The 72089-nt window shown below is 38.6% G+C and overlaps 3 protein-coding genes and 2 long non-coding RNA genes across 7 annotated transcripts in view; 1 reads left to right on the top strand and 4 right to left on the bottom strand.

The window, feature by feature from the left end:
- fam110d (family with sequence similarity 110 member D) overlaps positions 1 to 166 on the top strand; it is a 1362-nt gene extending 1196 nt beyond the window's left edge. The window contains exon 1 of the mRNA XM_062423315.1: positions 1 to 166. This exon is cut by the window's left edge and continues 1196 nt beyond it. Coding sequence (XP_062279299.1) covers positions 1 to 166 — 166 coding nt within the window.
- A 23256-nt stretch (positions 167 to 23422) lies between these two features.
- Positions 23423 to 26583, bottom strand: LOC133983017 (uncharacterized protein C1orf232). The gene is made up of 4 exons (XM_062421929.1): positions 26503 to 26583; positions 25066 to 25143; positions 24745 to 24851; positions 23423 to 23780 (listed from the first exon to the last, which is right to left on the bottom strand). The coding sequence occupies exons 1-4, from the start codon at positions 26581 to 26583 to the stop codon at positions 23423 to 23425; spliced, it is 624 nt and encodes a 207-aa protein (XP_062277913.1).
- Positions 26584 to 44514: 17931 nt separating this feature from the next.
- Positions 44515 to 47618, bottom strand: LOC133984061 (uncharacterized). Its single transcript, XR_009925392.1, has 3 exons — positions 47529 to 47618; positions 46202 to 46314; positions 44515 to 44790 (listed from the first exon to the last, which is right to left on the bottom strand). It is a non-coding gene; the product is annotated as an uncharacterized LOC133984061 (long non-coding RNA).
- Positions 47619 to 56172: 8554 nt separating this feature from the next.
- Positions 56173 to 59916, bottom strand: LOC133982867 (uncharacterized). Its single transcript, XR_009925355.1, has 6 exons — positions 59759 to 59916; positions 58361 to 58378; positions 57980 to 58009; positions 57593 to 57640; positions 57275 to 57331; positions 56173 to 56815 (listed from the first exon to the last, which is right to left on the bottom strand). It is a non-coding gene; the product is annotated as an uncharacterized LOC133982867 (long non-coding RNA).
- A 1672-nt stretch (positions 59917 to 61588) lies between these two features.
- dhdds (dehydrodolichyl diphosphate synthase) lies at positions 61589 to 68990 on the bottom strand. 3 transcript variants are annotated; one of them, XM_062421708.1, is made up of 9 exons: positions 68977 to 68990; positions 68336 to 68416; positions 66676 to 66792; positions 66431 to 66573; positions 65104 to 65220; positions 64884 to 64985; positions 64640 to 64754; positions 63161 to 63268; positions 61589 to 62322 (listed from the first exon to the last, which is right to left on the bottom strand). In XM_062421708.1, exons 2-9 carry the CDS (start codon positions 68396 to 68398, stop codon positions 62080 to 62082), a joined length of 1008 nt encoding a protein of 335 aa, XP_062277692.1. In that variant the 5' UTR covers positions 68399 to 68416; positions 68977 to 68990; the 3' UTR covers positions 61589 to 62079. The 3 variants fall into 3 exon arrangements, with proteins under 3 accessions (XP_062277692.1, XP_062277691.1, XP_062277693.1); XM_062421707.1 differs by having other exon boundaries at positions 68840 to 68980; XM_062421709.1 differs by having other exon boundaries at positions 68965 to 68979.
- Between the last annotated feature and the right edge of the window lie 3099 nt (positions 68991 to 72089).

Here is a 72089-nt window from a genome sequence, read left to right as displayed (position 1 = left end):
GCCCAGCGAGTTCTCCCGCCACTCAGGAGACGGGCTGTTTCAGGAAGAGCTGGCTGAGCAGCTTCCCACTGGAGTGTCAATCATTGAGAGAAACGCTCGTGTCATCAAGTGGCTTTACGGGTGTAGGAATGCTGCTCGCGAAGGACCCAAAGAGTCAACTGTTTAATACAGGGATAACGAACCATGTTCCACAGAGTGCTGAGGGTCTGCAGGTGTTCTTTCTAACTAAACAAGAGTTCATCTGGTGTAGCGTTTGGTTTTGCAGACCCTTACCACATGTGCAGACATTAATTTGCCACTGAAATGCACCACAAACCAGAAGAGAAAGCATTTAGGGGAATTTTACTTTAAGCACAGACAGTATTTTTTAAGTGTGGGTAGCGATTGGCTGGCTGCCTTGCTGCAGCTCAAAACAAAAGGCTGAAATATGGCCAGGTCTGTTTTTGTGTTTCACAACACAAAGATTTTAAAATTTGAAATGAGAGACTAGTTTGTTTTGGCTGATAATGTCTGCACATTAGGGTAGCTCTCCATGGCACATGGTTATGTTTGGTCCTGACTCCAAAGAGACTGTTTCTTGAAATTTGAGGACAAAGACTGCTACTAGTTATCTCCTGTCAAATTGATATATTGTATTTATAGATCCTATGGAAGTATTGTGTGGGTGTAGATAGACCTTACTGGAAAATGGAACCATTTCTTCATGCAAAATGTTTTGGTGTCTGTGAGTGTATGTGTGTGTGGAGTGGACATTACCATCCTCTCCATTTGTAGCTTCAGTTGTTGACAGAACTGGATTCTGATCTGTTCTGAAAGCAGCTCCTCTGACCCCTCACAAGGCACATAACTGTAAAAGTGTATGTTTGTCATGACACAGCGGACAAAGTTGTCCTTGACACCAAACACTCTCCTCTAATGATTAATTTAAAATGGAAAACCACTAAGCTATTTTTTTTTTCTAAACTGGAAAACTGTTGTGCGAGTGTGAAGTGAACCATAAGTACCTCATTCGGAACTGTCCCAGTTTAGTTTGTGTGTTGCTTTTTTTTTTTTTTTACTACTTAAACGCAGGCGTTGGAACAAACATGCGAGGCACCCCTGTGGGGTTGTTAATGCACTGAACTGGACAGAGAGAGAGGAAGTAAAAGATAGAGATATAGCTTTGACTCTTTAAAGAGATTCATCTCGTATAAACACTGAGCTGGATTCAAAGGAGCACCTGCATCATAGATGACAAAGAGCCATGCCTGGCCAGTAATTTTCATAATTTTTCATCTAATTTACAATCCCTAATGAGGGCCTTTCACAGTATACACTGTCCAATAAACACTTGTGTGACACAGTCATTGATTACCACTGCTAATGCTTCATGCCTGTTCAGCGGTCACAGCTGTGCAAGCAATAGAGCTGCAGAATGATATAAACAGGGAGACTGTTAGTGGTCAATCCTGTGAGAGAAGAACCAGATATTAAAGAACATAAATGCACGTTGAGTTTAAATCTCACCAAAGAAGTTAAACAAATTAAGAAAATGTCATAAAATAATATATGCACCTCAAAAAGTAAAGGAGCTCAAGCTGTCAGACCCCTACTTGCATGTGATTTAGGATGTCACTTTTACCATCTGGCAGTTTACAGCAATTTAACCTCCCCAGCTGGCTCCATCAGCCTGTTTCCCATCCAAACAAGCAGGGGAGGCTGAAGCCGCCCTCCTTTTCTCTGATAACCACAGATCCTACCTCACTTCATCCATCCTTCAGTGATTCTCATTTTATCTCCATGAAAGGTCATTTCCATTGCTTGACCTGGAGGATGCCACTGAAATACAAACTCGAGGTCTGCAGAGGTATGCAGAGGTTAGACTGAGAGGCGTTCACGTCTGTTAGTGAACCCAAGGGCACGTTATATTTGTACACGTGATAAATTAACACAATTAATTGCAGCCTTGATATGTTCTTTCTGTATTTGTCATCAGCATGGCACGCTCCTGAAACTCCTGAAACCTGGACTTTGTTTGGTTTTGTTTTATATCTCCCCTTGAAAACCATTTGGTTGCATGTTTACAAAGTTGCTCCGTAGATTATGAATCTCTTTTCTTTTTTATTTGATATATATAAGAGATTTAGTTTTATTCCAAAGACGTTTGTGTATGATGTACACAGCAAATAAACACAAATATCAAAATAATTAAGTGAAGGTCTTTTTTTGTGTGTTTGTTGTGTTTTTGGGTAATTTTGGAGACTTTACAGTACAGTATCTAAGCAGGAAAAGCTTATTTTATTAATACATATGTTTAAAAACTAGCAACACTCAATCATCATTTAAAAAGGGGTATATGTATTATTGACATTACATTAAAAAAGAACATTTCTCCAATAGAGTGAAAGTAGAAAAAGCTTTGGCAGTGACTTATTGTCTAATCTTCTTAGAGCGTAATGGTCGACTGAGTCAGTGATGTTACGCTGTCTCGTCCTTGACTCTTTGTTGCCTCCCTTCACCACATCACGTCTCATTTTTCACATTATCTCAAGTGGCTACACGCTAATCCTTTTAGCATTCCCTGCATGGTGTGCTCTTGAGTGAGTTGCAACAGGTTGTGTTTATAGACAAGGAGGCCTCTGTGTGGCTTGATGCTATGTCTACGCTGGCTAAGAGCAAACCCTCCACCCTGTCTGCAGACTTCTGACACTCTTTGTCTCCTCTCTCCTCTTCAGCCCTGAGTCAGCATTTGTTTCCACATGCATCACAGTGGGTTCAAATGTTAAGAGGAAAATCTATTTACTTCATCCTGAGCTTGAATCTTGAAGTGAAAATATCACTAGGTGACATTTTTTGAAGTATTTCTGTTTGAAGAAATAGTTCGACAGGCACATGTCTTGCTGAGGGTGAGCTAAGGAGATGAATATCACCCTGAAGACAGAAAATGATATCAATCTTCTCATCTTACCGTCAGCAAGAAAGCAATTAAGTGCATTTCCCATGAATGTCAAACTGTCTCCAGATGATCCTAAATGTCAAAATGATATTTATCGAATTGGTTTACAAATTTTAGTTACAGAATATCTCCACACCCAAGTATTATCAACATATGTGTTGTCTGGCTGCAAGTTGTTCCATTATTCACTGTCCATTTTCTGAAGATGACTTCACCACTGCAGAGGAGAGACGAGTTTAAATTCACAACGGAAAGAAATTATGTGATTACTATTTTAAGAAGGACTTTCCCTTTAAAGAAGGTTTGAGGACATTTAAGGCTCTGTTGTGCAAACGCTGAACAAAGTTTTGCAAGCTGGTTGTTTCTTCAGATAGCCCTAAAGTCTGTAAGCTTCAAACAGCAACACATACAGTTGTATTTGCACACACACAATCACATGTCTGATTCCTCTCTCCCTTAGCACACTTCCCTTTCCCTCTCTCTGTTTCTCTCTGTCTTTCCCAAAGCAGAACAAAACAATAGCCCTCCTGTGTTCCTGTGTCTATGTCAGTTTCTCTGACCGGAGGGCCTGCTGCGACATCCTGTTTTGGGTTCATAGGACAAGGTTTAAACATATGGTCATGTTTTGGGTTTGGCCTTTCTTCCTCAGTCTGCCTAGAAATAAACAGACAACAGCTGGTAGAGGACAATTCACTTCTTATTATTACAGGGTTTAAGTTGGTTTTGTGCTGAGCAAGCAAAGTTTTCAGGGAAAAGTTGAGCTAGTGTACGTGTTTAAGACTTCGGTGTGCTTTCAAAAACTGCCTGGTAGTTTAAAAAGTAGACGATAAACTGGCAGGGATCCACCACTCCAGGCTTTGATGCTGCTGATGTGGTTCTCCCTCACATGAAAAAAAAAAGAAACGCCACAGGGGTCTGCAGACCTCCTGCTTCACACTTTTTGCCCACCAGCAAATCCTGTCCAGCAAATTACTGACCCAATTATGAAACAACACACTGGTTTAAAGTTTTTACTGAGGAAAACCTCAGCTGAAACCTCAAAGAAATATTCTCTTAGCTAGTTAATGAGCCACAAATGTAAGGCATTACATTGTCAATAATTCACACAAACATCTGTGGTTTACTTTGGGTTTTTGGGGGGGATTACAGGCACTCCCTGCCACAAAAGCATAACATATTTATTTTTTGGGTAACGGATGAAAATGTAATTCCCTTTTAACATGAGTTTTCAACCTACTGTAGCTTGTGGCTACTGTCATGACAATATTTTCACTCTCACATTGTACAGGCAGGCACGACACAATGTTCTTTCAGGATACAGACCTTCAATCCAGCTGTTTGATAACAACTCAGCTCAGATACTATCATTTTGTGTCTGAGTGGCCTCAAACTGCACTGATGCATTTGTTGCTGGGATTTTTTTTCTCCCTTCTTTGCTCCGAAAAGCAATAATGTGTGTCAGAGTTAGCATGGGTTGTGAAGTGTGTCAAATCTGGCCTAGTTCTTCTGCGCCAGCAGCTTCAGACTGCGGATGTCTACGCTTGGGAGAAGCTTGGTTCATGACTCAGGGACAGAAAGGGTAAAAACACACACACACACACACACACACACACACACACACACACACACACACACACACACACACACACATACACACACTCTCTCAAAAATTACACACAGGACTCTGTGATCTGCCAGGATAGGAATAAAACATTGTAGCCAATTAGCAGCTGTTACCGGGGCACATTTTAATCAGTAATGAGCTAGAAACATCAAAAAGCTACAAACATCAGAAACGTTGTTTGTAGCAGCAGTGGTAGACTGGAGCTAAAGATACAGGTGCAGGACAAGAGCTGTGCAGACTAGATTTTCTGTGCAGACTACATTTTCTTTATGTCAGAGGGTGCTGTTGATTTACAGACAGAAAACAAACAAAAGGAATGAGAATACTCCAGGAGCATGGAAAACAACAAAAAGTGTCAGAATGATATCAACCTCTTGTATCATGTGTTAGTATTAAATAAAAATGTGCTTTTTCTGTGAATTTACAGTTTTAAGAACAAAACACTCCATCAAACTTAACAGATGCTCCCAAAAAGGCGATTTATTCAGTACAATTATGATGTCTCGAATTCTTTCATCAGGTATGATGAAGACTTTGGGTTTTTGGGAGCATATATTTGGTGTGTGGTTGTTCTTTGTTCTTGAGACTGTTTTTAGCTTTTAGCTGCATACCTGATAAAATGTTGGGGTGTGCATACACTACTGTGAGACATGTATATTTACAGGAATATTCTACTACTAAATTAGATGTAGTTTATAGTATAAATATATGGTAGAGGTCAGATAATCATGACTTCAAACCATCTGAGAGGTAATGTGTTGATGCATTTAAGATTGGACACCACAGATGGAAAAAGCTGCTCTCAAGTGACTTGAGCAGCATCACTAATGAACAGAGCATCAGGTTTACAGTGTAGTTTACGATATGGTGTATGGATTGTGTTTGAGTCAGTTGTAGTTATATGTTAAGGGCACATATTAGACAGGGAATGGCCTGTTTCAGACAGAAGCTGAACTGAGAAGCTGTATAAAGGGTAATAAGATGTGTTTTTCGGACTGTAAATCATGCAAAAATATTCAGGTAGAGACCCAGAATATAAATATATACATGAACGTGTGCTACATAAGAAAACATATATGTTACCATTAGTTCTATCTTGATTTTTTTGAAGAAGTGAGTTTGTAGTACTCTAATTTAAGCTGCTATGGTCTTGCGCCTATAACCAGAAAGGTCACCGAGACTGACTCATAACAGACACATTTTCTGACAGACTAAAATAAAAACTTCATAACTGAGTCCAAGGAATGACTACATTGATCCAGCACAGCAGCGGTTGAATCAGTAGCATAAGGGTTTTCCAAATTCCAACAGCTGGGTAACATGTGGGAATGCAAAGTACCGGATAACTGAGTTGTACCTGCTCATTGTCCTCATGCACTACATTTCAAAATCTAGTTTTCACCTATACTCACAAGTCACAACCCCTGTGACTCTGAATGCCAAGCTTCTTCATCTAAATGGCTGAAACCTTAAACCAACGTTGGCAGGAGATGGTGGGGGAGCTGCTTTGGTGTACCCCCACCTCTGTAACAAAAACCATCTCTGAGCTGAGGGTATCCTATAGCTACGTCGGGTCATAAATCAGAGGAGTGGCCCTTTTCATTCCCCTCTCTCATGCGTGACCTCTGCTTCCCGGGGGGTCAGGGAGACGGGCTGAGCCTCGGCCCTGTGGGAAACCCGACCAGGAGCCATGGACCCTCTTCAAATAACCGCCTGACGTCAGGATAGACTACAGCAGAACAACGGGAGCACTGCCGCAGGGTGTCTAGTTCAACCCTGACTGAAACTTACAGGAAGAGGAGACAAGAGTTTTATGTGTTTTCTTTTCAGTGTGTTGTTAGGTCAGTTGACCCGCATTGTAGAACAAGGGCTGGGATTAACAGCAGCTGGGCTGAACCGAAACTGAATATTGAAAAGTTATTACTCTGTTTTCATTTTAGGGAGTGATCCGGCTATTGACAAATTCCTTGTTAATTTACTATTTGTTGCCAAGTGAAAGAGTTCACATTGGTATGAGTTAAACAATGGACTGAATATGTTTTAACGCCCGTACTTTCCCACACAGATTTACAGTGTAACACTAAGTTATCAAAAGGCAAAATTGTCAGCTATCTCCTCTCTTTGACTCGGCACTGGTAAGACACGTCTGGTACGGAAAGAGAAGATTAGTCAACTAATCGCTATAATCTTTTACTCTGACAAGCATTATTTGTCGGCATTACTGGCAAAAGAAATCTAACAATCCATATGTGAGAAAAGGTGCATACCACAAAAGAAGAGTAGGATGTTTGGTTGCCACACTAATAATAGATGAGTAGGTCTAGTTCAATCTAATTTTAACCCATTTCCAGGGTACTTGAGTAAGACGTTTCCAACTAAATTATGCATAATCATTGCCAGTGACTGGGTGGTGGCTTTTTTGTGGAGTATAATTTTTAATAAAATATATTTGCACGCTCTCAGTCATTCCAGCTATCAAAATCAACTCATTACATTAGTGAAAATGTTTGTGCTAAAAGTCAAACATTCAACATAAGTATAACTAGATTCTGTTTAATTTCATGTTATTATAGTCGTGTTTTTACTGTTATCCATATGACAGAAGAATGAAATATAAATATATGAATATAAGAAATATGTTTGAGTTTTGGTTAGAAACATAAAACCCCATCAACATGTTTTGCACTGTTAACTATGGCACGCTAAGGTGATTACCCAAAGACTTTTATTTGTTGTGACAGGAAAGAAAGAAATTAAAGTTCTTTGTTGTGACAAATCCAGTGTTTTGGATAGCTGGGGTGGAGGCTGTGTGGTCAAGGGTTCAGCCAAAAAGTAGCTGCAAATAATCCTCAGTGTTTGTTTTCACCTGCGAGGAGTGCAGATTAACAGGATTTACTGGAAGTTTGAGTATGAGAACGAAGAAAGTTCTCACTGAAAAGTATATTAAATCAACATTCAAACACTGTAGAGTCGAGTCCTTCCGATCTGGGAAAAAAAAGGAAATTAAAGGAAGGAAATTTGAAATATTTGAACTAAAATAAAACTCTTCTGAAGAATGTCACAGAGATCATACAAGATTTTGAGGATAATGGTTATCTGCTGTTTTTTGATGTGTTTATGTGTCAGTTTGTTGATAAATCAAAAGGCTAGTCACATTAAAACAATTGACAATATCTGTCAGATTTCCCTGCTCTCTTCTTTCTATACAGTAAGTTTTCATGAATTCTTGTTTTTCTGCTGTTCTTCCTGACAAAGGAGGATGTTTTCATTCTCTACACCCCTTATTTGAGAGTCTATGAGCATAAACACATCACAATTAAAGCCTCAAGAACATTTCTGTAGGCAGTACACCACAAAATAAGTCTGATGTGTCACACTATTGTTGTCAAACACTAGCATATTCTCAGTGACTCTGTTTGCAAGTTACTTTGGGAGCAGATACACCAAAAGCAGATGTTTCTCAAAACAAGAAGTAAACAGGTTTATAATAAAACGATGACTGTAAATCTAACTGCTAACCACATGACATCTTTCACCAGTTGCAGATGATGTTGTTGTACAGGGCGGGAAGCCTGCGCAGCGATCAAAACCAACTTCTCTTCAGTCACAAGCTGACATTTTGTTTGTAAGAATTCAGCAAATTACATTATTGAGATTAAAGATGGTAGGGAGAGATGTTTTTGAAAATGGGTAATTTTCAATATTTTCAAGAATTAGTCAGTCTGAATGTGAAGTGATTCTCAGAATATGTTTGAACACATCAAACGTGTCTTAATTCAATATCATGCTTAATACATAAAGTGTTTAGATCCAAATACTACCTGATATCTGTGTAAGCATGCAAGACTTTTGGGGCAAATAGCTATTCAGAATTCAAATTTGAGAACTTGCTGTCACACCCTAACCCGTACCACCCTGACAAACAACACCGAGAGTCCAAAAATATTGCTGCAGATTTTCCCTCTCTTGTCAAATAATTAAATTGAAAAATCATTGTTATCATAATCTGTGTAATATTGCAATTTATTCTACATCTTTTCTGAAATGTATTCTTCACTGTGAAAGCATTTTAGGCCACTGGGTAGTGAGAAAGCAGCATAATCACATAGTCGGATCTATTCTGAGTCATGTGGGAATGAGAAAACATCAGGTCGACAGCTGGCACTCGCTTCTCGTCTGTATCCATGAAAACATTCTCCTAAACTTCTCCAGCTCTGATATTTGACTCCCACAAGGGCACCAAGTTCATAACCTAAACTCCACCATACAGTCCCCGTTTATTGGTCCCTTTATCGCTCCCCTATGGTTTCCGTTTACTCTCTTTCACTTTCAGTTCTTGATGTTTTCACCAAACAGCCTAAAACGTCTCCTGGGACCATGTGTTCATAATATGGCACGGTTACAACCAATGACAGGCCATTTCCATTTTTTGGTGGCAGCTTTGATGTGTTCCCCAGCCAGTTAAATTTGTTTGGGAAAATGTACATTTAAAAAAGACAAATCATCCTCAGCCCCAAATAGTCTCCTCCTCTTTCACACAAGCCTTCAGTGATGGTAAAGTCCTCAAGCCACACGTTTTTATCTTCAGGTCAACAAGGAGGTCAAGGAGGTGCTCTACAGAAGCCTATCACTGTACTGGACACAAAACAGACATAAATGTCAACCTCATTTGGTTCTTATTGTTTTACGGTTACTCTAACACTTTGCACACTTTGCACCAAATGTGAACTAATCCAATTACCTTGTCACTTAAAAGTGGGGGTCTATGCATTAAAAGAGCTACAATTTATACACTGTTCATGTAAAGTTGATGTAAAGCTAATGTTGCGTTCACACTGACATTAGCCTTGAAATAAATGCAGCCTGCTCAGTCACTTGAATGAGGCTAGTCCAGTGACACAGCAGGATTGACCAGCCCAGGGGGCCCCGACAAAACAAAAAACACTAGCAAAAAACATCAAGTGCACATTCCTGGTTGCTCATTTTGTCATGTGAATGGAGTCTTTCTACTGTTCACCTCGAAAGATAAAATAGTTGCCACTACTAATGTTCCAGAATTGTAAAATCTGGTCTCTCAGTATTATAACAGCCTGAATCAACACGCCGCCACAAACCAAATCAAATGCAGGGTTGTTTTCAGTCTGATTACACACTAAGAGTTTCCACTCTGTAGTTTTATTTAAAATCCCAAAACCTGCCACTGTACACAAACACACACAAATATATCTCATGTGCCATGTGTTGGCTATAGTTTATGCCATGTAAAGGTGAAAACCAATATATCAATAGCAGTATATGGCTCCACAAAATAGCAGGTAGATGAGCATGACATACTCATTTTCAGTGTCTCTGTAACATGTCCTGGAGGCCGAGCTGAAAATATTTTGGAAACGGATGTCGTATGCAAACATTCTGATGTCATCACTTTTTTTTTTTTTTAGTTAATTTATGACAAAAACATTTCTGCCTCGAGCCAATGTGAAAAACCTCTTTTGCACCGCAGATTAATTTGGAGCACAGCTTCAGAACAGACAGACTGAGTCCAGGCTTAGACCGTAACCGTCAGGCTGTTCAAGAGATTCAGCAGAGGCAGACACTCGAGATTGAGAGAAAGGCAGGAGGACTGGAGAGTAAATCACTGTCTGCCCCTTGAATCTCTGTCTGTACCACTCTAATCGCAGACTGTTGATCTGCAGGAGACTATTTCTACATCTCATCTACAGTACGTACTTTCTCAGAGTGGGGGTCAAGCTGTGGTGCAGTGGAAGGTTTGAAAATGGACAGCTAGAGAAAAAACTGCAAACCAATGCACAAGACACGTGAGAATAAATGGTGACCTTGGACAGATATTTACATGCGCTGCTCCTCTCAGATAGATGCACAGGAATTAGCTCAGTGCACACACACCACATACACCACAGGAGCAATGTTAGTGATCAGCAGCACTTGATCTGTCCTCCCGGGGCTTCAGATGTAGAGCGTCTGTCTCCACCATCATCAAAGCAAACCAGAGCATCTGACCTCACCCTTGTCTCCACCGCATTTTTGGGGTTAGCCATTCCTAATTTAACCCCAGTCTGGTTGCCAGGGCGAGGGAAGGCCCTTTACCATGGCGCCATGCTGGGCAGGACCTCCCCTGAGGATTCGGCCAGTGACAGCCCTCAAAACCCACAGAGGATCCCCACCTGACATATTATCCTATGTGGCATCTAATTGTGTTGTGCAGGAGAACGCCTGTCCATCATAAATAAACGGAGGTATCATATTTATCTATCTTTTCTGTAATGCTTGCTAGTTTTTTAGGCCCTCTGCTCTTTTATTATGTCATGGCTAGTTTAATATATTCTTTCTGTTTCCCAAAGACTTGCAACACTGTAAAATACTACCTTGAAAACATTCTTCTGTGTTACATTTAGAAAGATTACAGCATTTCAAGCTAAAATTGGCTCTTCCTCAAGTACAGAGGCATAGTTGAACTCTTTCTAAATGTAACAAAGACGAAAATATTTTTAAGGGAGAATTTTACAGTGTTGCAAGCCTTTGGAAAACGGAACTGCATCTACATTTTTTTGGAGTCAGCACTTGAACATGAAAAGATGTGCACATGTTCCCCACGCCGATAATTTGATGTTTTCAACAAAATTACCTCAACTGTTTGGTGGATCTCTGCAAATAGAAACCCTCAGTAATGCTGATTCTAACTTTAGCCCAAACGGCAAATACCAAGAATACTTCTGCATTGGTTGAGTCTAAAGCCTATACGGAAGTATCTTTAAGTTTAAAACTGACTTCCACTAGGTGGTGGCTCGGGAAAAAAATCCTTGGCTTCAACTGACTTCCATTCAAAAAGCCTCCACTTCTCTGTAGAAAGTGAATCATTTCTCAATTTGTAATTGTCTCAATCACCAAATTTCAGGCACTCTATTAAGTGTGTTGACTGTCATTTTGGAAATTGTTTAATTGTTAATGTAGTTGCTATAACTAAAGTTCAGGAATAAGACCATTTCCTGCTCTCTCATATTAATCCAAACACCTGAGCCTCACTAAGCCAATCATCTGTAGGTGTGTCTAACCCTTCTCTCTCCTATTTGTCTCACTTCTCATGACCCTTCCCCCCAAATCTCTCCGACCAGAGGTTAGCACTGTAGCCTCACAGCATGAAGGTCCTTGTTTCAATCATTGGCTGACCCAGGTCCTTTCTGTGGTGAGTTTGCATGTTCTCCCCATTTTCACATGGGTTTCCGTTGGGTGCCCCAGTTTCCTCCCACCATCAAAGACATGCGCGTTAGAATTTATACTTCCATCTCAGTAATGTTCCTTCTACATCTTTCATTATAGGAACCACTGGGGGATGATGAAGCTGAATGCTCATCAAGATGTGCCCCTACCCTGAGTCTCAACCCTTGGGTTTCTAGATGCTCTAACCACATCATTACGCCAATTGGTGCCTGTTCATCCCCATCCAACTGACCCCTTTCATCCCTCTCCTCAACACCTATCATCCCACGGTACACGACCACAACCAACCTACGCCAATCAACCTACTGCAATTGACCCCCACCCAGTTCTTCCTAAATCTTCATGCCAAACCCAATAAACTACAAACTAATAAACTGTGGCACAAATGGTGTGGTCTTTCTTAATGAGATAAGGTTTGAAGAGTTATATGAGGCTTTGATGTCTGTCATTTGGGCGTACATTAACAGCTGTGATTGGCTGTTTGTTTGCTTGTCTGATACTCCCCCCGTAGAGATGGCACAGACCATAAGCATCAACTCTGGGTTTTAAACTAGCTCCAATGGAAACCAGTGGATGATGTCACACCTCGCTGCATCTATCTTAATATACAGTCTATGGTTTGGCCTTAAACCAACAATAACCACAACTATTACCCCTTGTCTTTGATTGGTTATATATACTGAAGTTAAACAGAAGATTTTATTATTTATTTTTACGGTAGCAGTGAAAGCAGTGGAAGTGGAAAAACTGTCAAGTTACATTGGCTTCTTGTGCATCTTCTGCTATTTGGAAAAACATCAAAAATGTAGTTTAATATTAGCTTGATCTAAAATAAAACAATAAACTTGAATTACATTTTATAATAACGGCCAACAGCAAAATTGCTCTAACAAATAATTGGAAGTAAGTAAGGAATACTTAATGGAAGAATAAACTCAGTGACGTAATGAATACTGATGGTAAGTATCAACAGAGCTGATCCCAACTGATAGATAAGAAACTTAAAAACAAATTATCTGCCAACAAATTACATATGAGCTGCCTGTTGACCCAGCTAAGTCCAATGTGATCTAATGCAGTCTGTTTCCTCTAATTACATTCTTCGGGCCATCAGCAGGAGCTCTCATGACTTTTTGCCAAGATCCTGAATTACTGTGAAGTCCAGTGAGGAATGCAGCTCCATGACGTTCACACTGCAGAATATCTGAGTTATGTAATGACTGTTTTGATCAAGTCTTTTGTTAATTATTGCGCACTATAAAGGGACAAAGGCAAGCTCTTTATAGTGGAGTTTTTTTGCAGTTGGGAAGCTAATTTTAGTCATTAACTTTAGAAATAACATTCATGAAGCAGACTTACTCATTAACAGCAGTGAATCGTGGTAGAAATAGTAGTCCAGTCTAAATTACACATGATGTGATGTTCAAACTAAAGAAATCATGCAAGTTTGGCCTCATCACTTTCTCTGCTTGTAAAAGTCAATGTTTTCATCGGAAGACAGGATGTAGACTGCTCTCTTGTATAGTGTTTTGCCTCGAGCGCAGCATGAGTGAAGGCCACAGCTGAATCTGAATTGAATTGTCTAAAACATGATACGCTGCCTGTATCTGACACCCAGCTTTTGGACCGGGTCATGCCCTATGACAGTCGTGTGTCCTCCTGAGGATGACTGACTGATCCAGGTGTGTAATTGGACAATTAGCATGTCACTCACACAGGTGTAAAAGACTCTTGAAAGGAACAATTAGTCACCTCATTAAAAAAGCTGGTGTTGGATGAAAGGATTAAGCGTGCTGTAATCTTCTCTGATTCTCCACAAGACAGACACAACAGACACGGGGGACTCAAGACAAAAGGTTAATTATTTTTAAAGGGTATATTACACTTCTCTTAAGATATATCTCTACTCAAATATTAGATATTAAAATGTTTCCACACTAGAAGAGAGCTTTCTACTTTTCATGTTTATTCTCAAATCCATGGATCACATTTGCCCAAATATTACACATGATGATGTTGAATTTCAGGCTAAAGTTATGCAAACATCTTCTGCAGATAGTCAAAATTGTACTTATTTACTTGTATTTATTGATATATACATTCATTTATTATTCAAATGTTTTTATTGGGTCACATAACACCCACATCAGCCCCTGGAGGACCAACACGCCTAAAACACACATTCACAAGCCATTTGAAAAACTATAAAGTTCTACATGGCTGTGGTGATAAGTTACAAGTATTACATTATATTTCTTGTAATACTGACAGTAATGTAGTAGTCCAGGAATGGTTTCCGTATTTTGTGTTATTTCCAACTTCAGATGCACCATCACCTCATCCACCCAGCTTCTACATGTGGGAGGTGGGTTACATTCCCAATAATATAGAATTAGACTTCTTGATAAAAGCGACAACAAGGAAAACTGCTAAACTACAACATATATTACAAACACTGATACGTGGACGATATGTGGATGTATGCTCTGGACTTGTTTTACTGAGGATTTGTATTTTTACCAACAAATCCAAGAAGTATTTTCATTTTAAATATTTTTTAGAATAAAATTTGACATGAAGGTAAAGCATAAAATACAGTTTTATCTTTCATTTAAAACCACATAGCTCATTTTACTGTTTTATGTCCACATAAAGAAATCCCTATAAATACTAATTCCCAACAACAACCTTGTCCAACAATAGCTCAACCTCCTGACAGCATCCATCAACACTTTATCAAATGGCAACGTCTACCCGACCACCTCTACACCCAGACAGGCTGCGACATCCTGGATTCCCATGTCAGGAATAGAGATGGACAGAAGGAGGACGACAACTCTGAGGAGAACCAACATGCAAAGGAACGCAGGAATTTCTGTTGGGGGGTGAAAAGCAAAAGAAAGACCAGCCAAAGGAGAGACGGAGAGGGCTTTAATGACATCTTGATGACAGGCTGGATGAGGGTATGCATGGCTCCTGCAGCAGTGGAGGAAGAGAAGGTTGTAAGGCGAGCCATATGGGCTTGATAGATGTGAATAGATGCCTTCTCCTTTATGCTCCAACTCTGCTTGTCTTCATACCTGCACCGATCATACATGATGAGAAACAGGAGCATTAAGGTCTCCAGCTGTGCATCAATTTGTGTAATTTCCGACTTGGCCAGTTATGTTACGGGCCACTGGTTTCCCCTGGCTCGATTTGCTGAGCAGGGAAGCATGATCAGTTTACGATGAATGAGGGCTGTTCCTGATGTTGTGGAAAAACACTGAGAAGATCATTTCTCTTTTTTCCCCTTTATATGACTTGAATTAATCACCTAAGCAGTCATTTAAATGCAGAGTTTCATGAGCTTTGGGATTTTAAGAGAAAGTTAAGTGCAACTGTAAAATGCTATAGACTTGAAACAAATTAGGTTGTGTAACATGTTTTTAGATTACATGTAAAAGTAAGTGTTGATACCTGGTCTGAACATTCAAAGACGGGGAAAAACTGTCCATAGCCTCCTCCTGGCCGCAATGACACTGCTCCTCTGATCTCTCGCTGTGTCTTAGTAGTATTGAGACAATGAATAATATACAGAAGTGGATATCACCCTGAAGGAATTAATACCCTTGCTCTCAGTTGAACACAAGAAATGGAGCCAAAAAAATAGAGCTTGACAGAAAAAATTACACCCTTGAAGAAATAATTTGGGAAATATATCTATTCACTTGGCATGAGAACATTTATTTTCACTCATGTTTGTATGAGTGAAGTGAATATTATGGAAACGTCCAGCAGTCCATTAGCTTAGCACAAAGATAATAATAGGAACCTAACCTGGCTCTGTTCAAAAGTAACAAAATCCACCTACCAGCACATCTAAAGCTCACTAATTAACAAGAATGATCAGTTTAATCTGTACAAAAGCTGTGGTTTCTCTCTGTACATTACGTAGTATCTGAAATCCCATTTCTGAAATCAGAATTGAGATTTCCGATGCTCCTAGATGATCCAACAAGCTATGTTTTAAGCATACTGAGGTCAAAGCAAGTCAAAAAATAACTGGATTTACTGTTTTATTATTTCAATTATCTATGGATTCATCAGATGCACCCTGATATTTTTTTTTAAATAAAAATAAAATAAAAAAGTCCAGTTACCTTTGATTTAGTACTTTTAGATATCCTACCGCTTCAATAACTGAGGATCTTTTAAGGATTTGTGATTTTAATACTTTTTCAAAGCATAAAAATACAATATGTGACACAAGGCAATAACTTTATGTCTCCATCATTCTCCTAAATACTGTCTTTGCACATACATTTTTTGCATGCCTTTTCAAGGCCTTACTGGAGTTGGTTGGTTCTCACGGTGAGCTCTGTGTGTGTGTGTGTGTGTGTGTGTGTGTGTGTGTGTGTGTGTGTGTGTGTGTGTGTGTGTGTGTGTGTGTGTGTGTGTGTGTGTGTGTGTGTGTGTGTGTGTGTGTGTGTGTGTGTGTGTGTGTGTGTGTGTGTGTGTGTTTAGGATTTAGAGGTTGTAGCTGCAGGTCGGGAGCAAAAGCAAAGAGCAGCAACCCCAAACAGCTGTAGAAACAGTAACTTGAGCCTGACAGGGACTCTGTGGAAAGCTAAAGAATCGATTAGCATTCCAGCAACCACAATACCCAAATATACAATGTAAAGATATCACACACGACAGCACTTTTATTGTCTGAGTGACCACAGCAACCAGCGGTCACAAAACAACAACCTGACAATCCCGCTTTGAAAAGCAGTATGATTGATGAAGAACTGTAACCCTCTGGTATATTGCTCCCTTAAAAATAACTCCACAAACTATAATTTTGGAGTCAGAAACATCTCAGATGCTCAGTTATATTTTCTGTGTGAAATACCGAGGCTCATGTTCTACAAGCTCAGCGGTCCTCTCGGTAGGTGGCCCCTGTTTAATGGAAATAATCAATAAAGCCAACAAATACAAATATGACTACACATATTGACTGAAAATGTATTGACTTGTGGTCATAGGGCAATCCTGTGAGCCCTGAGTTCTTGTTAGACAGTATCAATAGCTGTAGAAAAATCAATCTATTTACAGCAGACAGTGACAGACCTAGATTTGAAGATGGGTGATCAGATTACAGCAGAGATGGAGATGATAGGTGGCAGGGTGCATGTGTGTGTGTGTTTCTGTGTTTGCGTGCTTGTGCTTGTGCCTGTGTGTATTTGTTTTTGTTGGGGGGTGGGGGTGTTGCATTGTGGCCAGGGGTAGGCTTAGTAGAGAGATTACTCTTCTTCTGGGAAATAGAGGGGGTAGGAGGCAGGTTTTCTTTTCTGTGGGGGTCCCAAATCCATACCTAAAGAGCCACGAGATTACAAAACTGAGATTGAGCCTGCAGATTAGAGGGATGAAACGTCCTGTGAGAACCTCCCTTAAAGAGAGTTGAGGGACAGAGGATTGCAGGTCTTTGAATAATTCACCCTCCTGCCTCCCATTACAGTCCTCTAAAATACCATGAAACCTTTCAGAGGCTCTACAGTAAATTACCACCACTCTTTTTTTAAATGAAGCATCCAAAACTTGAATTTTAGTAACATTTTCACTTAAAAATGAGACATCCACAATTCAACATGATTATTTGTGCTGTTATGTGCCATTTTAAGTCCTCTACCTTCAAAGTAGTAACATTTCTGATGATTAATTACCTTGTGTCTGAATATTAAGTGTCAAGCATTTAGTAAAAATTTTTAAAAAAACTAAACCCTCATCAAACCCATATCACTTAAGGATTAATAAGGCTACAGGTTGCGAGACAGAGGTCATAATAATCCAGCAGACAGTTCGACTGATTTAAAAAATCAAGTCGCCACCTTCTTATCTCTGCAGACATTCTGCAAACACTGCCGATTAACACTGACGACTGCTTTGGCTACGTGTTTGTTTGGGTGATGTCCTGCTTTTAGCTGATAAAACAATCAAAGTCTAGTCTGGCACAAAGTTGCAGCTAATCTCACTTTCTTCTGTCTGAAAATGACCTCTGTGCAGTTGTGAAGGCAGTAAATTATGACTGCAGCACTTATGGGACATTAGTATAATTACTGTAAACATGAGAGGTCATTAAGAGGAGATTAGAGGCCTCTAAGGATATTTTATATTGTGTGCTCCTGAGTAGGTTTTCATGTTAAATCTACTAAGAATAGTGGTTTGCAAACACTTTTAAAATACTGCAGGACTGATAAGACTGATTTCAGATGAATCACAAATTAGCATTAGAGTGAATACATGGAACATCATTTTTAAGTTGTGTTTAATATCAGTAATCACTTCATTTTTAGCCGTGCTTTTGTCTCCTGAGGGAAATATCTGTCTCATGTTGATAATGCACCACTGTGTTCACCAGCTTCGGTTTAGTGCTGGGCAGGTAGCGTACAGTGGATTTATCTAAGTTTTTCGACTGAAAACAACTGCCTGCTGCTGCTAGAAACAATGTTGATGAGAGTGGTGAGACTGAACCAAAACAGTAAAGCTGCAGGCAACCCAAAAGACGCTTTAATTTGAGGGTATCAACATCAGATGTACAAACTGTTGTCCTTTAAACACACAGTCCTTCTACTGTGTAGGATTGTTGTGGAAGAAAAAATCTTAAAAAGACATAATATTTAACATTTGGTTGCAAACAGAGGTGTTTAGTACACAGGTACAAACAAATCTTTATCATACTATACTGAGTCACCATCATCCCTGTGAATCCCTGAGCAGTGGAGCTCCTCTCACTGAGGACTGAGAGCACCATTATCATCTCAGTCATGATTCACAGTACGTTACCTCCTCTTTAAAAGACAGTGAAAGCTAAAGAAACAGCTTTAACTAAAAGGCTGGTGAGCTGTTAAACTTAGCAGCGGTGTTTGTATAGGTTAGTTTGGAGTAGCAACAGACTGAACGCACTACTGAACTAAAGGCAGTCAGAATCAGTGCTGAATACATTCACTTACTGTACATTTGGAGAGTGATGCAACAGCTTATCTTAGTTTAAAAGTGAACGTATTACATCATCAGTGACAAATCTTTGAACTGCACAAAGTTCAGCTCAAGGATTCGAATCAGCAAAGTGATTTGTGATTTTCCCATTGTTTGTAAAGAGATCAGCAGACACTTTACAGCTCTCCTGGTGATATAAGGCCAGACTTGTATCGCAGCCATTTTTATTTCTTCACTAAATGTGGATGTGATGTATTCAAACACTGTTAAAGCTAAAAATCTGCTGACTTCTAACTTTATAGTCATGATCTCATGGTACATCCAATATGACAGACAAGTGATTCAAACGTGTCTCCTTGTGCTTTGAGACTGCACTGTAAATGTACTTTATGTGTGTGCATACTTTCCACGTCTTTGCCTCAAGCAGGTGTGGCAGTTGTAGGTAGATCTCAGACAGTGTTTTTTTTTGTATGTATGTGTGCAACTTTACTCTGGCAGTTTGGTTTCCAGATGGGACTGCTACTGGAGAGTGTGAGTCACTGTGTCTGCTGTGAAGCCCAGCATAGCATCATCATACCTGAGTGCTACCAGACATGTCTGTCTGCCTATGAGGGCTTTCATGTAAAGAAATGTGTGTGTGTGAGGTTGGAAGTCAAATATCACCTTTCCTGTTTGCTTTTACAGCCAGTCTTCCATAATTTCACCTCTACATCTTCTCTCAAACAAACGTCTAATCTCAGATTTTTACAGACAAAACAAGCTGGGGAGACGACACCTGAGGGCCAAACTTTGATGCACGTTTCTCGGTGACTAACGCTATTTCACAAACTTAACCACCTCGAGGCATCGGGTTGTAATCTTGAACACAAACTTCTCCAGATTTGGCACAGTAAGGTCACCTTGGCTGCATAATTTATGACTTATGTTGACCAAGAGGAGTCACAAAGGGACACATGCTGGATATGCAACATCAACTTACAACATAATCACATGGTAGTCTGACCCAAAGTCATCATACTGAGCTACATCTCTAAAACGGACCTACTGACCTAATGCAGTGCGTTTTCTTTCTTCTTCTTTTTCAGCATACCATCTACAAAAGGAGGAGTTTTGTGGATAACCAATTTTCCCTCATAGGATTGACAAAGCATCTATTTATCTTGGGGAAAAAATACTGAAGTTACCCAAGAGGCCACTACACCTTTGTAGCATTACCTTGTTTCCGTAATTACAGTGCATTATTACAAAACATCATCCCACTCATAAATATCATCCTACCACAAAAGACTATGTTGGGTAAAAACAGAATCAGCTTATCTTCTCTCTAAAAATGTCTCACATCTTGATGATCCAGCAGAGGGAAGGAAAAGCATTGTGCACTATTTGCAACAATTAAAGCAAGCTCACACCAAGTTGTGGGCTGCTTTTGTTTGAAGTAATTACAGCGTGTGCAACAGTGCCCTTTGGCAAGGTGTGAAGCTGTTTAGTCATCGCTGTTCATCAGGAGGAAAAAAAGAAGAAAGTACTGCAGCTGAATGATGTCTTTGTGTAGTGGAGGGGTGGGGAAATCAATGAGCCAAATGGCAAAGGCCTCAAAAGGCAGGGTTAGGTACACACCTGTTTGAAAACTCTACAAATGAGAAGACGTCATTCTACAACTTTTAAACGTGATTGAGAGTATCAAACAGTGAGTACCCAAGTGTTTCAGTTTTCCTCCTGCTTGTATTTAGTCTCTTATCAAGCAAATGTAATGTCTTCCAATGGTGATAATAAGCAGCTCATTATGTTGCAGCTCTTGAGATACATTTTTAAATGCAGCTCCCACACATGACAGATTTCATCAGTGAATATGTGTCCCGCTGCAGTTTCACCGCAGTCTCCCGCTGCACAAACTGCCAGCCAAAAGTGCTCGGTTTCTGATGTTTTCATGCTCTACAAACTCCATTTCCACTGAGTGTCGCTCATTTAGTGTCAAAAAAACTGCAGTATGTACCTCAGCTCTGCACACAAGCATCAAATAGTCAGCAGCATTCAGCCACACACGACACTCTCATGATCCTCTCTCTCTCTCTCAAAAAAAAACAACAGCTTTTGTGGAGTATATTTTCCTCCTGGGCTTGTTTTATGGACTCTGACACAGAAATGGAAGAGTTACATAAATACATCCAAAAAAAGCTGAGCATGTCAATGTGTGTGAGTGGTGAAAGATGTGTTCAGACTAAAACTGAGGCTGACAACTGTGGAAGTCTGGACACAACTAGTGAGACTCACTGACTTTCAAAGGATTAATGATGACAGCCTGAAGTCCTACTGACTTTGGAAAGACATGGAAATAATGGGGGTTTGGTCAGCTAAAAAAAGCACGAACCTGCATTTGCTCACGTAATCTTCACCTTTTATTAGGGTGTGTGGTCAAATTCAAATGGAAACATCAACAAAAGCCCCTAAAGGCGAAAGGAAACAGTATTGTACCTGAGGAAGCTTGGCAAAGAGAGAGGAAATGAGTGTAGATCAGGGGGAAAAACAGGAAATAAAAGAGGAGGAGGACAATGTAGATCAGAGAGAATTTTAAGGTACTAACAGGGTATTTGATTGCATTTTTATAAAGGATGAGTCTGGGTTTGATACAGAGAGGAGGGCAGTAAAACATAAAGGAATAGTGGATACTACAGTTTACAGTCCAGTGGTGAAGGCTGCCCCCTGCTGGTTGTAGGAATCAAAGACTGACTACAGATAAAATTCATGCATGACTTTTTCCCAAATATTTTACACAATATCAGTTATACAATTATATACAAAAATGTACAACTCAGACAAAACGGTCATGGAGGGCACCTAAACTAGCAAGTGTTTTATCACTTGAAACACACTAATTAATTCAAATGTAATTGTCATTGGTTCATCCTGTTGCCCTGTTATCATCCTGGTGTATTGTCTCTGCCAACAATTGTATGTTTGTTATAGTTTTGTTCTCTTTATAATTTGAGAAAATAAAAGTAATCAATTAATAAGTGGTTCTTTTTAACCAGTATCAACCTTATTTACATTTAAATGTTTAACATAACACATGCCTGATGGTATGAAGTTTGTATAACAGACGGTAGGTCGTTATTTTTTATTTAAGGTGTGCATTAAAGGTGTTTAATTTGATCCTGTTTGGCTGAAGAAAGAAAATTACATTCACTCATTCATCCTTTGTCAGAACTTAGTGCAATAATCTTTATTATAGCATACCAGAAAACAAAACAACACAATACAATGCAACATAAAAGACACAACCAAAAAAAGAGAAAAAATAATATGCAAAGCCACATTTTTCCATGTCACAAAATTAGTAATGTTGAGAATTCACACTTTGCACATTTCAGTCTCAGTCACAATCAGAAAATTAAAGTCAATTAAGTCGTCACGTCAGTGCACCTGACATTATTTTACCACACGCATTCATATTTTACACATGTCATATAATTGTGCAGAATATTTCCCATTCCTGATGTCTGAGGAAAACAAAAGTATTTTGTAAATGCTTACAGAATATTATGTAATAATCATGACGCACTGCCAAATCTCAAATCCGCTGCCCTCTGAACAGGTTAAGTGAGATAATCTTCAACTAATCCATATATCACTGTCTTTAATCTCTTAATCCAGTTTTTGCAAAACTACAGATTAGATCAGGTTTGCTGACAGATGTAAAGGCCCCCTTGTTGTGGTTTAAGAAGAACTTCTGGTGAGTCAGTACAGTCCTAAGAACTACACCTGCCTTGTGCATACCAGGTTCAACACTGAGTAAAATAATGATTCTGTTGTACTCAAGTCTGCAAGAGCAATTATAGTTACCCTGTTGGCTACAAACTGTGTCTCAAGATGGTAAAAAGACAGTTATGTGCAGATATACACCTCAGTACCATTAATTAGCCTTAATCCATTTAGTGCAAACCATTTTAGAAGTTCCCTTTGTGACGCAATCCTACAAATGAAGATGATTCCAGTACTTTAACCTCTGGTGCAAATGTGGGTTGCACCAAATATTTGTAAATGCAGCATTAAGTTTGTGTGTGAAATCATTGCTTAATTCTTAGTAAATGCTAGCTAGTTTCAAACTAGTGAATTACTAAATCAGGTTGCATCATGAAAGCTTTAGGAATGTCTTAGCTTGTAAAGACTTCAGAAATGTGTAAATGTGTAAATTAAAATGTAGGGTTAAAAATTCTAGGGGGCCAAAAGATTAACTTCACTTTAAAAAAAAAAAATAGTTTGATCTATTTATGCACTCAGTTTACAAATTGGAATCGGACATATCGGATTATGCTAATCTAGCTAACTGGTATTTTTATTAGTTGCTTTTGAAAAGTCTCTCTTTTCGTTAGTGTCCTAAAATTTTTGGGACCTACACACAGACAAGACAGGGTTTTTTTACAGTGTTTTCTTGTGACTGTTTCTTGTGATGTGGTTGTAAACACTTTTCAGTGAGATGGGATGGATCAAAACTTTAATAATAGAGAATGCAATAAAAAGGGACTCCTACAACACCTGCACAGTTTAGTAACAGGACCCTCTTCTTGTGTAAAATATACCCTCCTCCTAGACTTACCCTACACCTCCTCCTCACCCCACACAGCCACTTATTGTTTATACTCTCCAGATTCCTCCTTCACAGGTAGCTAGTTGGTCTTGGTCATGCTCTTGGCCTTCAGGTCTGCCAGCTTGTTGGTGACAAAGTTCCACTTAAAGGAAGCATCCTCGCTCCCTCCTCCCAGTGAGACGTATTTGGAGAAGCTGTTGTTGCTGCTTTCCCCTCCTCCTTCATTCTCATTCCCCTCTGTTATCTGCCCATCCTGCCTCTCCTCCCCTTCGGCCTCTGTTACCCCTTCCTCAACCTGCCCTGCTGCCGCCTCGTTTTCAGCAGCAGCAGCTGCGGCCTCTGCCTGCTTCTTGGCAGCCCAGTTGGCTGCAAAGCTATCCCAGAATGCTGTGCGCCTAGTGGGTCGTGGAGGCTCCTCTGGCTTAACTGCAAGTGGACTGAGAATTAAGAGAAAACAGAGGGGTTAGATTTGAAAGAAAATCAAATACAAGTGGTGGCTTTGGCTTTGAAGGGTTTAGAGTTTCTGATTTTAGATTTTATTCTAGTGCTGAACTCTCTATACCACACTGAGGCTAAAATTAACTTTTTTTTTAGTTCAGCATTTCTTGGAGAGAGAGCTTTACTGAGGACAGAAACACCAAAGCTAAGCTGGTATGGTTAGTTAAAAATAAGGTTTTACCACAAGGCCAAAAAAAAAAAAGGCAAGGCATGGTGAAAGAAATAGTACTACTAGCAGCTTAGTAGATGCCAAGGTCATAAATCATTCCCAGTAAGCATCTAGCATTTAGTTGAAGTATTTCAATTACTGGGCAAAATTTTGCTGAAAATTCAAATTTTTTGGGAGGACTTCCTTACATATGCATACATATGCATTTCAGTGACTATTTCATGCTGTATGTTTAGCACCGGTTTCACATTATAGAGCCATTTAACTGTTGTTGAAACAATGATGATATGTAATTTAGACATCTAAATATTTTTAAACCAAATTTAGCCAAATTTAAACCAGCAAATCATGAAAGCACCGGGCTACCGGGTATATTAAGTCTTTGCAATTCATATTTTAATCTGTATTTTAAATCAGAGATCTTTATTTTAGTTTATTTCTGGTTGAGTCAGATTGTCAGTTTTCTAACTCTTCCCACTTAAATTCAACTTCAATACAAGTTTATTTATCCTCCTTGAAGTGTTGTGTGATTGGATTGAGGTTGGTAATTAAACTCCACTATGATTTTTGCCATAATTGCAGAAAAGAGTCCTCCGAATGAATACTTCTTATGGAGACTTCAAAGATCCCTCATAGTCCAACTTACCCATCTTGTTTTCACCTACACAAACCTTACAGACGGTAATAGGTGCAGGGCGGACAGATGTCAACACAAGAGAAAGATTTCCACTCACTGGTCAGCGACTGGCGGGCTCTCAGTCTCCTCTAGAAGCTGGTGTTCATCGTCTTTGTTGAAGAGAGATGATAGCCTGTTCCAGCTTTTAGTTCCAGCCCCCTGCATCTGGACACACAACCAACCACACACACAGGATCAAAGGTCACATTAGGTATACATTTGGGGGATTTTAGAGTCTCAATTGAATATAGATCCTCTGTGATACTTATAGAGGGAGACTTATTAGCATTTATTATTATTATATTCTTTTTTGTGCAACACCCACATTCTTAAAGTATTTTCTTATTGTTAAAAATAACCCAAAGTTCAGCCCACATACTTTCTTGGCCAACTGGGAGACAGCGTTGGGACCCTCATCTTCTTGCACTGGACTCATATCATTCTCCATCTCACTGACCTGCAACAGCAAAACAAAAGACAACATGCATATATTTAACCTGTGCATGCAGAAGTGTACAGAATGCATTCCCAACATACTCCCTGATGTAGCAGATGCACAGGATTTGTGCACATAGAACGCCATCTAGTGAACATAGTGGGCACTGCAACAATGCCAACATAACACTGTAAGAGACTGACACATAAACAAAAAATGATTATTAAAAAGATTGAGTAGATTTCTTGAGCTTAAATTATTGGCAGTGTCCTTTTTCTTTGAAATGTATCATTCCATTTTTAGGATTGTTTGTTTGTGTTTGTTTGTTTGGTTTATGCCTTCACTGATTAACTCTCTCTTAACTTTCTTTAACTTTTCACATCAGGGCATGCTCTGACATGAGGAAAGATAACAGTAATCCACTTTGGTTTTCCCAGATTTCACAGGTGCATGTGGCGCAATGTCAACTCAAATAGCAGCGATAAGAACTACAAATCCTTTAAAATGGAAACTATGTCTGCAAACACACACACACACACACACACACACACACACACACACACACACACACACACACACACACACACACACACACACACACACACACACACACACACACACACACACACACACACACACACACACACACACACACACACACACACACACACACACACACACACACACACACACACAGTATTCCCCATCATCCCTGCAGAGGCCCTGGCATTGTGAGAGACCACAGTTGGAAGCTGTCAGCTGGCTTGGTGAGTACACCCCGTAGCCCTGGTTATATGTCTCATCCCCGCTTGTCAGTCAGTCAGTGGAATGCCATCTAATCCGTTTGTTCAGCTCCCGAGCAGGATCCAGTTTCTCAGCACTCTAGAGATCTGGGTCAATGCAACACTCTCTGTTTCCTCGGTACCAAACCCTGGATGGAGTGCAGGTGTTGCAATAAGACCATCAAACCATTATATATTGTTTGTTGCATAGCTTTAATATATAGTACTTCATTTACAAGTCGCTATATTGATGCTGTGACTTCATCTTCTATCTGCAAGTGGATCCCATTTTTGATACTGGAAAGAGAAGATCTGACAGTGGAGCTGTTTGAAAGTGCTAAACAATGCCAAAATACACTAGAAGAAGCATTGCTTAGGCCTAATTCCTGCCTTTAAATTCACTTTGCACAGAGAACAGTCTGAATATCAAGCTACCCATTCCTGCAATGAATAAGAAATGATGAGCAAAACAAAACCTGATGACTTTCTGACTTCAGTGCCAACAGCCACATCAACTCTCTGATAGATTTCCAAATGCACACAAATCACTAAGAGGAGCACAGGTGGAGTAAGACAGGAAAAAGTTATGTTTCTGTACCTCTTCAGCAGTGTCCTCCTCATATTCAGGATTAAGGGTCTTCATCACTTTGCTCTTATAAACCTTCCACACAGGATTCATGTTTGCACAAATGCGCAGATGCTTCACACTCCTGCGAAGACCTCTCTATGCCTCTGTGGTCCACCCTCCGCCCAATATCTCCACTTCCAGCTTCGTCTTGTCTCAGTTGGGCCAACTTTGACTTGTTTCCATGCATAAAGTTCTCAGCTGCTTTTAGACAGAAACAAAGAGCGGGGAACTTGTTCAGCACCGAGGCCCAGGCTGTTTCATACTGCTTCTCCTGGTCAGATTATGTCTCTTCTCGTCAAACCAACAGGGTTGACAGCTGCTTTCGTCCCCACAGAGTGTCTGAACAGGTAAAGCTGGGAAGCTGCACTGTGCTGCACTGTGCATGCGCCCACGCAGGTGCACACACACACACACATGCACACACCCAGCGTCACGGTTGAGAATCCCTGCCTTGGTTACCTGGAAACAGGTGTGGATTTCCTCATGCATATTTCATAGAATTTCTTTTCCAGAGCCAGAGGTCCATTGTCAGCCAGCGTTGGTAGACTGGCTCCTGTAACCCTGACGCACATGTACAAACACTCACACAAGTACACACATGCAGAGTGTGGTCCAGTTTATAATGTAGAATGAGAGCTTGTTTTAATGATTTTAAAGTAGCTGAACAGCTTGAACAGCTCAGTGCCTTGAGCAAGTTCAGGTTTTTATCATGTTTCCATCAAAGTTTGCTTCTTAATAATAAAAGAGTAATTTTTTTTTTAAATCATTAATCTCTTGTTATATGACCTGTAATTTCACATAACTTTATTTTGTACAACATACCTGCAATTTATTTATGGAAACCCACTTTTATGCCATCTCACCACACTTATCCTCAACTGTTACCTGGCCACTTCCTTGCAGTCCTCCTGTCTGCTCTCATTTTTCATCCCTGCATATCAGTAAAAACACCAATCAAATTCATGATCACTGCAAGGTTTTTTGTGACTAGTCGCTTGGCAACCTGAGAGGGCTGGCAAGTGTCGTGTAGATAAAGGGAGATGTATAAAGCTTTGATGACTGATTGGGTTTCAACAGCCACCCACAATACAACCTACAACAGAAATATACAGTTTCTTAGAAACATATGCAAATATCTGAGAAATAATTAAATCCAGTGGGTACTCAGTATGTCAGTTATCTGTTTTTTGGCAGCAATGTAAACCGCATGGCAAAAAAAAAACATATGTTGACTATAACAATTGTCCATTTAATCTACGTTTACTGTATGTAAAGCTATCTGGTAAAGCTTTGATGATAATCTTAATTATACACTAAAGATATCTGATCGGTCTGATAGCTCTCCTGTTTCTGGTTTTGATTACCATACATAGTTAGACAGTAGTGAAGCTGTAAGATCGTGCAAATCCATAAGAACAACATGAATTATGAATGCAGCTCTACGGACAAGGGTTAGGGCATGTCTATACACACGTGCTGATGGATGTTGGTTATTTGAAGAGCAGCCAGTCTGGTTGTGGTTGGAGCATATCAGATGTCCAATTGCAAAGGACACACCCAAGTTTTTCCCAGAATTAACACACGACAAAGGAAGTGGATTTTTATGGATGCAGCATGGCCTCTTTAATTACTTACGTGTATTTAATATGACTTTGGGATAATAAAACCATGAACAAGAGGAAATATCATTACAAAAATAAACGCACATGTGTGAAGGTTTAGAGCAGGAAATCATACAGGACTTTTGCATCAACACAATTTGTTAATACACATTGAGGTCATGATGAGATGATTTGTGAGTGAGTGGTTAAGGTTAGGATTAGGAAAGTAGTGTTGATGGTGCAGGTTAGGGTAAGTACCCAGGAATTGAAGGCTGATGGCAGGTATACCATCAGCCTGTACTGAAACAGGAATTGAATGTAAGTCTATGTAATATCCCCAAAAGTGGCCATGATATAGAAACACTACATAGGATGCTGTGCTGAAGACATAAACTGGCCATAAACTAAGATACAAAGTCAGCAGGGATACAAAAATATGTATGTAAGTAAATCCCAGATACAAAGCCAAGAATGAACCTTCAGGTTAGTTATAGATAGATGTAGTATAATACATTATGTAGAATATGCTGTGTTCATAGTGTATTAACATATTTTAAAGTCTGTTATACCAGCAGAAATTGGGAAATTTCCTGACCACATTAAAGTTTTTCATACATAATAATATGAAAGAGCAGAACTGGAGTCTGAAACAAAACAAAATAACAAAGAAAAAATAAAAAGAAACTACAAATATTCACTTTCTTTAAAGTCTTTTGGATTTTTCCACTTCATACTCATTAATTCATTTAGTATCTTCTGATCACAGACTGCCCTCTCTAATCTTTACGCTGCCACCTCCTCTTTGTTTATATTATCATGCCTAGCGTGCTCATTTAAAAGTAAAATGTATATCTGAATGTGTTAAAGGTGGCCATATGCTTTAATATAAACACACTAATAGGCAAACTCACAGCTTCAATAAGAACTGTGTATATATTCTTCTTTCCTGAATACTGTATTTCAAATACTGTCACATACGGCTGCAGGTCATTGCCTCAAGTCACCATCAGGTGGCTCAAGAGTCCTTCCCAATGTTTGACATCTGGTTTCAGATATAATGAAGAAGCAGAAATTGTCTTCATTTTAAATGTGCCATGATTATTAATACATTTTTATCATGGAATAACAATCTTCTGATGTTTGTATAAAGTGGTGATGGATTTCTTCCTCTATAATTTTAGTAATGAAAAGATCAAGTACAACAATAAAGACACCATAAGAAAATATTTCATTCAAAATATTTGAGTAAAAATGTTATGAAAGCAGTCAAAGGTTCTTTATGAAAATTAAAATCTACAAAAAAGGAAGAGGTTTCATTATGTGTGTGTTTAAAGTCATCAAAGTCATCAGTAAGTTTGACTTTATGTTTCTTGACAACCTTCATTTAATACAAATTATCAGCATTATGACCTTCACTGTGTTGTCTGTTGTCGAAGGGTTGGTCATTCTGTTATTCAGTAATTGACCAAGATGTGTCCTTGTTTGAATCCTTCCTGTCCAAAGGTCTTCATGAATGTGGGTCATGTGTTTGTGTCATGACAGTCTCTGTTCCCTTGAGCAGTTGCATGTTTTCCCTTTCAGCTTGTTTCCACCCACATTAAAGCACTTTGTACCATGATTATTAGCTGAGGACAGGTTTGACTGCAACTGATTGCTTTCATCACTTTCTCTACATGAGTGTTAAAACACCTGATAAACACCCCCCCCCCCATACAATCCTAATCTGGGGTTGATCTCATGACTACCAAGATGCTTGCTTATGCAGTGATAAACCTGATCCTCCTCTCTTACATTTGCCCATGTCTGTAGGGTACTTGGCACATCTATCTATGTGCCCAGTGCAGTGCAACATATGCATGCGATGCAACCTTGTTTGGTATTGAGTTATTGCCCTTGCCATCTTTTCTCGGCCACTAGGTGGAGACAGTTAAACAATGCAGTGCTCCAGCAGTGTGTTGGTCAGATATGGAACATAATGTACAGAACACAGTGTACATGAGCATTGCTCCATCATGTGTGTTTATCCTACACATGCCATACTGTCAACACGCAGACCTGTTCAAAGTCACCCTTGGGATAAACAACAGCTGAGCCCTTCCTCAGGAAAGGCTGCATTATCTTCCAAACTATATTATATCTTAAATGCAAAAGCACATAAGCAGTGTCATTTTGAGCAGATTCAGTTTTATACTTTTGCAGAAACCTGTATTCTTCATGCCAAGGACATCACTGCCAACAGAAATAATTAAGATTTTGGTCATGTGAAAGCTAATCCTATGGACAGGATGATGTCACCACACAAGAAGGCTGCAGTAAATCAATTCAACCTCTTTTATTGAAGCAGACCTCTCACCAGCACAGAGTGAAGCACAACATGGGGTCACTGCTGGAGGGGAAGAATAATGGTCTTCGCTGACCCGTCACATGTACAGATTCTCCTCACTACTGAATCTAGACCAACAACCACGTCTATAACCAGGGCATGTCATAAAATAAAAGAGGACATATTATCACAAGTCTTAAACAGATACAAGTTATCTCTCATTGAACACAGCTTTGTATCTCCCATCAAGCAGCTTTGCACCCTCTTAGGGATGACATCAGCGTGACTTTTTAAAGGTGCAGTGTAGAATTGAGTGGCAATGGACTTGGCAGAAATGGAGTATAATATTCATAAATATGTTTTGTGATTAGTGTGTAATCACCTAAAAAATAAGAATCATTGTGTTTGTGTTACATTAGAATGAGCCCTTTATAGCTACAAAGGGAGCGGGTCCCCTTCCACGGAGCCCACCATGTAGCACTGCCATGTTTCTACAGTAGCTCAAAATGGACAAACCAAACACAGGCTCCTCACTGCTAGATGCCACTAAATCATACACACTTATCCTTAAGTATGTGTATACTTATATATGAAAAGCTGCAGTACATTCTCAAAGGAAACATATTGTAAGTTGTGGGGGAAAGTATTTAGATCTTAAGTAAATTTAGCGATACAGCATAAAAATACTCTATTATATACTATGACAAGTGCTTTCAGTATTTTACATTAGAAAAAGCTCAGTATTGCCAACAAAAATATACTTGAAATACCTATCCTGTGTGTATTACATCATTTTACATCATAATACTTGAATATTTTACTGATCCATTTACATTATAAGCAAGCAGCATTTGTGGAGCTAATTCTAACATCTGTACATGCTGTTAATTGAAATGATAAATATTTAACATCTCCAAAGTAACTAATAATTAAAGCTGTTAAATAAATGTAGTAGAATAAAAAGTACAAGTACAATATTTCTCTCACAAAAGTAATGGAGTAGAAGTAGCTTGGAGGTACTTAAGTAAAGTACAAGTAGCTAAAAACTGTATTATTTTTATATTATGATGGTACTGGAATAAATGTGCTTATTGTGTCCTGGGATGCCGTAGTGTTGTTTTCCAAAATGCCAGTAAACCGTAATCTGAGTGTGGTTAACATGCACCACAGGATGTCCATTAACACCTGTCAGTGCAGGTGAACGAGATGATCCTCTGACATAACACGTTACACTTATTGCTAATTTGGAGTCAAGGACCTTTGCGGTGGGCAACCCTTTACATCTGTGCTCGTCCTTCTCCTCGGCTCCCCCTCTACAGTATCTTGTCACCCCCACATGCTCATATCCACTGGTGTCCATGTAATACTAGTCCATTTAAGACTCTGTTGTTTAACCTCCTGTGGTAGTTTGGATTGGGCAGTGAAATTCCATCAGTGTGTGTGTGGCCCCGGGGAGAAATTAAAATGATGATTCATATGTGAATGCTAACTGGGCAAAATGTTTCCACACCAAAATAGATCTGAATGTAAAGGCAGAGCCACCCTGGGAAGATGAAAACTGGCGGTATGAGCCATGTGCTGAATGGTTAAAAGGGTGGGACATGGACCCTTTTGCCCTTTGCTCTAGTTACTCTGCAGGAATACCTGACTGAAAATAAAGGTTGGAGCAAATGTGACTGGAAATTTCAGGCTGTATACGTCTTACAGTCACTCTCAGCTAGAAGATGATTGATCATTTTCAGTGTTACAGGGCAGTAGGTCACATATAGTATGACAGTTGCTTGGCCTACTTTACTGTACATGTATAGTTTTTCCTTTTGGTTCATGCAATACATCACATTAAATAACTTATTTGACATTTTGATAAATATGTTCATTCACTTTCTTACTAGTTCGATTTAAAGATCTTTGTCTTTGTCTAATTGTTAGAGGATATACATTTTACAATATTACACAAGAAATAAGCAAAGACAAGACGACATGAGTCAGAAACAAAAGTAAATTTGAGCAGCAGAACTTCTCTACTTTCCTCACCTACTCCTCACTCAGACTTGTGTTTAGTATTATTGTTCAATCCAAAGAAGGTGTATGAAAAAAAATGTACTGGGGCATACTGAAGTTCGGAGAAATATTCACCACAGTAGTATTGGGATCATATTTCAAACCATCAAACCAAAAAAAATCAGTAGAAACAGCTTTCTTAAAATTGTTGTTTGTTGAAACTATTTTATGTCTCATGACAAGTCAAGTTGACCCACATGCAAAATATTTGTTTATACAAATGTAAAAGTAAGTGTAAATGTTGTACATAGCATGGCTTGAAGGTAAGGAGTGGCGATGTGTGTCAATGCAAGCAAAGAATAATCTCACTGAAACAATAAAACTAGATTTGCTCCTACATCTTTTTGTCTTGGTCTAAAGTCACATTTTTTCTCTATAAACTAATCTGACCATCAAATCTGTACATTTACATTGTGTAAACAGAGATTTTTGACTCATTGGGTCTCATGCATGAAGCCATATATGAACAAATTCCTCCTTTTTTTCATTCGTATCACAATTTGTTCTTATTGTGTTAAAGTGCCCTTTTTTATCTGGGATTCACCAATGTTTTCTTATTTATGCTCTTCTCTTCAAGTGAGAGGAGATTTTACAAGTGGTTGAGAGCGCTCGTACCAAGATAATAAAAAAATAACATCATGTTTCAGAGTAATTATAATAATTGGATTAATGCTATTGGACAATTGATCCCAGTCAGGAGTACGATAAGTTTAACAGTACATCAATCTCCTCATTACTAAAGTTAATCTTCCACTTTCTGCCTTTTTTTTGTGGCATCTCTCTGACTCCTGGATGTGTGCCTGAGTATTTGCACACAGCACATCAGCCCTTATATATTGTTTTTCGGTGCGAATAACAATTGGCCAGCTGTCTCAGATTTAAGATCAAGTGGGATTTGTCATTGAAAACACCTGGGTAAGAGCAGATTTGGGTGGTTGAGAACATTTGGTGCATCTGGAATTAACTTATCTTCATTGTTTCTCTAATCTTTTCTCTAAGAGAATGTTGCTGCATGAGGCAGATTGTTTGGTAGATCACCTCATTGTGCTACAGTAAAGACTTATTGGTCACCTGCAAAAGGCACAGTTACATCTGCATTAGTGTGTATTTATTTGTGTTTGCATACATCCATATGTGCATGGATATTTGTTCCCCTGTCTACCCACATGGTCGCATGTTTCAAAGAAAGCTTTTGCACAATGCGGCCATTGCATGAACACCTCTGCTTGTTCACATTTCCTTCTGTATTCTTCTCATGTTTTACGAGGCCCTACAGACACGTGAGTTTCAGCGCAGTTGCTTCCCATCGTGCCAACTGTTGTGTAACGCACAATAAAATGCCCATTCACAGCTCATCTTACCTCCAAAAACAGGCTTTCACTGAGGTTATTGTTTCCATCATCATCTTGGCTTTAGACTCCAGTTTTACATAAAAACTTTCAAGGTTACTAGTCCCATTGTTTTCACTCAAACTAGCACACATGCACACTTGTAGCTCTCAGCTGACTGAACATGCTCAATTTTACAGTTTTTTGTGCTTATTATCTCATTGTGCTATCATAGACTCATCCAATCAGCACTGCAACAGGCCTCATCGTGAAATATCATTTCAATCAATTGTCAAAACATCACTTGCAGTCTAATTACATGAACTCATAATAACTAATTGTATAACAATAATAGAGTTGTGAAAACAGGTTCATCATTGTGCAGTATTATGTTGAACATAATAACACAGATAACAGTGCAGAAATACAAATAAAACTACACCCATATCCATATTTTTTTTTTGCCTCAGTGCATGCTGGGAGGCTTTCCAACAGGCCCAAATCCTGGGGAAACTATTATGTATACTACTACTTTCTTTAGTAAGAATTAATCGGTATCACAATTTGTAACAATCCAAACTAGAGTCTAATGAACCAAGCTGTTTAAATGCTCACTTTACTCCAGTTACTGTGAATTTAAAGTTAACACAGTCCATCCACCAGCATCACTCAAGTCTTTGGTGTGAGCTTCAGGTTGACAGAGTTTCTTAAGTCCCGACCTCTGTGTTGTCTTTGAACACACGTACACAAATAAAACTTCTTCTCACACCTGCTGAAAGGTTGGTCTGTCAGTGAATAGTGAAGCATTCAAATGACTACTGCAGACACTGAAGTCTAAAGGTGATTCAATATTCCTTTCAGAGGCAGCGAAAGAATGGATTAGTTCAAATCAGCTAAATCAGCTTAAGCAAACCTTTAACATGTTTAGATTTATTAAACCTTATTAGATTAAACCTTAAGTTTCATGAGTGTCAGTACATGTCGGCAGTAGGACAAGAAATTACTCCAACATTTTGCATAATTGACTCGCAGAAGTAAACGTTACCAAACATTCACAACTTATAAGCATCCTTATTATAAAAACACACTTGACAAATTGATCAAGATTCTGCTTTTAGCCAGACCAAAAATTTAAAAAACGTAAGGCAAGATAGTCCATGAAATCATTCAACCTCAAATAAACAGATTTTTCACACATGAACAACAAACAGTAATGTACAGACACAAGAATCATCTTGAAAGGGTTTGGGAGGATCTCAAGCCGTGACTTGTGAACCTACAGTTTACTGCCTAAGGGTGATATAAATATACACAGACCTATTGATGTTATTCCTGAGGTTGTGAACTCACTGACATGACATCCTGTAAGAGAGAAGACACTCCAGTTCACCATAATCACAGGTCATTCAGTGTCATCCCCAATTCAAAGACATTCAAAGGTGGTTTTGCATGGTTTAGTATGCTGCCTATGAACTATAATTAAGTGTATTTTATTGTTGACTCGGTCCATGCAGCAATTTCTTCTGTTTACGTGTGTGGTCATACTACATAGATTGTTATGTGTGTAGTATGACTGAATATGAAATGTAAAAGAATAAGGTGTAACAGCACTCCATTCAACAACATCAACAGCAACCATTTTCTCATCCACAAAAGTAGATATGGCATTATCGTTGGGTCAGTACGTCACTTTGGTCCCGACTGAAATACCTCAACACCTATTGATGGATAATCATGAAATTTTGTGCAGATATTCTTTGTTACAAGATGATGAAGTTAATATTTTTGGTAGTGAGTAAAATGCCTCATCAACTACTAGATGGATTGCCATGAAATGTAGTACAGATGTTCATATTGCCCACAGAATGAAATTAAACTGTTGATTACTTTCCATATTGCGTCAGCATCAGGTCAAAATATTTGGCAAAACAAATGATTTTCCCATTAGGTGTACTTTGTGTTAATAGAATAGGAATGTCCTCTTGCTTTCCAGGATTTACTGAGAAAGTTATAACCAAGAACAGAAAGCAGAGTGGTGTCAAAATCGTGCCAGGATTGTTCTGTTGTTGAAATGTGGCTCTGGCCTCTGGGCGGAAACATTTTGGCAGCATGACCAATGTCGGTTATTTTGGTAAGAGAAACACTGGTCACACAACTTTACAGGTGAGCAGCTATCTATGCTCGAGCCTCGAGGATACTAGAGCCAAATGTTTGTGCTCCAGTTTGTTTACTTACAGTTACTTACCTGGAGGACACGTTTAAGGGTCTCTTTTAAAAGAGTCGGCTTTTCATATCCAAACACATTTCTCAAATTGTATAAGTAGTTTCATGCTCTTCTGTTTGCCTGTGTAAGGTTTTTTTTTTTTTTTCTCAGGATAACCTGTTCAAACCAGCTGAGGAGCGGTTACAAGCAGATTTTTACTGCAGGGCTGGAGGCAGTTCCCAAACAGCAGGCCTGTAGTTTTCGCTCAACAGGAATCTACAGTTAACCACCAAGAAGTAAACAGACATACAGGCACATAAAGAAGAGTTTAAAATTATGTTGCTGTACACATGTGTTGGACTAAAACATACAAAGATTTCAAGTGGATATGAAGGAAAACACATATACGCAGGCTTCATATACACATATTGCAGCAGAATTCAGTCAAGAACATACAGAAGCATGTTGTGTATTCAACACGCACATGTACATTTCTTGGTACCTGCACTGAAATGTTACCTGGGTGGGGTTTTGGTTTTGATCCAATCAGCTCGTAATGCTCCTGATCAACTGTTTAAACTCATGTGATACATTACAGATGATAAAATTAACCCCTGGATGGAAATTATACAAACCTTGTGTTTTTGATTCCTTTTAAAAGCCCTAGAGCAACATCTCATTAGAAACAACAACTCACCGGGCCTGCTCAATGTCAACACAAACAGGCACGACAAACATAGTGAAACTTCATGTAACAAGCTATATGTCACGTAGTACATGTACTAGTGTGCATCATACACATGGGTGTGAGCATGTTAGCCAGCAAACATGACCAGTGATCATGACAGTGAGATGAATCATGTTATGCAACAGAGCCATATGGCCCCAGAGATCAGCTGCTTTGGGATTCAGAGCAAATTTAACAAGCACGCAGTGGCAGTAAATTTTCGGTGTTGACTGTCCCGAGTCGCTCCAACTGGATGCGGGCCCACAGGTTACAATCAGCATCCATATGAAGAGACATGTGTGAGCCTCTCTTGCAAAACTGGGGCTCTCAGATGACCATCGACTCCAAAATTAACCTGGAGTGCCATAAAGTGTATCCGTGAAGAAGAGAAGGGGTGTCTGCCAAGGGAAGATTAGAGGAAGGGATTCAAGGGGATGGAGGGATGAGATGAGACGATTAATATGTAATAGCTATCGTTCAACTGTGCATTCTCTTTATAGCAGGGTTGGGTATGGATCTCTGGAACTGCTCCTACGGTAAGAGGAACTTTACCAGGTGCCAGATGAGTTATACATACATCAGTGACAGAAGAGGAAATAGAAAGAGTAGTAAACAGAAGAGAGGGTGTTACATTTGGACACAAGCAACAGAACTGGCAGCAAGCAAGACATTGTGTTTATTGTAAATTGAGTAAAGTGTTAGAGTAAACAGAATAAATACAAAAGCTCATAAAGGTGCAAGTTGAAGCAGGCAAACAGGCTGACACAGAACACTACATACATTAGCACTCCATGCAGGACATACATTTTTCCATGACTCTGCTGTTAGAAGACAAGTAATGTATAACTAAACAGAAATTACGGATTAAATCTGCAGGGGGTCTGGAGCACCAAACAAAGTTTAATGTAAAGCTTAGATACATTCATTCTGTTACTGGAAAGTAGCTAGATTAAATCCTTGAACCTGCTGGGAAAATCTAAGTGGAGGCAGAAAGTGAAGGGGTGGTAATACCCTCTGGTTCCTCAGCAGCTTAGCAAGACATTAAAGCCAAATAGTGACTGTTCCAATGGGAGCTTTAGCACGCAGCTCCCACCCTAACTACGTGGATATGAAGCAGCCCATTAAGGAAAAACCAAACATTTCTGTTAAGCATTGTCTTGCATGGGTTTGACAGCCCATGATGCAAACCTGGGGCCACTCACTTAATTACTGCAGGTGTCAGCGTAATAATCACTCAATCTCTCAACAGTTGGCAGACAATTTAAAGGAGCCCGCGGGTATTTAAGTCACTTAAGCTATTCCCAAAAAGGTGCTACTTCCTGTTACTGTGCATGTTAATGATGAGATTGAACAGGTTTTAGGAGGACAGAAATTTTACATATTAAATGAGAAGTACCTGTAGCCTGTAATGTCCTGGCTTGTAAAAAATAATGTCTTAAAAAAAAAAATCCCAATTCTAAAAAGATCTCAGATTGGGTTTGATACTTAAATTTTTAATAGAAAGTTTTCTGTTACCAGCTGAAAGTGCAGGGTTTGAAAGGGTTAGCATTTAGGAGGCGGGGAGGGAACTACTAAAAGATGCTATTGAGTTGCATTATGGAAAAACTGGTGCAAATGAGTACTGTGCCATGTTACACCTTATGTAAGATCCTGCCTACTGGTGAAAAGTAGGCCACATGGCCCGAAGGCATACCCTCTGTGTGATATATGTCAGGGCCTGATAATGACATGTAACACAGAAAGGTGATCTAACAGTCCCTCGGTCAAAATGACAAATATTTGGGTCACACATCTTCTAAGTGAGTTAATTCAGAATAGTGCACCATTGAGGAGAGACGGACAGGGAGTGTGTGTGAATACCGGACTCTGAAACCTCCACAAAATATTTCTGACACACTTTTGCCCATTTAGGCCCACTTAAAGCTCTTGAACAGACAGAGGTGCTGGTCTTTATGACTGAAAATCTGTGAAAACACATTGTATGTAATCCATTTGAACAAGGAAAACATTTCAGAACAAACTCATAACAGAAATAACCCTCAGAGAGTGACAGTAATGAAAGTATTCAGCATTTAAACCAGAGGGACTGAGAGTCTGTAATTCCCAAACCACTGCCTATTCCCAGCTCTGGCTCCCACAGCCGCTGGTGTTCTCACAAGCATTCCCCACAAATATAGATGGGAAATCACAATCTGACTGTCTTTGCTCTTCTGATACAGCGGCTCAGCAAAAAAAATGTGCTCATCAAAACCATGGGGTTTGTTGAAACAACATTCTCAGGCTGTGGATTTTGATTAGCAAAGGGAATAGTCTGAACTAAGATGGAGAGAGTTTAAACAGGATTCAAATTAATTCAGAAAACAGTGGAACATTTTTAAAACTTTTGGCTAAAATAAATTACCTGATTGTTCTCACTATACCAACTTGCTGCAGGACACTATTTAACTCAAAGTTGTCCCTTGATTTTTGTGTTTTCATCCAATTAATCAGATAATTATTATAAAACGTTAACGTGTCCAGTTGTAAAGATGCTCACTAGAGAGTAGTCAGGGGAGCTGAGGATATCATAGGCATCCCTCTACCCTCCATTCAGGACCTCTAGAACAGCCGATGTCTGCATAAGGCACTCAGCATCGTGAAAGATCCCTCACACCTTCTTCACAGACTGTTCGATCCTCTGCCATCACGGCAGTGGTTTCGCAGCATCAGAGCGAGAACCACAAGACTGTTAAACCGTTTCCTCCAAGTGCTGAACAGTAGTCTCATTTCTGTCTGATCAACTGTAGCAACAACTGAAACTTCATTTGCAGACTAGACTCTGAAATTGCACGCTTAAAGCTCCACTTTTTGCCCAAGGGATTTTTATTTTAGTGTTACTTAAGTTATGACTCCTTGCACTTTGATCCCAGAGAAACACTTTTTCATTATGCCTTGCATTAATGTAAAAATTACATTAAACTGATTTTATTTATTTTGTCAAATTATTTATTTTAAAGTTTCTGTGTTGTGTAGCTCTTTTCATTTTACCGATGTTTAAATTCCAACATTGACAGTCATCATCTACCCTCTACCCTACTTTGGGTGTAGTGAATATTTGGATCCGGATTGTTTCATCATACTTTGACAGATACTATTTGCATGACTGTGCCATAGCTGTGGTTTACTGAGTCACCACTTCCTCCTCTAGTGATTTCCATTTAAGTTTTGTAACCGGTTGTGCCATTTCTTTTTACTTTAGGCAGAGGATTTGTAAAAATAAAATAAAATAGGCCTTATGAACCAACACATTTTTCATAAGACTTTTTTTATTTTTTGTTTATTGGATAGCATTTTTTATACGCTCCAGATATTAAACATGTTTTAAGAAAGATCTATGCACCTCACCATGAGCACCAGGTTATGTGTTAAAATGGAGGAGCAAACCTTGAAAGATACTTAATTGGTGAAGGCATGGGGGGACTCTACAATGGACCTGTGGCGTGAGTGCGTGTGAAAAGTGTCAATCACCTGAGTCTCACAGTCAGTGAGAGTTGGCCGCCCTGTTTTACTCAGAAACAGCTTTGCTTTGACCTAAATGCTAATGTCAGCATGCTAACGTGCTCACAATGACAATGCTAAGAATGTTTACAATGTTAAGCATCCTAATTTAGCTTGTTAGCATGCTAACATTTAATGCACACAAAGCACAGATGGGGCTAATGGTAAAGTAATTAGTTTAATTATTAGTGTTGAACAGTTTGACATTTCCAATCCCAGAGAGTCACCACTAAATAATTTTAGCTATTCCTTTTTCTTTTCCTTTCTATTTAAATGCCTAAATTATCTAAGAGTTGGCTTAAACTATTTAAACTATATTAATGTGAACTTAGTGGCAGAGTGGTGACGATGTTGTTTTTGTTTTCCTTGTTTCAAAATATTAGCACATTTTGCCTTAATCATAAAATATTTGGCATTACATTACAATTAATAATTTATAATAATTAAGCTTTGGAGAGAAGAGGTCTCATGTAAAATACACTTTTAAAAAAGAATTGAACAGACTAATCAATGCCTATAGTTCAGCACACTTTCCTTTTTCTGTTTGCTCTGAATAGATCGCATCAGCTGGTGACAGTCGTAAAGCAAAGTTCCCTGTGGGAAAAAAACCTTTGAGCCCATAAATAGAGAAAAACAACAACCATAGAATCCACAGATAAGCAGCTTTTCAGTAAATCCTAATGAAAAGGGAGCCACAGGGAGATAGAAAAATCAGAGTGAGATTAGGAGGCAGAACATCATGTCCCACATCACTGACCTGGCAGGGTAAAGGGCTGATATAGGAGACCTAACTGCTGTAAGAAACCTATAAATGACATCTTTAGGTTAACGTATATGGCATGTTTTCTGGGCAGGGCATGTTCACTATTAATCATTCTAAGTGAGTCAATATCAAGACAAACATTCATGATTGTTAAAAATAGGTTTATTAAAGATTATTTTAGAGTCAGTGATGTGGCAGTAGATAAAAAAGGATGCTGCTGATTGTGCTGCAGGGCGGGGGTGTTTGGGATCTGAGAGACGTTGTGTTCTCTGCAGTCTGCACGTTGGACGCCAGTCACAACAGCGGATCCCCAGGCAGCGGTCACCCCGTACTGAACCTCCATCCAGCACATGCTCCAGCGGGGCACGTGCACACTCTCCTCAGCCTGATTCTGCCAATGATGCTCTCAGATGTGACCTGATGTACTTATGGTCTGTGCACAGAAACAGGATCATGGTTTGCTTGTGCTTGGGCATTTTGTGTGTTTTAATAAATGTCTGGAGGAAGTTTGAGCATAGCAGAGACTTAAATTATTCATCATGTGTGCCTGATTGATTGCAATATCCTGTGTGAATGTGCATCAAATTCAAGGTTGTCAATATAGCTGCAGCGAGAGTGATTATGATCTCATTCGTGTTTCTACTTTTCAGCAGCCTGCTTCTTAAAGATTCTACAACAAATAACCAGAAAGCAAAGAGTTTATTTAAATGTATTTATTGAACATAAAGCAACAAAATATAAAATGTGCATTGGTGGAAGGTCACACCTCATGAAGCTCAACTACTTCATCCCCCATAAATCGCGGTAAATACAGTACTTTCTACAGAAAATAAAGCTCCTTCATAAGTTACACAGCCCATCCATTTTCTCATTATTGCACCACCTGTCTAGAATAAGGTCATTTCAAACATATAGGAGCAACAAAATCTCCTACAGCCATACAGTAAGATGTTTTTCCTTGCGCTGTTGAGTATATTAATCATATTTGTTCTACAAAGAGATTGTGAACTCTGGATAATTCAAGGGGAGTCATCTGAGGACGAGCTTCACAGTCCTGTCTTTCATCTGGTTCACACCTGCAACTCAGAATTCCTTTCATTCCTAAATAATCAGGTTTTTTTTTCAAAGAGCTTTGGCCATCACACACATCTAAAAGCCATGTCATTTATAAAGCTTCACTTGATTTTGACTATTAAGGCTAACTGTGATTTTTGTTAAAATCTGTTAAAATCAAGACAATGGAGCCCCAATCTCCGTCCCAAATAACGATCCTCTCATCCACATTCCCCACCAATGACCTTATCCTCATCTTTTGTCTCTGTGGCTCAAAACCAGGCCGAGTTTGGTGACGCATCACCGGTCGGCCAATGGGCGCTCTTCGTTAAGGGTTGTGTCCTCGGTTAGCATCACTGAGACGACAAAGTGATGTTTTTTTTGCCCAGTGATGTGCGAGGGGGGAGGAGCTTGTGGCGTGGGCAGAGGGGCACGTTGCACCCAACGAGGTCTCAGCCTGTCACAGGACATCACATCAGACAGCGAGCAGGCATGCGCAGTTTCTAAACTCCCCGCCCTGCGACACCAAGGGAACACAGGCAGAAAAGTAGTCACGAATCAGCTTCAAACCTGTCTGTGCAGCAAGAGAAGACGGGACTCAAGTGCCAAAACATCAGACTTATATGTTCCCTAAATAACTGAGATATCTAGGTCTACAACAGTATGAAGAATGCGCCATAAATCCTGTGAGGTGAAAATGGCTGCCATGTTTGAACTATTATGAGTCCAAAACTGCATGTTAGTTCTAGTTAACATCTATAGAGACACCACTTTACGTCAAGCAAGTAAATATTCACAAGCCAGCCAACAGAAATCATCCCTGACCTTCTTCCAACATCCTATTTCCTTCAGAGTTTTGGAGCCTCAATTCCTTATTTATTTATTTTTTTTAATTTGAACCACTTCAAGGTCTTTTATGAGGAGCATTTTGGCTGCCCTCATAAATCTTCAACATACGTTCCACTTTAATGTTTTACTCGAAACACAGATGCTGTAATCCAAGCTGCAGTATAGCAGACAATAGCTAGACATCCAAGGCCTTCTTGGAACCTAAAGTATTGTTTTTTTCTAAGATGAGCATGTTCTCCTCACACCTAAACGTTTCAATGCAACTTTTCTGTAATCAGAAAAAGCCACATTATACACACACACACCTACAAATTTGCCAATGAAATGTGGGCTCACATGTGCAAAGTGCAGACTAGTGGGCAGAAGAAAAAAAAAAAGGCTGTCTCCACTTATGAGACATAGCGCGTGCAAGAGCCTGACCACTTCCTGTTGTGTGCAGATGACACCACAGATTCTCTGATACAGGAAATACTGTCGCTCTGCAGCACCAGCTCCCAGTGCCAACCCCAGGACTGCTCAGACTCAACTCAGTGATTGCTTGAATTTGTAGAGAAACTATCAATCTGGAGTTAGCTTCAAACTATACATCACTTTCAAAATATTCACAGCTTTATTAAATCATTACAAGATAAAGTAATACATTCATTCATCAATAAAAACAAGACAGACTCATGAAATTCGCTTTGATTAAAAGTCTGGACACCCATGCAATGTTCAGTAAAGTTAAATGTTTGCATTAACAAGTAGTAGATGCTGCAGGAGTTCTTATTTAGGTCGCCACACATCTTATTAACAGGACTTCATTGATTAAAAGTATGAAATCACAGAAAAGAAGAAACCCATAAAAAGGTTGTGAGTAATTGTAAGTCCCTTTGCATTTCTATTGAAGTATTTAAAATGTTTCTGCAATATTGTGCAAATATTCACTGAATCTCTGACACCTGACAGATACATTTCACAAGTATGCATATATTGACAGTTTTTGGGTAGCGCTCCCTGTCTGGTCACAAGACTCTGCAAGGTTTTCCCACTTAAGGACAAATTACAGAAAACCTAAAAAAAAAAAAAAAAAGGGTTGAGCCAAACTTTCTTCCCATTTCCCCATGTTTTGGGTCTGCCATCACTTCGTTACAAGGTACATCTCAATTGCAGACAACCTTCCCTTAAAAAGGCATTACTGTTCACATAATTTAACCCTATTTGGACAAGCTTTGAGCACTAGCAAAATTCACAGTTTTCACAGGAGTCTCCTACTCCACGTCTCTTTTTTTTTTTTTTAAAGCTCAGAACAGTATTGACGGCATCTTGCAAGCATGTACCTTTGTGACAACTAATGGTCAGACCCATTTGGGAGTCAGCTGGTTTTGATCACCCACCCAAACCAGTCCATAAACCCAGTCGTGTCCATGGCTCCGAGAGAGCCACCCCAAAAAAATCCCTCAAGGTCCTGACAACAGTAAGTATAGAAAAAAACTGGAGTCTCTGTGTGGTGTTGAGTGAGGGATCCCAGAAATTCAGTGTCTGAGTGTGACTATGACTGTGAGGTGAGAAAAGTGCGGTCCTTGGAGAAACTGCCATGTCTCCATTTCTACGTTCTCGCTCCACCTCCTTCACTTCTCATTTAATCATCCATCAACTCCAAGATCAGAGTAGTCAAGTCTCTTCAGGGTGCAGGGTGCTGGGCCTGAACATTCTCTGTCATCTGTTTGGCACTGTAGTAGGACAAACTCAGGCCCATGATGGCCAGCATCATGGCTATCTGGTTGATGGCACGGTCTTGTGGCTGAGTTTGCACCTCACCGGCTACTTGCCTCTGCAGAGAGAAAAAAACAAAAAACAAACAGGACAAGAAGGTCAGAGGTCAGCCAACAGTGGAAACAATGAGCCATTCAGAAAATGTTTGTCTTGTCAAAAAAACTACTAAAGCCTGATTGGCCAAACCTGTAAAAAATAAAAATAAAAAAAAAGACAAATATTTTGCCCGAGGAGGCTTCCCCCTTAAAATACCCAACATCTGCAACTTCAGTTCCTCAGTCCTGTGCCATGTGACGGTACTTTTGGCAAGAGCAGTGATTAAACATTTAGAGGGGGAGAGCTTTTAGCACAACGGGAACACAAAGTTCTTCACACGCGGTAGGGTATAAGGGTTTGTATTGTTTGCAATGAAATGACTGTCTACATAAGATCAGATGGCCCGAGTAGTTTCTAAATGTACAGCTCCTCCTTGCCCTCTCTGACCCCTTTGAGATAGGAATGTCAGCATTTAAACAGCTCAGGTATTTAGCACCATCCCCCTCCATTTGAAAAACATATGTTCAAACACTACCAGGTATGACTCTACTACTGGTCATACTGGTTGTACAGGCTTATAGATATTGGGATCAAAGAGGAAACATTTTCTCAAAGCATAAATTGGCTGTTTTATTGTCAACAAGTGGTTGAACTGAATGATTTTATGAAGACATTTTACTGAGGAGCACAATGACAAAAGTCAAATGTACAATAAAATAACAAGTAGAATAAGATGTTGAAATTGTGGTGAATTCAAATCAAACCGGTTTTGGTGTGCAGAATTTAAAATCAACTGACAAGTATTTATAACGCAAATTTACTGTCATGGCTGTGTGTCAAATCTTATGTAACACTCACTTTTCTCCGGTCTGTTAAGCTTTTGAGTGACTGTAAAGCCATACGAGGGGGACGGCCATTGTTTTCAAATTAGTGTAAACATGCGTACAAAAACTTTACACAAAGGCACAGACATATGGAGGGTCACTACTGTCGGACGGATTACGATGACTGCTGAGGGACAAAGGAAACACAGGAAATGATTTCACAATGATTAGCGTCGCCACTAATTATATGACAGGTTTTGACATCAAAGCGGATTGTTGGCCACAGAACAGCTGCGTGCCCCTCGTCTGAATGCAGCTCAGATTAGAAGCAGAGTGGATGCTTGACTTAAAGGATAAAGACGAAACTGATTGACAAGTTGACGGCTAAAACCTTGTTTGCTAAATACAGCAAAAAATAAATAAATGTAAAAGTGATGCTTGTGAAGCTTCTGTGAGAATTTACAGATTCACAGATGGTGTAGTGGGTGGTGAAGAGTAGTGATATCATGTGTCATCACTACCCTTATTAAAAACATTTGTACTCTGACATTAAGAGCATTTGATTGCATTTCAGTGTTCATTTGTAAACTGTGGTGAAGCTGCACATACCTGGAGGAGGCGGAAGTATCCAGGGGTCAGTCTGCCCAGTCTGATGATCATGTCTGCTGATGTGGTGTGAGGTGGGTCACAACGGAGGGAAGAGCTGGGATGGCTCTTAAGATCTGAAAAGAGAATTCAGTTAGCGTCCGCACAGCAATCCAACAGGACACAATAAAAGAGGATGAAGTGACAAACAGAAATATTGTTGGAAAACTAAGATATCGAACAAGCTTAAAAAAGGTCCGGAAGTTACAGCTTCAAAAGAAATTATATTTTTACAAGAAAAATTGAAAGTTTCTAGTCCGATTTTGACGTAAACAAATTTTAATTAGTAATCCTCAGATGTAAATCGACTTTTCCAGTCAGTCAAACCATCAATAAGCTTTTTTAAATGCCCGCCTGCCAAAAAAAGAAAAGATCACTGCTGTTAGCATGCAAATTAATTAAAACCATCTGATCCATGCAGAAGGAAGGAACATTTATCGCCTCGGGCCACAGCACGAAACTTTGCTGTGCACAGATCCCATATGATCGACATGCAGAGAGATATCCAATATATGAGTACCATGTCAGATGTTTCACATCTGGAATCATTTCAGATCTGACCTGCTTGGCACAGTTTTTCATTCCAAAGTTTCTACCCTGGATGCCTCCAAAATCCCGCTATTATTAAATGATCATGTTTGAACTAGAGCAGAGCAACAGTGCTTCTATTCATGCTGCGTCATAAACTGAAGGAGCAACGAATAAAGAACAACTTGATTCTTTCATGTGGTTAATTCTATATTCGATTGATGAGGAAAGTGGGGTTTTTATATACATTGTTGGACACCAACCGTTAAAATAGAAAAAATACCAAAGAAAATCACGTGGAGGAATGGATTGTCCATTGAACCATGACTAGAACAAAAAGTACCCAACAGGCAGAAGCCAAGATTTAACCATTTAGTTTAAAAAAAAAAAAAAAAGCAAACTGAATCATCTTTAGTGGTGCAGGGATGGGAGGAAGGCAAGATATGAGGTCATCCTAACAAGCATCCCAGTAAGACCAGTTGAAGCAGATGAATTTAGGCGTTTCAAGACACAAACCGCCAAGTGCCAGCTTCATTAACAACAACCAGAGAGCTGGGATTTGACCATTTCCTCTGAGATCAAGGTTGCAGGGAAGGTGAGGAGAATGACTGTTGACAAGGTAAGACATATGTGAAGCCTTAATGAGCCAACCTGGTTGGAGTCACACCTCTTATGAGAAGAAGAAATGCAATTCAAGCTTTAAAAGTTGATCCTGTGGAGAAGGTCTTGTTGATGAAAACCCAAACAACTTGGGATTTCTCACCTTCTAGAGGTTCTCTGGTGGAGAAAAAAAAAAAAAAAAGCCTGAAAATACCGGTCCAATTTCCAGCAGGACCTTGTACTTCCAAACCACGCTGACAGATGCCAAACAGAGTGGTGAACTTGAACTACTGAGAAAGCTAATGCACTGTGCTCCGCCTTTTATACAGCCCCGTTCTCACCCAACCAGATCTGCGGGCTTTCCTACAGCACACGCCCACTCTCAAACACATACACACCACTGTCAAAATGCATTATTCTCAGTGGACTGCTTTCCTGAAACACACCCCTTCCCACCTCTTTCCAAAACTAGAAAAAGAGCTGTCAGATATGATTTGTTCATTTAGTAAACAGAGGGGAATAATACAGAAAAAAAACAAAAGGAGTGCGACGGTGCGGTCTTAACGGAGCAGGCATGTCCGAGTGTAGGATTTCATAACCAGCCTGAGTTCCATTTAATCTCAACCTTAGGCAGAAATTAAATGTCACAGAGCTCAGAACTGATCCTGAACTTGACAAACGTCCAAAACAAAAGCTTGAGACAATGAGTTCCTCATGTATTTATGTGCGTTTTGTTTCTCTAATGGTTGTCTGTGTTATATAACCCCTTTCCATTTCACTGAACTAATAGTTGCAGCTTCTCTCTGTGGATCTCTCAATGGTTCAGACAGCTACTGTTTACATCATGCAATTTGAGTTTTGACGAAGATGGCGGCCACTAGGCATGAAACTATATCCTAGTTAAAGTAGTGCAACTAAATACATCACACAAGGTGCTATCAGGATAATTGGATTTGAAGAGCTAAATATACATAAGCACATTTAAGCTACACCATGAAAATATCTAAAAATGAAAAGTGTCTCCAATTTGTATCAGATCCACTCAGACAGCACCAGATCCAGAGCCTCCCACTTTTATCGTAAAACCAGGAACCAAATAAGTCAAATTAACAAGGTAAGCCTTTTACAACACAACAATTATGAGATTAAGTTGGTTTATGACTCCCTGCTAGTTTCCATGGCCACAATAATCTTATACAAGTAGCTTTTCAATTGATTTCGTACTACATGAGACAAGATTGAACCAGCATATCTGCTTTTATAGAGACGCATTGGTAGAAAGGAGAAGAGAATAGGAGAAACGTGTTATTGTGGTTACCTGACGCTCCTTTAAAAAACATTTTCCAGTGATCAATGTAATGTGATGACAGATTTCTAACAGGTCAGATACCTGCAACGTGCCAACCGGGATCAGAATAGTGATGGGGCCATGCTGCCGTATGACAGGGACAAGTGTTGATTTAATCGACACAGCAATAAACGCTTTCACCTCTCACCTTTAGTGTTTTTTGCTCACAAACGGAAGTTGAACAAAACTCATAATGTACGAGTTGCTGTCATTTAAATGCTCTGCAACGATTAGTTGATCAACAGAAACATAATCGTCAATCGATTAATCAGTTTTTTCTGACAAATGCCAAAATTCTCTTGTTCCAACTTCCAATGTTATATTTTCTACTTTCTCAATCATCTAGGTCAGTAAAATGAATATTTTTGGGGTGTGGACTGTTAGTCGGGACAAAACAAGACATTTTAGGTCACATCTTGGGCTTTGGGAAACAGTGATTGACCTTTCTCGCCATTTTATAGAGAGTTAGAGTTAATCAGAGATAAACAACAGTGAAATATTTCAGCTGTTGCACTGGAAGATACAAAACACCTCTCTCCCTCGTGTCACCTTCCTCAGCCAATTAGTTGACTGCGTAGATACTACAGATACTGTGAATGCTTTGGCAGGCTTGCAAACAGAGCACCCCCCCCCCCCCCCTGCACATCAGCTCGGGTATCACCTGCCTGTAACGGAAACTTTGATCTTGTCGGTACACAAAAGTGTGTGGTACTATGCTTCGGGGAAAATTGGACGATGCAGCAGCCAACTTTTCTGTCCAGATATAGTGGCCATCACCGGTGACACACCCAGCTGATCCATTACATTTCTGTAAAAATAGATAAATGTCATGTTTAAAAGTAAATGATGGGGATTTCTATGTTTGTAATTTTTTTCCAATATCAAAAAAAGGACTGGAGCTGAGCTGGTAACCATTTAGCACATCATTATTGTCAGCTGTAGTTCAAAGACGCGTGTAAAGGAGGAGCGTCACGAGTCGCCAGTCAGTAGTAGTAGTAGTAAATCCTTACGCACAGCTGATTCAGTAGTTGAGTTCTTTAGGAGCGGTTCACTACATGCTTCGGCATGAATCCAAATGAGTCACCTGTGAACTAATCAGGTTTATCAGGAAATGTTAAATAAATATGAGAGGGTGTTCCCCACTTGTGTGTCACTTGTGGTGACATTTCAAAAAACCAGCTGGGCTAATTCTCAAAATATGACCTGGTGTTTGTTTACAGACAAAAAGAGACAGACTCAGCTTCACCATATAGAAGGTTTTACGTTATACAAAGCTGATCTGAATCTGACTAAAGGCAGAAAAACTCCTCGTCTTTCCATCAGGAAACGCTGAGTCGGATGCTGTGAAAACACAAAGAGGGGTGGGCCCGCATTCATTTACTTAATTTTTTTTTTAAAATAAATAATCTCCCTGAGGAAGATGAAGGATGTCAATCAGTATTATGGTCACACTTGGACCGGGCACAGAAAACATTTACTGGGTACACTGTGTACTCTTCTCGAATCAGCCAATGAAATCATCAGCACTCCTTTCTTCCTCTCTTGGTCCCGCCTACTCATGCCATCCTCCCAGAGCCGGGGTTCTCCTGTGAGTGAGGGCAGACAATAGCCACATGAAAGACGGAAGCATCAGCTGTTGCGGAACGACTATCAACGGAGTGAAAAAAAAGAGAAAAAAAAGGGAGAGTCTCATCCAAGGCAACAGCAGCTCAGGATTACATTTACATCGTTTTTGACCTGACTGTCTAATTGTGCAATTGTTGTCTGGGCATCCTCCACATTCATGACCATGGCATGTATTTGACTGTTGCCATGGTTTCCCTGTGTCACCAGGGTGGATTCACAGTGCTACAAGCTCAAAGTCATGTCTGTGGGGTTTCAAATTCATCTGACCTGGCATGATCCACACCAACAAAACTTCCATTGTTAATACTTAAATAGACAGAGAGCAGCGAGTCATACTGAATTCTTGAGAAATGTGCAGAAATTTACACAAAAGACAAAAAGCCATGTAAAAAGGTGTCTTGGGGTTGATTATCACTCATTAGACGCACACACACATATTTAGTGTATAAGGAGTGAAAAAAAAGTTTTTTAAAAAAAAGGGAAATGTCAGAGTTGAAGAGGTTAATATGAACATCCAGAGGCAACACAAACCGTGATGTCCCTTCAAGATACCACATTAAAGATTGTTTTCCCAAATAAGTTACATGTAAACAGTTAAGAGTCTATGATTCTTCATTGTACAGCATGTTTCATGTGTGTCTGTATGCATGCATTAACCCACTTAAAACTATTTTTCCAAGAGTAGCATGTATACCCAAGGTGTACATGGCAATGAAACACAAGACAAGACCTCCATTTTGGGCCCCCAGCTGTGCAGGAGCCAACATGGCTGACCCACAAAAACAAAGGGAAAGTTGAATTTGAAAAAGTAACACAATGAAGCTTTGTGAATTAAATTAACCAGACCATATGCTTGTTAATTAGCAGCAAAGTATCAGTGTTTGCCCCCCTACTGTTAAAAGCCACCTACTGAGCTGACACGCAAGTGTAAATCCAATCAAACCAGGAAAGTAACCCTCAAATCCAGACTCTTAATCCAATCTATATCCAAAAACACAACTACTGACTAAATGGTTCACGTGAAAAAAGCATTAATGTAACCGTTCTTGGTTTTGTGTGCCTTAAAACCAATTTCAACTGGTTCAAATGTAAAACATCTCAGATATTCACCCTCATTACAAATTAGAAGTTTAAATTTAATCCACAGTAAATTACACATTTTCACTCCACACTTACAACTAACTGCACTGCCAATAATACCCTAAAGAGGGGAGGGGGGGGCAGCTGTTTGAGTCTCTATAGGTCAGGGTACAAAATGTACAGATGGCATGCCATGCACACTGGGACTCACATAGACAGGTCAGATAATCAGGGAGTAACTATACAGTAAAAAAAAGCATTTTAAGATACAGATGCATCTGATATTTTAATATTTGCAGGTTTTTTAAGATACAAAAAGCAACAAACCACCAAACAAAGGAGGGTTTTAGGAGTTCACACTTAAACTTGTCACAATACAAATCCCAATTTTAAAAAAAATTATGAAATTGTTAGAGAAACATTCATCTCCAGTACATTTATAATTTTGATTTAGTCCCAGTCAGCTACATGATACACAAGCTTAGTTTACTTGTACACATTTAAAACCCAATTAATCCAACTTTTAAAAGGGATGCTTTGTCCTTTAAAATTTAGCAATGTCAAAAGCATCACATGGCTTTTCAATTCATTTGATCTCCTTATTTATTCTATTTTGGACAAATAGTCGTTTTTTAAATGTCCCAAAATCAGCAGTCAAAAACCGGCATTTCAAGAAAAAGGGGGGAAAAAAAAGAAAAGTTAAAGCTTTCACATTTCCTATAGAGGAAGATATCCTGTATATGCGAACACGTGGTGTTAAAGTTTTAAAACGCGAGAGTATAAAGCTGAAAAAACAAACCACATCAACTATAACCACTGAGACATAAGGCTTTTCTCTCTCAATCGGGACGCTTAAACTGTTACAAAAACCCGCTGAGGACGCTTCCTCACCGGTCACACCTTTACTTTAACTTTTTCTTTTTCTTTGCAAAAGTATCAAATGAAAAAATGTGTGCGCTTACCTGTGATTGCACTGGGCTCTGGGCCTGTTTAGGGGGACGGACAGCCTGGCTGCGTTTGGATGGATAGTAGTACACTGTGTACGCTGAAAAGCTTTTATATAGGAGGACATGATCTATATGGGAAGGGGGGTGGGGCACTCAGAGCCATGCAGCACATACAAGGCACACCAATGTGCATGACAAGCACACAGACCCCCATGTCTGTGTGAAATGAGCTCGTCCACCTCTTGTTCTCACGTGTTTAAATGTGCTGGAACATTTTGTCTTTTTATTTTATTAATACTGTCATGCATCCTCAGATACCACAACATACCTGCGCGTGTAATGTGTTGTATGTTATATGTTTAGATTCATGGCTTGAGGAAAAAATTGGGGGGAAAGGGGCGTTGGTTAGTTGGAAGGCTACTGAGATTCATTTAAGTTGGTCGTGGAAAACTGTAGAAAATAAAAAATATGACCCACCGTTTGGTTGTTTTTTTGCAAGTGTTTGTTGAAAACATTTGGATATAAGGAAAATTCCCCAAATATATCTAAATCACTTGATATTGAAATTGTCAGTGTAGCTGTCCTGGAGCTTTCGATCACATCACATGATCTTCCTCCTCCTTTCTGGAGTTTGCCCAGTTGTTGATGGAAAGATGTAAAAAAAAAAAAAAAAAAAAGATGTTGGCTTTATGTTGACTACAAATTGGAGAAGAGTGGATGGGTGGTCGTGGGGAGAAAAGGGGTCACATTAATCCTCCAAAAATAGATGGACAACCGCAACCACATACATAACCTAATCTAAACACTGTTTAAAATAAAGTACCCTAAATCAGCCTGATGAGCGTTGCGTTTGCCTACTTTTTTGTGAAGTGGAGACAGAAGGTTTATTGGGACTCTGGGTGAGAAATGCAGCATTTGAACCAAAGAAAAGATAATAGCATGTAAATTCCTGAGACATATAGTCAAGGTGACTGGGCGACCATCCCCCATCCTGTTGGCCTACTGAATGCATATGAACCCATTCACCCTACTCAACATGTCTGGGTTCAAGTGGTTCATATGCATTCCATAGGTGGGGGAGGAAAGATGGTGTGACTCAACATTTAAAACCAATTAAAGTTCCAATAATATTTACACAGGTTTAAACTTACAGAAATTATTCAAACTTCTCTGAACTTGTTAAATAAAGTTGTTTTTTGGGTTTTTTTTAAATACAATCTCTGTTTTAAAGGCAAAACATACTTAAAACATAAACACAGGCTTTACGTCAGCTTATTGTCACTGTTACCCAACATTTGGTAAAGCTGCAGAGAAAGGTGACACCAGGAACAGGACATCTCGCCCATGGTGGCTTAAAAACAATCTCTTCCAATCGCAGCTGTAAAATGTATATGAGAGGTCTTTAAAATGGTCAGAAATGCATTAAAATCCACATTTAAAAGACTCTATTTCTTTGAGATTGCAACAAATAAAAGGTTAAATATGTGGCTGAAGTTGCTTCAAGTTTTGTATCATTAAGGAACAGAAAATAACACCCAAAAATAAAATTAAAAAAAAAACAGCATGTGGTCACACCTGAAGTAGAGGAAAAGGTGATATATGCTACATCACAGAAAGGGCTTTACAACATATTGTTTTTTCCTCATTTCGATATCAATCTAATGCACTAATGTATATAAATGTCCCAGCAGTATTCGGGTGTGTATAACTTGAGTACGTGCAATATGTCTCTAGCTGCGTTTTGAAGCAGACGCCGCCCTCAATGTACCTCTCCTGGTGTCAGCTCCCCCCCCAACAGTTACCCCATTTAACATATGTATTTACTGTACGGTATTTCTCTCCCCGGCTAGGAACACGTGACCCTGTTTATCCCCCAACTAAAAGGATGGAGGGTGTTTCTGTCACCTTGATGTTTGACATTTGAGATGGACGCACAACTAAACACAGCATTTGGAGGAGCATTGTGACATTTTTGAGTAGACTTTATAAAAATGAATGAGCCATTACAGATGAGGAGTCCTTGGGTTTCATAACTCTTCAAAACAGATGCTAAAATTGACCTCTTGGTGTTTTTTTCAACTGCTGATTCAAAGGTTCAGAATGAATTTACTGATAACATTTGAATAGTCTTTAATTGAGCATTAGGTGTGGCTCTTTGCAGTCTGAAAATTCATTAAGGAATAGACTAGATTAGACACAATGTCCTGAAAGGTCCAGAACAGCAACAAGTGGATCTTGTGGTGAGACTGTTTCCAGAACGGAAAAATTCGAGGTAAAAAAAAGAACAGAATAGACTTCTGAGTGTTTCTCCTGGTATTTATTACAACTTTATGAACACAACGAATATACAGAAAACATGACAGTACAAATAATAAAAAAAATAGTGCAATTAAATATCAGATTAATATCTGACATAAACAGATATTTAAAAAAAAGAAGAAAAAGTCACATGACCTTTTTGGCTGGTAAAAGCTTTTAAATACACACACATATATTACTTTTCATATATACAAGATTTATATATTTATACATAATGTGACATTCACCCTGAATAATGTTAATTAGATATTTGGATTAAAATAGGAAGTAAGAAGCTTTTCCTGTCTTCTATTCCACCCTTTTCTCACTGTTTTTCATTTACATCTCTCTAAAGAGCTCACAGAACATTAACTGCAACAGTGAAACAATAAAACACAGAAACATCTTCACAGTGTGGCCACCACAGTCTGGTCAATGCTTTCAAAACAATACGCGTCATATTTGACCGAGTTTCTCAGGCTGCACATGTTAAAGGGGAGGGAGACCCCCGCTGGTATAAACAGATGCGTCTCCTCTCTGTGCAGTGGTGTGTCGCTGCCCTCTACTGGTCCTACAGTGTAGAGACACTCAGGTTCTCCAGAGCAGGTTTACTTTTGAGAGTGTTTCAATTTTGTGCATCTTTATGCATCCATTAAATTATCTCAGTGTTGGTAGATTTCTCCATTAAAAGGGATATTGTGCACTGATTATTAAACTACCTGACAGTGGTTGAAGGAAATACAATATAAAATGATCAGTAAATGCAGTGGCCTTTTTTTACCCAGTTCTCTTTGACCATATAAACAGTCACATTTTACTTGCTCTAATCATTCCTGCTGTTCATTAAGAGATCCCAGTTCGTAGATCAGTTTCAATCCAAGTGATCAGGGACGAAACCCATTGTATTTAATAGCGTTAAGGTTTTTTTTAGTGCAGAATATCCTTTGTGTTATGATGTGTCCCCGAGAAAGACCGTAGTTTTGGAGATTTTGAAATGCCTATTTGATTGGTCTTCACTCAGACTGCTGAAGCCTTATAAAACTTTGGGTTTTGTGTCCCATCTCACATCGGACACACATCAGGAAGAGATCTCTTAATGGCTGGTATGAGAGCAAGCATCAGTTTCAGTGTACTTATAGGCACCTGATTACTGTTTATAGACAGACTTAAGAACATGTGGACCCACCCTTTATTGGCCTACTTCCTGTTTTATCTGGGTTGTTTTTAATGCAGAACCTTTACAGGTGTCTTGCATTGTATTTTTGCTCTCAAGGATTTATGTTCTCAAGACTGCTTTTCTTTTAATTTCAACTCAACCCCTACAGCAAAGAACATTAACAGTTATAAAAAATAATGTCAAAAGCTGAGCCTACCAGGCACCAACGGACCTCAGCCTTGACCCACATTACAAAACATTTTACTTAATTACTTCCTGAGGGGAAGTTGGGGTTTGAAATAAAACTAACTCTTTTCCTAATTCTTTTAAGGTTTTCATTTCACAACATAAAGACATTTTGAAATTTTTTTATTCAAGAACATTTAGATCAACCATTGAAATCAGAAAAGCTTCCTTTTCCCCTAACAGAACATTAACTTAACATAACTTCTCATCAGATGATCCGAGTTCACATCATACATATTTGGGATGTATCAAATTTTTGACCTAAGATTTTTTTCCTTTTTTTTTATGTGGCATTTTTACTGACTAAGACGCATTTTCAATATACAGTGTTTCAAAACATTTGGTAAGCAATTTTTTTTATTAGTTCAACATTAACACACAAGGAGAAAAGGCAAAATTCCTATTCTCCCTAAATTTTTTAACAATATGCTTTAGCTGCCTTATAATGTTTAAAATTAGATTCAAAAATCCAACGGCTTGGAAAATAGCTATTACTCAGCAGTTTAAAAAAAACAGCATTAGACAAACTAAAAATGCCACGTCTACAAGATATGGACGGTAATGGATATGGATGTGAGAACAAGTTTTGTTACATCAAGTGCAAGCAAGTCCAAAACAAATCTATAAATGACATTTGTAATATAAAACTTGGTAAAAAATACTTATTTAAAACTGTACAATCACCAAGTACACAGAGTGAGCACATCAACCGTTATTCATTTGGTTTCAGTGGCTTCAGCCTTTGGCTCCTGGAGAAAGAAAATAAGAAAGCAGCGCGTTACATGCATGGTTTGTTTTGGCAGTATGACAGTACATTCTCCTCTGCTGTGATCATCCTTGCCAAGCTGTGATTTCATCTTAATCAGTGTGTTTGTGGGCGACTACAAGTTCCATCACGTCAGACACATAATTTTAAATCTCCTTTAATACTACCTAAAATTGAAACAAAGGTCACTAACTTTAAAAAATATATCTCTTATAAATGATTTGTTTGCTGATAGAGAGACAGGACGACTGCATTTATTGACAGAAGTGCATTGAAAAAAAAACACTTTATTCAAAGTATGTATATGGAAATAATCCAACTCCACTTCAGGACTTTAGGTGGCAGCGTTTCAGACATTTCCAGAACAAATTATATATATACACAATAAGAAGAAAATGTATGTTGTGCAAGATTTATATTTTTCTGTCATCAAAAAACAAACCTCAGCCTTGGTGTTTCCATTTTCTGCGGGCTTGGCCTTCTTTGCTTTGGGTGCCTTCTATAAAAATAACAGGACAATCTTTTACTAACAGATAGGATTTCTCTATCATTACAAATTAAAACAAGCTTCAGGATTACTAAACGAACTAAATGTTGAGTACTAAAATATCAAAAGTGTATATCAAAGGCCTTTTTTTCTCCCTGCAACTGGTGCAAAAAATAAGTTTCTCTTCTGAGAACTGAAGACAATGAATCAGTTTCACACATCACATCCTGCAAACTGAGGTGTTGTGTTGCAATTGGTTAATCAGTTTCATACTTTTACGGCAGCCTTTTTCTTGACGTCCACTGGTGCAGCTTTAGGTTTCTGTAAAACAAGAAGAGACACATTTCAATTTGTGTGCAACAGTAGATTACCCAACAGAAGAGCACGGGCTACAGTGAAATATAACGGCTGGTACCTCTGCTTTCTATTGTAATCAGCACAATAAAAAAATGGTATTTGTTACTTCCTCTTATCAGTAATAAAAAACTACTTTAAATGTGATTTTGATACATTTATATAGAGGGTATGTGCAACGAGAAAAGACAGATGCATGCATACTTTAATTTCAATGTTTACAGTTATTTTTAGATAAGGAAAACAAAGCAAAATATCAATACTACAATACATATTTGATTCATAAACTGGTTCTGTGAAGCTTACCAATGCCAACCGTGGGGAGGTTCTTCTTTGCTGTGGAAATAAAAAAAAGAAAAACGTAACGTAAACTAGACTACACTTTAAGATATACAGAGGTTATCATTGCAGATGTGACTAATTTGCCTAATGTCTAACACATGACCTGAAGTAAACATAATATTCACAGCACTAAAACTGGTGCCTGAAGGGTTAGTCTGTCAAAATTACATGAATCGGGAGATAATAAACACTAAAAATTAGCATTAAACTACAAATCTCAGAAGCTCCAACATATTGAAAAAGTAAAATACAGGCAACATTACTTTCTGAAAATGCATACATGTATAATACTTTAATTTATAATAAAAGAGCACAGTAATAATATAAACAAAAATGTTTACAAACCTCGGGAGGGACAGTCTGCTGAAAGACAAAAAATAAATAAAAAAATTAATTAATATTTTTAGCTTGAATACCAGTATTATAAACATGTCAACTCATAACAACATACATCTTAAAATCACACAAGTGTCAAGATTTCAGTATTTCTGCCCCCACCCCAGTTTAAAGACAATTTGATAATCTTGCACAAAAGAAGTTCCCGCGCATATTTGAATTCAAATTTAGACTGTCTTGTCACCATGACGACGTTTTGGCGCCCTGACAGCTTCCTTTGTTTTGTATCAGTGCGCGCCGACAGACAGCTGTTGGGGAACTGATAAGATTACTCCTTTACTAATCTGTTGTTTCCACTAATAATAATAATCAATGCAAAAGACATGCGTTAAGACTACAGAGATTGAAGATGAAATTAAATAAATATGTGTTTTATATATATATATATATATATATATATATTTTAAAAAAGCAGTGTATAGTTTTGATCTTTTTTTTTTATTTTATTAAAATGACAAATTGGTGCTTTAAGAGACTGCCATACATGCTAAATTACAGGATATCTAATCCTGGTTTAATCCTACTCAAACAAAATCATTTAAAATGAACCATATTTCATTTTTACGTCGCTTCATTTGTTTATGCAAAATTCAAATGCAGCGATAACATCTTTGAGCGGGGATGTTGGATGTTTATTTTTTGGGGTCATCTTTTTAAAAGGCTATTGTTAAATCAAATGCATGACGTATTAATCAAACCCGTTTAAAACAGTCATTACGCGTGAATAATCCCTACTTTTCTCATTCAAAACAGAGTGAAGAGGGGGGAAAAAAGAAGCCACTTCCCCTCCCCCTCTCTCTCTCCTTCCTCATATTATCAGGTTGCGCTTGAACTTATTTTGACTGACAGTTAACCGCTCGCCACTTGATAATAATTTACCAAAATTCATAAAAAACTAAAACATGCTTTGAAACCGACAGCTGCACATTAACAACATACGTCGAAAGTTTTTGTGGTTGCGTTTTAACCTGTCGTTTATTTATTTATTTATTTAATTTTTTTCCCTCCAAACGACCTGCCAGTGATCTACAGTGGTTCAAATCTGTCAAAGGCTGCACTTGTGAGGAGGGCTGTGTTGAATGATATCTGGAAGAATATTTATCACGTTGCCTTTTGTAATATGAATCTAAAAATCAAATGGTAGAAAATGCGGAGGATGCCTGAGCAGGTCTCCATTGTCGGGTCCGCCATGGCTGCTGTAAGCGTTGTTTGGTGGACGATGATGATGACGCTCCTCTGATGCAGATATATCAAACGCAGCCTGCCTTAAGTCAACTAACCACACCGAGCTGCTTCACCAGGTTAAAATTAGAGAAGTACATAATAAAAATTCAAAAAAAATCTTACCTTCGCTTTGCCCATGTTGTTGGCAGAAAATGCACAAAAAATAAGCGTAAAAAAATGAGTTTTTTTTCCGGAGGGATGACAGACTTCAACCGACTGGGTGCTGTGTAAAATGGCGAATGTATAATGCAAACCAATGTTTTTGTAGTTTATACGCTGAAATATAAGAACGAAACCGGTTTGAACCAGTTCAGTATTTCCACGTCTGCCATTGGGTGAACGTGGGTCACGTGGTTACAGACACCGCCCATTTGTTAAAGAGGCAGGAGGCCGTCTGGAAAAAATACCCATCAGTGCCGCAGGGGGCGTAGTGACTTACTGCTCCTGAGGGGATCAATCATCCGGCTGTGATCGATAACAGATACTCAATTATATGGATAATATTAGATATGCTTCACAATCACTATCTTAGTCGGATTAACCCAATTTTTAGTGCTGACAAATCTTAAACACTGACAAAAACAATCTTGGCAGGTGTGGTAGTCTAATACAAGCAGGGTTGGGAAGGTTACTTTGGATATGTAATAGGTTACAGATTACTAGTTACCCTATATAAAATATAAAATAAATGTAACTCTAATCAGTTACAGTGACTGCGCAAATAAGAAAAAAGTAATTAAATTATAGTTTCTAGAAAGTGAAAATGTTGATGATTACAAAGGGGCTTACATCTGAAGTCAGACCTTTAAGATTTTGCTCAAGAGGAGGGTTTTTTCCTCATTTTAAAATATTTGACATGTTACTGAATACATATATTGCTGTTTTTAATTCTTTAAAAACAATATTTTGTAATATTTTGTAAATATATCATGACGTGGACCTTATTTGGAGCACACATGGGCTTAAATGGTGTCACATTACCAATTAAGCCCATGCTGGACTTTTTACTTTTTTCATAAAATATCTTTATTTTATATTCAAAATCTATGAATACATTATTAAGTGAGAGACACATCTTGTTTTCTAAGAAATTATATCTCTTATAAATCATGTCAGTATCCATAAAAAACACCGGAACTTAGATGTTAGTGGACTTAATAGGTACATTAACCCAACAGGTCAAAACATGTTAGAAAATTTGAAAAATAATCGAAAAGTAATCAAATGTAATAAGTTACAGTACTTTAGGTAACTGAAAGTTATATTAATTATTACATTTTAAATAAGGTAACTAGTAATCTGTAACCTGTTACATTCCAAAGTAACCTTCCCAACCCTGATTATACGACTAATATTAGATAGGCTTCATGTTTGTTACTTCACACTGTTAGCCGGATTGACCCGATCAAAAACAATCTAAGCAGGTGTAATAGTCTGATACAAGTGATGCAAGTTGAATGAAGATTGCCTGCACAGTGATGGAGGAAGCATTTTCTTTTTATACTGTTGGGTAGTTCAATTTAAAAAAAGGAATCTTAGAGGTTGATTATATGTTTTGCATGTAAAATATAAATTTGAAAAGTACAGCTCTCGAATAAATGTTATCAGATAAAAAGTATAATATTTCCTTCTGATATGTATTGGGGTAGCCTGGTACATTAGTAAATATGATGACTACTACTAATACTTATCCAGCAGTTGCTAGTAAGTTAATTAAGTTAATTAAGCTGAATGGGTAGTATGGACCGAATTATTTCTATTTCTAGAGACGCCCTTTTCCTTCTCTTTACATAAATACAGTAACTTGTTTGCTGCAGCACAAATGAAGATAGATACTGATATATGTAAAAATCCAGATTGAGACAAAAACACTTGAAGCGACTGTTCAAAATGAGCTGTTACTATGGCATGTGGCGTTATAAATACAAAGGAGTGAATCGTACACCATTTAATTACATCAGACATACTTTAATTCTGTTTTAAAAAGCTGGTCAAAATCTAGTTATATCAGTAACATCACACTCAACAATTTGACACTTTTTTTAGGCCTCAAGAAAAAATGCAAAACTATACTGATTTATATTAATCCGGAGAACTGCGTGGGAAACATTTCCAAAACACAGGACTCCTGGCTTTCAGTCATAGAATTTGAGCTTCCAATCAATGGCATGCATTTGACAGACAATTTACACAAGTATTTAACTAAATCTTGACCAGACATTTCCATGTGTTAGACTTCTTTTTAAATCTACAATCATAAATAACAATTATTCTATAGCCCCATAGGGGTAAAATTGCCCTCTCGTCTTGTACAAATCAGCAACAAAATGAAACCCTTCCAAGTTACTCGCTCACTCTTCCCTTTTTCACAGAAGCCCTTTTGGGAAGAGGATAGGAGAGGTTTCAACCCCACTTCAACATAGGGTTTCTTCTTTAAAGCATTCCTAGGCCGAGATGGCCGAGCTGCATAAGTCAGTAAAGAAAGAGTCTCTCTTGTGCTTTAGTGCGTCTATGAAGTCCTGAACTCGTTCTTCCCGGCAGGCAGTGTAGTGCAGCTGTGCCTCCTGTCTTCTCTGGGTGTCAACGGGCTTTCCGTTCCCATGATGCTGCATGTGTTCTTCTACACAGGCACGATCCGACTCTAGCTGCAGTTGGGTTTGATGCTCTCGATGGAGGTCTCTTGCTTTCTGAAATACACACATTAAATTCCAATTAGTCATTTGTAAGTGGGAATTGCGTCAATCAGCAATTACAAGGAAAGATTTCCTTTTTTGGTGAAAATAATAATTCTTTGGGACTTCCAGTGCTCAGTACAGTACATGTTATGCAAATTACTTTACAAAGGAATATTACTAAATTAGCCTGGCAGGAAGTCTCATCTTTAACCAACTGTACTGGTGCAAAAGATGTGAGGCAATAAGTGTACCACAGCCTTTGCAGCATTGCAACAACGCATGCAATAATTGTTTTAAATATTTAGGGAAAGAATAACCAATATTTGGATTTACAGTGGCTAGACAAAATAATGGAAACATCTTACAATCTATGATCATTGCAGAAGATACCCATTTTGTAATTGATGATGACGAGTCATTTTTGGGGCCACAGTTTGATGCACTATTTTCTGTATTTGGAATATATTTCCATGATTTTGATGTTCCTCCTTTTGCCAAATTATATCACTTTGTAGTGTTTGCAATTGATGAACAAGCAATTATTTTGGCCATTAATGAGGTACCAAAGTCAAATATTGACCCTTACCATCACTGACTGAAAACATACTTTTTTAGGATATATGCATTATAACACAACAGTCTCAAAAACAAGAGAATGGAGTTTATTCAATCAATACATCCCAAAGTGTCTCAAAAAACGATCAATACGACCCTCTCCCAATCTATATTTACTGCAAAGCCACTGTTGTGAGGTGTTCTTGTTATTGTGCTAACCCCCCTGTACACCTTTTCCGATACATATTCCCTTATTGCTGGCAACAAAGAAATGGCGTCTCAATAAAATGCTTACCTGAATAGATTTGTGACTTAGCTGATATTGGAGAATGGCTTCACATAAGTTCCAGAACGAGTACTCGGGCCACAGGACTGACTGAAAGACTAAACATGAGTGAGAAGTCTGTGGGATAAAGGATAAAAGAAAATCAATGCAAGTCACAGAGAGGAAGCTGTTATATGACAGTAAGATGCTTTAAAAAGGTATACTATGCAGGAATGTATAGATTCTCTCACAAAAGTAATCCTTCTCAATTACGCTTTTATTATTATTATTATTTATTACTGCCTTTGGGCAGCAGGTGTGCAGTCCCTAAGCAATAACAGCACACAGGTGTGAGGTTGGGACTCGTAGTGTAGCAACCAGGTTACATCACTGTTTCCGTCTCTCTCCTCTGCTCCACTCTCCTGTCTGTTTCTGTGTGATGGGTATATAAAGAGCTGCAGGTCTGTGTGTCTGCTTGAGCGAGAGCAGAGCTGAGCGACACAAACACAGAGAGGCTACAGCGGACAGGATGAAGCTCTGCATTTACACCAGAATCCAGCAATGCTGCCCCTTCCCACCGGGTTGTGTGGAGGAATAGGCATGTTTATTTATTCCTTTAGTGTAACTGCTATGAAACAATCACAAAATAATGTTTTATTTATCTGATTCACTGCTTTGTTCCCACCAGCACTGCTCACTCACTTCATTCAAGTTCTAGCTCACTCGACCACCACTACTCTCACTTGCCCTCCTGCTCATTGAATTGGGCAGAAGGGGCCAACTTTGAATGCTGAGTGTTCACAAACACCAATTGACTTTAAGTGTTCAACTTATTTTAAAAAAAAGAAGATATTATCAAAGGCCACACCGCTAAGATACTAACATGTATAGATATTAAAGAGAAACATATAATCCTACAAAAATCCTTGTATTGTATTCCAACTTAATAAGGCAGTTAAGTCTATCAAAACTGGAAAAAATAAGTTGTCAAGGTCATGTGGCTTTATAAAATCAGTAATCCATTTGGCTACACTTTGTAAAAAAGCTAAATATTGCTGAAATGTTATGGCCATTTCATATTTTTTATGGCTGCACCATTACAGATATAGCCAGTAACATACATCACTGACTCTAACCTTACTCTCTAATACTGAAGTTTACCACTGAGTCGTACGGGAAAAAACTAAAAGCAAAGTTCAATCATGTCTGCTTGTCTTGTAAACATGACATCTGACACATTTTAGCTCAAAAATAAAAGACAATTGTGGGGCAATGTCCATATGTACTAAAGGCATTGAGGAAGTCAGTTACAGCTACTTTGCCAGGAAAAAAACAAAACAAAAAAGTTGTTAAGCATAATTGCAATGATGACCAAACACTTCAACACCCATCTCCTAATGTTACCTTGCTGTTTCCAAAGTGTGAGTGAGATCTCTCAAGGAGCATATTAATGGTAACAACTCCTCTGTCATTGAAATAATTTTTCAGTGTAATCATTCTCATCCTCACCTGCCAAAGAAGGAAGTCGCTGAGTCGCACCTCTCCTGAGGTACGGATGAGAAGGTCAGGGTTTGGAGAATTATTGCTGTACAGACACTCACTGAGCAACGCCTCTGAAACATCACTGAACACAACAGACAGACAAACAGCTTGTGAGGGAAATGACTCTCCAGGTTTCCCTTTTATATGCCATGTCGCATTACGTTTCTGGGATACAGACAAGATTTACTTAAGTGTTTTTGCAATTGTTTACCTTGCATTGATCCGGCCCTGCTCCACTCCCCAAGCCATTTCCCTCACTGCATTAGTGATTTCATATCTTGACGTGTAGGCAAAACAGACATTCAGGAAACATCTGCAAAACAAGCATGTGGTCTTTTATAAAGGTATACTATAAAATCAATTTCACACGGGTTGTATGGCGTTAAAATTGCGTCACTAATGAAGAGGGTCATAGAGATAAAAACACATACTTATTGTGAGCTCTGGTTGTGACCACTGCTTTGGCAATGATTTGCTGAAGGTCATGTGGCAACATATTTAAATCTCCCAACACTCGGATACAAACACCATACTTCTCCAGATTGTCCCTACAGAAAATCAGAGAAAAGAGAGGCATTTATAGAAAAAGAAAAAACGAGAAAAGCATGAAGAACAGGGAGAACGAGATGATTACTCCCTTCATATGAGGCTGCTGAAACGTGTCTGTCTGCATTTCCCGCTCAGAGCCACACATGATGCCTACATGTAGGAATTTATACCACATAGTCAGTGAGCACAGTTCTCGTTTCATACTCTGAAGTCCAGTGTTGTGCATAAAACACTTTGCCAAGTGTTGGTGCTCAACACAACAACACTCACATAAACCATCGTCTTGGTGGCAGCAGCTTTGTAATTATACTAAGTAGTGCTAAAAGACACAAAATTTTAATACTGAAAATGTGGAACTGTTGAATAAAGATATTATTAGTATCAGGACTGATAAAGATTATGCCCAATACGATGACATGCTCATCAGCTTCACAGATCTGAGACATTTGCAAAGTATTTAGTGACAAATCAAGACACAAATCAATTACAGATTGAAAAAAACATGACAGAGCATCTGTGACATCCACAAAAAGTTTCTACAATACAGTTTTGAAGCCCAGACTTTAGGTTTTCTTCATCCTGTCATCTTGGCAGTTAAAGGGGCTTAAAAGGAACCAGAGCGAAAATGAGGTGGGGCAAGCAAGTGGCAAGCACCACAGCTCAGTGAGACAGGTTAGTCCTGTCAATGAAGCCAACGTGCTCCAATACATGCCCATTTTTCCACATCTGTATGTTTTTCGTAATGCTAGGCTATGTCTTACTCAATGGCCAATGCGGATGTTGCTGTGTCAGTGTCATGTCCGATTGCACCAAAATATCCAAACAGACGTTCCTTCCCAGATTATTGTGGATGTTTTGAATGCAGTTATGTACAAGGTTGATTTAAAGCATCGACAGTGAACTCAGATGACCTTTGAGGAGAACACATATTCCAAAAAAACTAAAAAAACAGCTCTGTTACTGTTGGAAGAGCTCTTGTAGCTTTTGGCTTCTCACTACTATTTGATTTTGCAAAGACAGAAACTGAAACATGTGAGTTTCAATCTTATACTTAACTTTAACTGCACTACAATGTTGGAGCACTGCATTTGCTTCCTCTCTACTTTACTTTGAGGAAGCTGTGAATCATATGTTTGAAATGTGATTTGTTCCACAAGAAATAACACAGTGAAAAAGCTATTTTAAAATCTTCTTTAACACAAAACTCACCGTTCCTCTAACAGTCTCTCAAATTTCTGCTTGGCCAGCTCCATCAGCCCATCCACCTCATCTTTAGTGCGCTTGAAGTTCTCAATGCTGAAAGCGTACACTGTAACCTCTGGGATGTTCAAATGCTTGCACCAGCGTAGTGTCTGGAGGGGGAAAGTGGTTACAAATTAATTAGCAACTGGATCACTTTTCATCCCCAGATGACGTGCTTGAGAAGACAGATTTTAATCCTAATGCAGCCTCACCTCTGCCAGCTTGTTGAAGCCCTGCATATGTCCTTCCTGACGCTCCATGTTTTTCTTACGTGCAAAGCGGCGGTTACCATCCATGATGAAGGCCACATGTTTAGGCATGGGTCCCGCCTGGAAAACACAGATCAGGGGAATCAAGAGAGAATCAGGGTATACTGACAGAGACATTATTTAAAGTTGACAAAAATCACAAATATTCATTAGTCTCACTCTCAAGTCATTCGTAGGTCTAAAATCTTTCCCGTCTGTAATTAAAAAACCAAAGATCTTTGTCATGAGTGGTTTTATTCTTGGAAATTGCAGCTTGACAAAACAATTTTAACTCATGCTCCAGTTACTGGCATTTTCCCGATCTTTCAACGACATCTCACGATCTTCTTCAGCAGATGACATATGAACAATCTCCAGCCGCTGATTCTCATCACATAAATGAAAACTGATTTTAATCCGTTTCCCCAAGCTGCGACTACATTTCCTGTCCAGGTAGCCAGACATGACATGATAAAAAATCTAAATGTGATATTATATGAAAAAAATAAAATAAAATAATTTAATGTAACGTTAATATAGACAAATAGTATCAATCTTTTTTACTGTCCCATATGCATATTGAGCACAGGTATATGTTCTTGTCATGTTTTACACTATTTTGCTTGGTTTGTGTTTATCGTGGTACCTTTAATGTTACATGTAGCACTACTGGCCCCACAGAAACATGATTGCAAACCTACTGTGTACTTGTATATGGATTGGCTGACAATACATTTCCCTTGAGTCTTGAGTTATTTCTGGCTGCTGTCTTTGTTTGGAAGCTCGACTTGAGAAACCAGTTTAACAAAAATCTTTTTTATTGTGCAATCGTCTGAATATTTCTTCATCAAAATGGTTAGAAAAGTCTGATGATCATGGTAATGCCTACTGAACAGTGTTAAGTATTGTTAAACGACCCTCTGGGTGTTTCAGGGTAATTATGTTTCAGAGAAATGTATGTTAAGCTTTGTGTAACGTTGTAGACGAGAGGCACATGCTCGGGTTAAACAGAGAGAAAATGTGGAAATGTCTTTTTTTAACGGTTTGTGTCAGCTTCTCAACATGAACTATACTTGGAAGAAGAAAATATAAACTCACAGTGTAAACGACAACAAAGTTACGTGAATGAGTCATTAATGCGTCACAATGGGAATACGTAATTTTACATGCTGTCGGTTCTGGACCAGTCCATTAACTGCCGGCCTGGCCACTACAGGATGCTTAAACCAATATACAGCACCTAGACTTAGATAGTTCTCTTATTCTTATGGCCACTGAAAGGATAACTCTCCTAATGTAATACAGAGACTTTCATCTTATCGAGATCTGCACCTCACTTGGCTCTATACATTTTATTACTTTAAAAAAAAATGTTATTCTTGACTAGTGACTGTTGCTGTCATATTGTCATCAGCATATTCCTGTCATCTGTGTGTGCAAAACCTTTCCATTTTAGGTGTATGAGTTGTTAACAGTTCCACCAAAGACATCTCACAAGGTTTCATTTCAATAAATGTTTAAATGATCCAATATTTCACCAAAAATCAAAGATTAGAGGAAACAGATTTTATGTATCAGAACTAAACACAGAGAGGTACATTAGAATATACAAATTTCGGCTTACCTTTAGGATATTGGCTGAAATCTTTTCCAGCAGGTTTAATTCACCTTCCCGTATCCACGACATGTTCAGGGTTTTAAGGGTCTGCAAACAGGTGATGGAAATGGAAAAGGAAATATAAACTCACTATGTAAACGACAGCAAAGTTCCGCGAATGCCTCATTAATGTGTCACATTAGAAATATCTATTTGGTGTTATGGCGAAGTCTGTTACCCCCGTCGGTATGTGCCCCCCTCCCCACCTTCTCCATAACCCCAACCATTCGTCTTCTGAGCTGCTTCCCCTTAACCCAAACTTACCTTAACCCCAACCAGCTAAACCGTAACCATAGCCTAACTCCAAACGCGGATGTGTTGCTATGAGAAACACAATGTTAAAAAGGAGGGGGACATTATTCAAGAGGGGAACAGACTTCGACATAACACCGGTGCTTCATTTGTCACTGCCAGCCTGGCCGCTCAATGAACTAACTGCTATGAGGCTAAAAAAAACCCAAAAATACAAACCTACAAACACAACGTCAACAAAACAACTATTCGTAACGGCAGCTGCTTCATTCATTCAAACTACTGAACCACACGCTGCCTTACACACATTAAACGACTTGCATTTTTTATCACATTTCACAAACCTTCCAACTCACTGATTTTTACGATGACGACTGCTTCCGCGTTGGAGTAAAGTGACGTAGGCCGCGCAGTGACGACTTCCTGTCAGAAGTGAGCAGATTTTTAACGCATGTGGATGGACGAGATGAGCATGTCCCCATCTGGTGTTAAACATATACGATTTGAAGTATGAAAATATAAAAGAGATCTCTTAAACAAAGGACAGAAAACTGTTTTGTTTGTTTGATTTTTTAATTTTGAAAAAAAGTTACTTTATTTAATAGACACTACAGTAAAACAATGTCAGTCTGTATGGTGAGAAAATTTGAGACTTGAACAGTGGGAGGATTATTTAGACCCTAAATGGAGCAATGCCACCATGAAAAAACACCCTATTTTAACCTCATGATGCCAAGTGAATCATATTTGAGAGCTCTACATCATCAGTCTGAGAAACCTGATGTATACAATCAGATACCAATGCAGTGTTGAATTACTAAATATTTTGTAGTTTATGTTATTATATTAATTCCTGTTGAAAATGTGTCTGTCAAATGAGATACAGCAGGCATAGGTAATTTATCTGTACACCTGTCAATTGTCATTTTATTGCATTTCATGCATTATGTATCATCATCATACATAAAAAGTTTTGCAGGTTGTGATATAAGCTTTACCCAGGACCTATGGGCTTTAAACAACATTGTATTCGTATGTTTTTATTTTCTTTAAAAAGAAAACATGCTATGAAAAATAAACTGCAAAAACTTCTACATGTATCAAATATGATACAATATAAAACTTATATATGCAAAGTGTTTTTTAATTCATTTCTAAATTACTTGTCAGAAGGTCCAATGAACTCTCCAGTTTTAAAGAATTAGAATTTTCCTGGCAATAATTTGATGGTTCAGGCTTTAGAGGGATAATAATAGTACTAATAATAACTTTATTAATATAGCACCTTTTAAAAACAGAGTTTACAAAGTGCCTTAACAAAGCAAAGGCAAAAGCAGAGACATACAGCACAGAGAGCAATAACAAGGCCAACATTAACGCGACGAAAGTAGAAGACAATGAACTAAGGAGATGATGAAAATATAATCAAAATAATCAAAATAAAAGACAGAAACAATAAACAAACAACATCACATAGAAGCGTGTCTGTAGAAATGAGTTTTAAGAAGTGATTTATCGTAAAATACAGGGCTATTAATACGTAATAGCCCTGTATTTAAAAATCGGACACCCATAGAAGCACTGTACAAAGTATCACTACAAAAGTTTACTCAAAGTATCAAAATAAAACTATAAAATGGTCCTGTGAGTGTTAGATATCATATTATTATGTATTATACAGTATAATTGTATTATTATTATTACGATTATTATTACTGATGCTGTTGAAAGTATTCCCTGTTTGCAATGACCCCTGTTGAGCTCTGGGAGGAGCAACTCTTCTGCTGTGTGGAGTCAAGTAGACACAGGTGCACTCAATCTGCCCTGAATCTGTACTGTCATAAAGAGGAAGAACCATTGCTCTCTTTTGCTCTGCCACAAACTGAACTTGTTTTCCCTTTCATATTGACAGATTCATTGATTTTATTGACCACAAACAACAAACAAACATACAAAGGCTCCAGAAGAATTTCAGGAGCAGGCAAGGCAAAGTGTGATTTCAGTTGACAAATGAAAATCTACAATAGGAGAAACACGGTGGGATAAAGAAGTCTAAGTGATGCCAAAATATAATGAGTTGCAGTAATCAAGGCAGACTATATTTAGGTCATAGGTACAGATAATTGATTTGAGCTTGATGACTAGAAAATATCTCATATATTTTCTATGATTTCACTAAAAGAGAACTAAGTGCCCCGATCAGGATTAAGCAGCGAGATCAAAATTACATAATTTAATCTTATTAGATGTAGAAAGTTTTCAGTCCAACCAAGGATTTCAAGTCCTAAACACATTAATTGAGGTCTGTCAGTTTGTTATAATTATTAAAGGGAATCTGAGTGTCACACACTTGTTGACATGGTGTATGTGTGTGATGTACTGCTTTGTGTCTTGTCTTTTTTGTGCTGCTCTGTCACTGTGTATGTTAATTGTGACCTTCCAAGGGATTTCATATAGAAATTAGCTTTAAGCTAACCAAAATACATCAAATTGTATTTTTTTTAATAAAAAAAAAGGGTTAAATGTTTGCTTACCAATTAAAAAGAGATAAAACAATGAAGACAGAGGTTGTGTTTTTGTAAAATGTGAACTTACAGGCGCCTATAGATGAAGATTGTACCAAGTACACAATCTTGAGGGACTCTACAGGAGATGTGGCAAATGATGACGAGGAAGACCTATGTATCAAGGGCTGCACATAGGTCTAAAAACAAAGGGAAAAAACTGTTCAGCAATGACCCTTAAACACTGTAAAAAAAAAAATAGGGTGAAATATCACAATTAGCTATAAAATTTATTAAAATTATTCACAATTTTATTTGTGTTTTATTGAATGTGTTCATAATTGCTGTATAGTGGCCGTCATGGTTTGGTCACTCAGTCTGGTAAATTAAAACATGCTGGCTAACTTGGTCAAGGTGGCCGGCAAGGTGACTGGGGTGCAGCTTTAAGATATTTATTGTAAAAGGATTATCATCAGGGCTCAGCTGATTCTTAATTGTGCTGATCCCCCACTTTATAAGGAGTTTGACCTCATTTGTTCAGACCACTGGTACAAGATGCTCAAACCAATACACTGTGCTTACACTTTGTCTTATTCTTGTGGCCAGAGACTTTCATCTTATCTAAAACTGCACTTCACATAGCTCTATATTTGTATTACTTTTTATATTTTAACCTTGACTAGTGATTGTTACTGTCATATTGCCATCGGCATATTCCTGTCACCTGTATGTGCAAAACCGATTTCCTTCTGTATAGTGATAATGTTGGAAGTTTCACTGTATTATTGACACAATGGATATTATAACAAACTTTTTAAATACAGCACATTGTTAAAGATGACCAGTGGTTTCCAACCTTTTTGGCTTTTGATGTCTTTTGAAATGCAGTTTGTTGTCGGGTCTCATTTCAAATGTCTATGAGTTGTTATCAGCTCCACCAAATAGTGATTTGTCCCTCTAAACGT

The sequence above is a fragment of the Scomber scombrus genome, chromosome 7 (genome assembly GCF_963691925.1).
Source record: "Scomber scombrus chromosome 7, fScoSco1.1, whole genome shotgun sequence".
Lineage (NCBI taxonomy): Eukaryota > Metazoa > Chordata > Actinopteri > Scombriformes > Scombridae > Scomber > Scomber scombrus.
Note: the sequence above shows the minus strand (reverse complement) of the source record. Positions and strands in the feature narration are given on the sequence as shown.

Coding starts and splice junctions, on each gene's coding strand:
- LOC133983017 (XM_062421929.1), bottom strand. CDS start 26,583: ATGAATCCTGTGTGGAAGGTTTATAAGAGCAAAGTGATGAAGACCCTT. Junction 24,852..25,065: donor TCTCCCAGTTGGCCAAGAAA/GTATGTGGGCTG, acceptor TTGTGTGTCCAG/ATGCAGGGGGCTGGAACTAA. Junction 23,781..24,744: donor AGCCCGCCAGTCGCTGACCA/GTGAGTGGAAAT, acceptor CTTAATTCTCAG/TCCACTTGCAGTTAAGCCAG.
- dhdds (XM_062421708.1), bottom strand. CDS start 68,398: ATGTCGTGGATACGGGAAGGTGAATTAAACCTGCTGGAAAAGATTTCA. Junction 66,574..66,675: donor GCTTCAACAAGCTGGCAGAG/GTGAGGCTGCAT, acceptor TTCCCCCTCCAG/ACACTACGCTGGTGCAAGCA. Junction 64,755..64,883: donor CAGGGCCGGATCAATGCAAG/GTAAACAATTGC, acceptor TGTTGTGTTCAG/TGATGTTTCAGAGGCGTTGC.